The sequence below is a fragment of the Triturus cristatus genome, chromosome 6, assembly GCF_964204655.1.
Source record: "Triturus cristatus chromosome 6, aTriCri1.1, whole genome shotgun sequence".
Classification (NCBI taxonomy): Eukaryota; Metazoa; Chordata; class Amphibia; order Caudata; family Salamandridae; genus Triturus; species Triturus cristatus.
The window spans coordinates 1,138,849,605-1,138,921,693 of record NC_140589.1 but is presented as its reverse complement, the minus strand read 5'-3'; positions in this window follow the sequence as shown (position 1 = coordinate 1,138,921,693).

Here is a 72,089-nt window from a genome sequence, read left to right as displayed (position 1 = left end):
TGTTCAGGGGGAGGAAAGGCTTGATTTTATTAAGGGTGTTGAGTTGAAAGATGGCTCCCCTAATAGTTGCACTGATGTGCGCTTGCATATTTAGGTGTTTGTCCAACGTGATGCCTAAAGATTTAGCAGAGTCTACCACATGAGGGGTGCAGTTAAGAGCAGTGAGTTGTTTAAGCCAGTCATGGGTAGGTGCAGAGTGGTTGGGGGGGCAGTCAGAAGGAATTCAGTTTTGAGAGTGTTTAACAGAAGATGGTTCTGGGCTAAGCATTGTTGCATTTGTGCAAGTGCAGCATTTAGAGATTTTATGTCCTCTTGAGAGGATGTTAGCGTGGTTCAGAATGACGGTAAGTGGTTCCATAAGAAGGTTGAAAAGAGTGGACGAGAGTGAGGATCCTTGCGGAACTCCGATCGTAACCGGGGTACTGGTTGCAAGGGAGTGTTTAACTTTAATTCTTTGTGTACGGTTATGTAGGAAAGAGGCAAACAAATTTAGGACCGTGCCAGTGAGACCCATCCTATGTTGAAGATGAGCAATCAGGTTTTCATGTTTGATGGTATCAAATGCTGAGGACAGGTCAAGAAGGATCAAGAGACAAGGGACATTATGATCAAGTGATCTCAAAGCATCATCCACAATGTGAGTTAATGCGTTTCAGTACTGTGCCCTGTTCTGAAACCCAACTGGTAGGGGTCAAGGAGTTGATATTTCTCTATGTGGTTGCATAGCTACGAGTGGACACATTTTTTTTAATTCTTTAACCTAGACAGTGTGGGTTTCTTTATGTAACACATTATTTGGATTTTTTGCATTCTTTACATTTTGGTTGTTATTATTCTGTGTTTTAGAATACTTAAATTTAGAATACTTGAGCATAGGATGTTCGATATAAACTCATGTGCCACCTTAAATTAAACTGGCTCCATACACACATATATACATGTTGTAGTCATATGATTTAAAGTTGTTCTTTTCTGTTTGGATTGTTTCCACAGGCACTTAAGATCAAACACAGTGACAGACCATGCTTGCCTGAAATCATGCTGCACTTCTGAAGTGTCTTCTTGAAGATCTGTTATGCTATGTTAAAAAAATTTGTACAGCACACATACACCACATGGTTTCATGGCACTTATAGAGGTGAACTGCTGCTCATAAGATCAATCATTCATAGGCTTGAGAAAACAGCTAGTTTTTCAGTTGTCTCCTAAAGTGAGAGTAACATGGAGATGATCTAATGTTGAGAGGGAGTGCGTTCCAAAAAGAGGGGGCTAATACCGCAAAGTGGGATCCACCAGTTCTTTTCTGCTTATAGGAGGGAAGGGCTAACAGAGAGAGATAGGAGGACCGAAGGGCCTGGGCAGGGACATACCGCTGGATAAGTTTGGAAATAAATTCTGGGCATGTACCATGGAGTGATTTAAATATCAGGCATCCGACCTTGAATGCACAGTGTTGGGTTGCTGGGAGCCAGTGCAGTTTCTTCATGAGAGGAGTAACGTGGTGCCATCTTGGCTGGTGATGAATAAGTCTTGCTGCCTTATTTTGCACTAGTTGCAGTCTTCTCATCAGGTACCCAGGAAGACCAAAGTAAGTGGAGTTGGCGTAATCGAGAGGTGAGATTACCAGGGACATGATGACTTGGATGGCTGGTTTTGGTGTAACGAATCTACTGATTTTCTTAATTTTACGAAGTTGGAAAAAGCAGATGGAAACCACTGTTCCAATTTGGGTTTTCATTGAAAGGTCCCTATCGATTGTAACGCCAAGGCTCTTGGCTGAGGGAGAGGGAAGTGGGGGGGGGGGCTCCCAACTCTGCTAGCAAGAAATTTGAAGTCCAAGGGTTTCAAGAGCCACCGGTTAGAATCAGCTCAGTTTTGTCAGGGTTTAGTTTTAGGTGGTTGTTATTCATTCACTTGCGGATGTGTAACATAGTGGTCTGAATGTTCAGAATAGAGACGGGGTTTTATCAGTGGTGAAAAGCAGTTGCAGATCAGCTGCATAGTTGAAGATGCACACCTTACCTTCCCTAAATCCTGAATAAGTGGAAGGAGATACAAATTAAACAAGTGTGGAGACAAAGAGGAACCTTGCGGGACCCCGCAAGTGAGTTTAACTCTTGGGCCATTTACTGGAAAAGACTAACAGACTGTGAATGGCCGTCCAAAAAGGATGTCAGCCATTGAAGTGCGGCTCTCTGAACCCCTGCGTCCTTGAAACTGTAACATAAGGAGCAAACTCCTCTCTGCTAATTATTCAATTGTGGTCATTGAGGTGTTGAACTTTAGTCTCTCCATAAATCTTTTTTTTTCTCAGGACAGCCAGAAGTAATATTAATATAAAATAGCATCTCCAAACTTTCCCTAGTCTGCTGGCTCACCTGGCAGTGACAGCACTAAAAAAAAATAATGAAAGGGTCATAGAACCCCCACAGCCTTTAGAGAGATAGAGAGACTTATGTGACATGAAACATAGATTCGGAGAGACATGTTTTGTCTGTTTAATTTATAGTTTCCTTGTCAAAATCTGGGGGATATTGTCCCTTGCATCCTTCCTACTCCAAAATTTGAGGGTATGGAGAATAAATCCCCCCTGTCTCCCACAGTTCCTACGTCCATTACAGGAGGACATTGGTCAATGGCCGACGGTAAGAGGGCTAGGATGGAGGGAACATCATAAGGTGGCGATGCCATATTTCAAATAGACAAGACATTGCACCTGAAGCATCAGATTGATGGTGGTGATGGCGAAGACCACTGCATCAATCCAGAGTACATGGCCTCTTTAGGACCTGGAAACACATCACTCTGCACTCTAAAGGTGATGACAAAGACTTAATCACAACTTCTAATATAAAAACAGGTATTCGCCATTGGGCACATGCTCAGCTGTGCTCACCAGTACTAAAAACAGTTTCACTTCAGAGGGTGAGGACAGATTGAGATCTGCCTGTGCTTTCAGGGTAATGAAAATGGCAGGATATGTGGTAGATTTCCAGTGGTAGTGAAGAAGTGTCACAAAGCAAGCTTTGAGGTAATTAAGAATGATTTATTAGGGGGCGCTAGCGAGCCCGGAGCAAAATGGCCGCACCTTAGTGCAGCTCTGCTGGCCGAGATAATCATCCGTCAACTATCCGACTCATCAGGCGCCATACGTGATCGAACTAAGGCGATATCGGTTTCAAGAGCATCGTGGACTGTGTTGGCGGCTTACCTGGGGGCCCAGACCACTTCTATCGGGCGTCCGCTCACCTGGGCCTGCTGGCCTTGCCTGCGGTAAAATGGCGGCTCCCTGAGCTCGGACTGCTCCCCGCATCGCCGACGGTTGCTGTGGAGTGGTTGCTACGTCCTGGTGGTGGCCTGCAGAGCCCTTCGGTGCTGGAGGTGGGAGCTGCGGCTGCCCCCCGCCGCTGATGACCTCAGCCGCAGCCCGTCGGCTCATCGGACGGAGAGGGAAGGCATCGGAAGGCCGGCTTCTGCCTCGGACCCCGGAGGACGCGGCGCGGTCCTGCAGTGCTGATTCACGGGCGGCAGACCTGGGGCCTGAGGTGAGGCGGCACGGGGTGCAGCGGAGGGCGGTGCAGAGGCCCTGGCGGACATTTGCTGATCTTGACAGCCCCTGGGGAACTGCTTGAGGCCGCTGGCGCACACGAGCGCGGAAGCCTGGTGGGGCCGCGTCGGTTGCGCGGCGGCCATTGGCTGACTGGTGGCGGAGGATTCCTGTTCTCGGCGTGCTAGGCCGCGCGCGGCCGGGATGGCGGCTCGCTCCCAGTGCTAGCCTGCTTCTGCCTCTGCCTCACGACTGGGCTTGCACTGCGACGGCTGGTTGTGGTCCTCCATTGCGGCGTGTGTGGTGCGCTGCTGTTGCTGAGACCGCCCCCGGGGCGACCCTTTGATGCCTGGCTGCCCTGGCTGTCTGAACGTTGTTGCCCGGGGTTGTCAACTCTCCGGTGGTGCTCTCTCTTGTACAGCGGTGATCGTGCCCCGGGCTGGCACGCAGAACAGCTCTCCTCTCTAATCCCATTGCCTGGGGCTGCATCAGACTGGTGGCTGCTGCATGGTGGTGACCTTGGCTATAGGGAAACTGCTGTGTAGTGAGCCTTGCTTTTCTTGCTGTCAGGCTGGCTGGGGGTCTGTATCGCGCCATTGACTATATCTACGTGGCGTAGTGCAGTTTGGGAGCTGGTTGGTATCGGTTTGCGCTGGAGTCATCGTGCGGTGGTCTGCACCACTGCTTTTTGCTGCCCTGGGTGGTGCCCCCGGTCACGAGCTTGATCATTAACAGCCGATCAGAATGGGCAAGGCAGATAAACAGCAAACCAGGCTGCCTTTTGAGGCCAAAAAACATACTAAAGCCACCACACCTGCTGTTTCTGACTCTGTCCCCGACTTGGAAGCAGGCGCAACCACGAAATTGGAGCGCCTGATGCTCAGCATGCAACAGAGTCTGCATACTATTGACGCCAAAATCGACCACATTAATATGCGCATGGACACCATGGCCTCGAAAATTGCGAAGCACGACTCGCAGATTGCGGAGGCGGAGCAACGCATTTTAACAACGGAGGACCGAGTGGAGGCGGTTAGTGCATCCTGTGCTAGCATGGAAAAAATCTTAGAGGTGATTAGGGCCAAGAACGAGGACATTGAAGCCCGCTCCCGCAGGAATAATCTTCGCATTACTGGGGTCGCGGAGAGTACCAACACTGGTTCCATGGAAACGTATGTCGAAACGATGCTCATAACCCTACTGGGAGCAGAGCACTTCTCGAAGGTGCTCATAGTTGAGCGGGCCCACCGCTCCCTGGCTGCTCGGCCGGTCCCGGGTGCTCCACCGCGCCCTATAATCGCCAGACTGTTAAATTATAGGGACAGGGACACTGCTCTCAGGTTGGCCAGGGAAATGGGACGACTGGAATATCAGGGTATGAGGATAGAGCTTTTCCCGGATTTCACGGTCGCAGTGCAACAAGCTCGCGAGAATTCCAAACGGTGAAGAAAAAATTGCAAACCCTCAAGATCCCATATGCCATGCTCTACCCAGCGCGTCTACGCATCCAGCACAACGGGACGGCGCATATTTCCTGACGCCAAAAGACGCACTTCAATATCTTTGGCACCTTGACCGGCAGGAAGCATCGCGTGCACGAGCTGTGAACTCTGACACAGAAGACTGAGCCTGGGAGGCGCTGTTAGAGCTCAATATCACTGTTAAATGGTCCTATGCTACCCATCTCTTCTGGATGAGGAGAATGATTGATATATGTTTTTGGGTTAGAGTATGCATTTAGTTGGCCATCTATAGAATGCCATCCTTTGCTGGAGGGAACCTGTTCCTGGATAGATGTTAGAGCGGCGGGAGGCTTGGTTCCGAGCGGTGGGCGGCACGAGTTACTGTCGTATCGCTGGGGTGGGGTATCAGCCGCTATCACTTGTGGACCATTATGTACTGATTAGCCTGACTCTACATATCTCGGCCCACCCTGGTTCTGCGGGGGGCCGAAGGGCTGCCAGTGACCCACACTATGGGATTACCCCAAAAGGTTAAGTTGGTTGAAGGGGTTTCATTGAGCGCCCTTCTAGAGGCGTTGGTTTTCTTTGTATCATGCCCTCAGTGGGCCGTAAACAGAAGGGTGTTTTGTTTCTGTTCTGTTTCTGGAGGGGTTTATTGGCAGGGTGTGTTTACTGCTGCTGTGGGTGGATGGGGTGGTTGGGGATCTATATGGTATGGTATTGGTGTTGGCTGGTATAGTGTAACGCGCATGGGGTGTTGCGCCTCATGGCTTTCAGATTGCATAACTAGGCACTGTGAGTTTGACAGATATGCAACGTTCTAATATTTCCTGGATTAGCTGGAATGTGCGGGGTCTTAACAATGCCAAAAAAGTGAGACAGGTACTAGCCTATTTGGATCGACATTGTATCCAAATCGCGCTATTGCAAGAGACGCACCTCACAAGTCAAAATGTCTCCCGAACTGCCAGTAGGTGGGCGGGGGTGCGGCTGGCCGCCTGATACTCTTCATATGCACGGGGAGGGATGATCCTTGTTAAAAAGGGTGTTCCGTTTGTCCCAACGCATGTGGAGGAGGATACTGAGGGCCGCTTTATAATAGTGCAGGGTATACTCTATAACACTAAACTGACCAAAGATGATCCTGATGTGGTTGGCGTGGTTGGTGGAGATGGTAATTCTAAGGGCCGGGTTGTCTTTAAAAAGAGATTTGATGATTAGAATAAGAATTTTCCTGGAAGATTCATAAAGTTTGAAGAGAGCAGATTTGATAGGGAGGACAAGTTTGTATGTAATCGCTGTTGGAGTGCATATCACATTGCTTCCTTGCCTCGTCGTCCTGCCATTGGAAAGACGTGTGCGAAATGTGGTAGAAAGGGGCATTTTGCAAAGGTTTGTTGTGATCTGAGGAGAAATAGTAATTTGAATAATAAGAATGAAGTGCTGTATATGGTTACTGGAGCTAGTAGTTATGAGGGAAACAAGGTGCATATTTGTGATTCGGAAGATACTGAGAAAATTAAAGGTTTTGTTATTTCCGTCTCGGAGGCTATAGAGGATAAGACCGGAGAAGAGGGTGTCAAAATTTCTCCTAAATGTGTTGTGAACATTAATGGAGTTGATTTAGAACTCATGGCTCATTCTGGATGGCCATGGACGATTGTTACCACAGACTGCTATCTCCAAAACTTTGGACATCTATGGAACATGGAATGTTTGATTCCATCTGAAATTATTGCTGAGAGCTTTAATGGTAGTGTCATTGACATAGTGGGATATGTTAACACTGTCATTCATTTTAAAGGTAGAGAAGCACTTTTTAAATTTTATGTGGCACGTAAGGGTGTAAATGTTTTTGGTTGGAAATATCAATGGAAGCTTGGTATCATTCTTAACCCCAGGAGTCACAAGCCTGTTTTGGTTATTGAAGAGAAGGAGATGTATAGGGGTGTTGTGAGTGGTTTTCTTGAGGTTTTCACAGAAAGATTGGGAAAATTGGAAGGATATTCCCACAAAATCAAACTCAAATCTAATGCTAAGCATATCATACAAATGTTATGCAATGTGAGGGATGAACTAAGAAACATATTGTTGAGTATGGTGAATGAGGGAGTAATCGAAGAGATAGAGTCTTCAGAATGGGTGTCTCCAATAGTTTTGCCACGCAAACCAGAAAATTCTCTGAGACTCTGTGTGGACTTGAGAGCTGTCAATGCCAACATTATTGTAAACGGTCATCCTCTGCCCAACATTAATGAACTGATCTGCATGCTTGATGGAGCTAAAGTATTTTCTACTCTAGACTTGAGGTCAGCATACCAAGAGATTGAGCTGACTGAGAATTCTCGTCATTTGAATGCGTTCATTACGCCGCAGGGGCGATTTCAATTTCAACGTATGCCTTTTGGATTAGCCTCTGCGGTGTCTGTTTTCCAAATGTCTATGTTTCATCTTTTCAAGGATATGGAAAAATGTGAAAAATGTTTCCAAGATCATATCTTCATTTTCTCAAAAGATGAAGGGGAACATGAGAGGCATCTCAGGGAAGTGTGTGGCATTTTGAGGAAAAATGGTAAGACACTAAAAGGTAACAAATGTCATTTTTTTGTAAATTTGTTGAGTACCCGGGTCACACAGTATCCAAGGATGGTGTTGTCCCCAAGAAATGCCTAGTTGATGCCTTTTTTAAAGCTCCGGCTCCTGACAATAGGGGAAGTTATTGTCTTTTGCGGGACTTTGTGAGTATTATAGCAAGTTCATTGTTAATTATGCTTACAAAATGGAACCTCTCCGTGACCTCACAAGGAAAAATGTGGAATATTTATGAACTGACAGACAAAAATCTGCTTTTGGGGAGATTAAGAAAGAGATTGCCCATGCTCCTACACTTAAACCTTTCAGGATGGGTGTACAATGTATTGTAACTGTGGACGCAAGTATGTATGGAATTGGTGGCATATTGTCACAAAGATGTGGTGGGAAACAATGGAATATTACCTTTGCTTCACGCACCTTGTTGGATGCAGAGAGAAGATAAGCTGTTATAGAGAAGGAGTTGATGGCATGTGTTTGGGTAATTAAACATTTCCGTAATTTCTTCTGGGGGGTCACGATTTATTCTCAAAACTGATCACAAGCCCCTTGTTGAGATTCTTTCACCGGGTGGGGGTTGGAATGCCACTGCTCGGATTGCCAGACTTGTCTCGAAACTTCAAGAGTATTGTTTTGATGTGGAGTATGTACCAGGACGTAGCAATGTAATGGCTGACCGTTTGTCACGAGTACCCTTATCTGACATAGCAAATTATTTAACTGGTGTCGAGGAGGACCTTGTACTTGCTGTGTCCGATTATGTTTCTGATGAATTTAAGGGGTTACGGAAAGACAAGTGGATGAGAGCTGATATGGATTATCAGCTTTTTTGTCAGGTGAAAAAGTTTGTTGAAGAAGGATGGCCTGAAAGGAGGAAAGTGCATGAATCACTTGTTCCATTCCTTAGAATAGCGGAAGAATTTGTTGTAGAAAATGGACTTGTTTTTAAAAGTGGAAAATGTATTCCTCCAAAAGGTATGCTGAATGATATTTTGATATTGGCTCATGAAGGACATCCAGGTGTGTCCTCAAGAAGAGACTAATATGCACCATGTTTTGGTGGCCTGGTTTGGACAGAATGGCAGAAAAAGTGGTGCGGGAATGTCCTGTGTGTGTCAATAGTGAACAAAAATGTTGAAACCTGTTCCAGCTCCCCTTCAACCTATACCTTGGCCTTCCACTCCTTGGCAGAAGGTGGGATTGTATATTTCTGGACCTTTTCAGGCACTTCCGTATGATTGTCGTTTTGCTTTGGTACTAGTTGATTACCATTTGAAATGGCCAGAGGTGAAATTGGTGCCTCATGCCACTTCTTCTGCCATTATTGATTTTTTAAAATAGGTTTTTGCCCAAGAAGGTTATCCTGAAATAGTTATATCTGATAACGGTACTCAACTTGTCTCCAAAGAAATGCAAAGCTTTTTCTCTTTTAGTAATATTAAACATGCAACCACTGCTCTGTACAAACAGAAGGGTAATGGACAAGTTGAAGGGTTTAATAGAGTCCTTAAGGTGGTTGTTTGTGGAAGGACAAATTGAGTGAAAAACTGTGGTGGTATCGTATTACACCCCAAACCACTACTGAAGTCTGTCCATTTAGATTGTTGAGAGGTAGGCCACCCATATCCAAGTTGTGTCCATGGTGGTTTAGGAAGGAACAGACCAAATTTCAAGGTGGGGTGAATGTTCAAGAGATCAAGGAGAGAGTCCAGACGAAGCAAGATAAGATTAAGAAATTGTACGCCGAAAAATGGAAAAGCAGGTGGCATTTGTTTGAGTATTGTTACTCAGGATGGAAAGGTCTGGAATGTAAGACGTGCGGCAAGTGTAATTTAGATGTCAATGAAAACTTTAAAATGATGGATCTTTCCTGAGAATGAATCTGGGAGAACAAGTTCACTCTGGTTTGCGTATTACTGATCTGACACAAAACAACTCTTTTTTGGGTTCAAATGTACCTGATGTTGAGAACTCTAGAGAATGCCTTGCTGAAGAGTCTGTAGCATCTAGAGATAAGTTGGGGGTACGTGTTAAGCGTTGTCCTATCAGATATGCTGATTTTGTATAATTCTTTATGCTCTTTTATCTTTAGTTTTCATTTCTTTTTTGGGTATTGTATGCTCTTTGTACATAATTTTGCTTTATCGTTTGTTTATTTCATATAGGGAAAAGGTGTGTTACATCCACAGCTTAGTACTGTCATGCCTATGTCATATATTGTGTTATGTAATATAGTTCTCTCATGGAATCTGGGAATGCTAGGATTTATTCTCTTGGCAGTTGGTGTTGTACCAGGGTACTGTGCTGCAAGGAAAATAAACTATCTTTCAAGATATTCCTGTCGGTCTCTTTTCTGGACTTTACAATCAGTAAACTGCACCAGCAAAAGCTAATTTTCATAGTGAAGCAAGTCAGTGCAACAGTAATAGACCATGACTTATTGCACTTTCGAAATTAGTTTGTGTTGTTTCTGTTATACATTACACAGGCACAGAGGAAATCTACCCAGTAACCGAGCTTCGTTGGTTGGAGAGCAGGTCAATTGTTCTTTTTATCATATGTATTCTTTGAAACCTCATCAACATTAAATGTGAACTTTAGCACAGAGCTGGGCCCCGATTCCTTCCATTACCTTCTAGGTGGAGGGATCACATTATTCTTTCACTCATCTCCGAACAGTCTTCGCGGCCATTCTCGACAGGGATGAGCTATCGGGCAGTGTGAGAGGCGTTTGGGCCACGCAGACAAGGTGAGAAGATGAGGTAAATGGACAGAGAGGTTAAGAGATTCGGGGTACACAGACCAATAGGTTGATCTCTTTGGCTACAAAGAACTTGTGGACTATAATTGCAAATTATTATTGCAAAGCGTAAGGCGCTTGGGTCTCAGAGAGTAAAGACAATGCAAGGTAGGGCTTTAAGTGGTCTGGGTCCCCCCCTGGTCTCAGACCTATTTAGTCATTAAAAATGGATATTGAAATGGCTCCCCATCTTGCTGTTTGTTCATGTCCCTAACATTACTGGCAAGCTGCAAGTTTACAGATTAATACCGGCTCACTCTCTCTCAGGCATTTACTTCTCATTGCGAGCCGGCACCGCAGAAATAGATGCCCCCTGTGTGGCGGTCGGCCTGCAACGACTCGTCATGGACTCCCTGGCTGGCGCAACAACCAATGCCACCTCCGCATGATTCTGTGTTCATGAGATACAGGTTTGCGGTAATCACTCCTCAGCTATACTGCCATGGTGCAAATAGCAAGAAGGAGCTGCGCCTGCTGTTTAATGGCCCACACAGCCACAACTGCAGCCAAAATATTTTGAAATGCTGCCCGCTAACACCGCGGGCAGCGGCAGGACTGACCCTGCCTATTCGTGTCTCTCAGAATTAAGTATCTTAGGAGCCAAGCGATTGGGCAGTAACTCCTGGGACATCAGTAATGCTGCATGGTGTTGTCCCGGCCAGGGGTGTGTCCTGTGTTAGCTAGAATACATTGTATCTGAGAGAGCTGAAAGCAGATCATGAGTCAGCCCTGAAGGCTGCTGGAAGTAAGGCGCACCACCCTCTGCCACTGCAGCTCAGTCATGGTGCAGTATAGCAGCACTCTGGCTTGACAGCTGAGGAGGCGCTATAATGTATGACTTTGCATTTCAGTGCAGTGATGCGGACCACCACACTGAAATGCCTTACTGTAACACCTGATGTGTGGTACTTGGCTAGGCTGTACACACACTGTAATAAAAATTGTTTGATTGCTAAGGATTTATAATACTGTAATTTACTTGCATTTTGGTTCCCAAGTTAGCTTAGCCTAAGGTTGGGATTTAGCTAGACATTAAAAAATGACCTTAAAAATGCAGTCAAAACACCGCAATACATTTTCTTCGCTACTTTTACAACGCAAGTCGTTACAACGACTTGCGCTGGATGGCGCTATGGACTAAGGAATAGTGTAATTTACTATTCCAACACATTCCCTACTGTACGTAAGCTGGAGTTGGAATAGTATATCATACTATTCCTAAGTCCAGCGCCCTCCAGCGCAAGTCGTTGTAACGACTTGCGTTGTAAAAACAGCGATGTAATGTACCACGATCAAACTGATCGCGTTGTAACATCATTCATACCTGGACATTTCATACTTTAAAAGTTTCCAGTATGCTGTTTTTCTTTCTGCCAAAAGAATAATTGCTAGATTGAATGATGAACAATGTCAAACATTCACCCCCATTACAGAGATCTGGACCTAAATCCATCTTTTTTTTGCTCACCATGCAATTCCAGTTTGTACCCAGCAATCTGCAAATCAATCTTGACTCAGCTCCCCATTGGAACAGCCTTTTTTTGCTCTGCCACTGGATTGAAGCTAGCCTGGCTGATGAGACATGTTATCCCGAAACCAGACCTAGGATACTTGTCTCCGGTCCAGGGAGGACCTGTCCTGGCAGTTCGGGTTGGATTGAGGAGCAGGGTAAAGACTGATTTGCATGTGGCTGGGTCCAAACTGGGGTGGTGTAGTGAGCAAAAGAATGATGGATTCAACCAAGATCTTTTGACTGGAGGTGAGTGGTTAAAAAGCTTCAGCACTCCATCCATCATCTTGTTGTGTTTGCCTTATTCTTTCTGCTGCAGGTGTGTTATTGGGTTCCTCATTAGCTAGAGAAAGGTTTATTGTTTTGTATTAGACCGATAATGAGGCTTGGGAAGAGATAAGCTGGCATCATATATGAAGAGATGATGATGAAAGGAACCTCCTATACCCTGCGCACTAGGAATATAAAATTCTCAAGGACAGGCAGATGTGTACTTAATTGTGCGAGAAAGGGAATTTGGGGAGTCTTCAGGATCCCGGCAAATTTTGCAATGGGATTGGTCTTCGACTGTGGGAGTAAGATATGGATGTTTGAAACCTTCAACTGGCTTTAATTAGTGTTCCATAGTTAGTTACGGTTAGACCCTATGCTGTTTAAGAAGAGAGCAGACCTTTCTGTTGGGTTTTTCCCTGAGTGAAAAGCTTTATTCTAGACACTCTCGTTTCCTCTGAAATTCTACTGTGGTTCACATAATACTGACCCCTTCTTCACTTACTCTTTAGAAATCCCCTACTCTTTATTTGAAAAGTTTTATAAAGCGCGAACAAGACCCTTACGGTTATCAGAGCGCTGTACAGAAGTGGCGAAAGCATGAGTAACCATAACACAATGTTACAGAGGGTGTAGCTAAGTCATACATTGTCAAGCAAAGGGGGAAAACAAACCCGGTCTGGGGTTGGGAAGTTGGCTCAACCAGAACTGTACCAGAAGAGCCCTAGAGCGCGCTAACAATTTAACAGACAAGCAGACAATAAATCCCAACAACGGAGAACAATAAGAATCAAATGTGTAGACAAAGCACGAGACCAGGTTGATGCTATTAATGTTCATTTAAGAATAGCCGTTTCTTGAAGGATGCAGTGGAAGGATTGGATCTGATCTCGGGAGGCAGGGTGTTCCAGATCCTTAGAGCAAGACCGGTGAAAGTACGATTGTAAGATCTTTTCTTTTTGAATTTGGGAGGTTTCAAAAGTAGGGTGGACGTACTTCTTAGGTTCCGGCCTGAGCCCGAAAGTTCAAGCATATTTGCCAAGTAGACCGGGGTGTTGTAATGTATGGCTTTATGCTTCAAACAGGCTATCTTGAAACGTATCCTAGCTTCGATAAATAGCCAATTCAGTTGCAAAAGGTCAGGGAGATGTGGTCATGCTCAGTGCTTAATTTGTGCCGGTGCTATCCGGTGCTTAGCACCGGCACTTACTTTTCAGGGCCGGGTCTACAGTCTGCACGACGGCACGTCGTCACTTATGAGAAGATGATGTGATGACAAGATGTTTATAATTATGTGACTCGGAATCGGCACGCGCAGAGTGCCAGTGTGCTTCGGTTGACTTGAGTCAGTGAGTCATTGTTGTGAATGTGAGCCGGTCCGGACTCCGGAGCAAAGCAATTGCAGCTCAGCACTCATTAATCATAATAATGATACTGACAGTGACATGGCGTCATCATGGCGGCCGCGGCGTAACGAAGGCATGGCCATTAGTTCAGTGAACTGCGACTGTTGCCGGTGGTGGGCGGGACTCGGGAGCAGTACTGGGTGGGAGTGAAGACATTGATTGGGTATTTGGATGTGCGCGCTGCGCGCAGATACTTTTCCGCTTACCAATGCCACGTCCCGGCACACCCGCACCCACGAGTCAGAGCCTCAGCCAGTCCGACCACGTTGAGGGGCAGGCAGCACCATCAGACGGCCCGCCGATCAGTTAATAATCGCAGCCCCAGCCGACCACAATGAGGAGTGCGTAAGTACTAAGTAACTGTTATTCAGACATCATGCCATCGCCATGCGTGCCACCTGTGACCTGCGACATGCCCGGTCACTCAGTGGTGGCGTGTCGGGCAAAGGGGTAGCTCCGGCTCCATTCGGTGACGCACTGATCGTGGCCCTGGCCCGGCCACGGTAATCATTTATTTAATTCAATATTCATCATATATCTAGGTTAAGAAGAGTGATAGTTGTTGTTAAAGAAGGGAAGGCCTGCCCCTTATTGTATCCTATACTCACAAGATTCGAATAATGCATGGCATGCTGAGCTCCTGCCTCGGCTCAGCAAGCCGCCGCTGGCCGGGGTTACGTTGTTAAAGAAGGCCCGGCCGGCCCAGCTCTGCCCTGCCCCTTGAAGTATCCGCACTGCACTCTGCCTGGGCTGGCCTGGCTGGCTTGGCCAAGTAGCGGCCGCCGACGCCGGACACATTATCACGATAGGAGCAGGGCCGGGCCGGCCAGCCGGTGTTCAAGTTAAAGGCCCTGCCTTAGTGGCTATCCGAGTCGGACTGAACCGGCGCAGAGTGTTGTTCTGGCCTGGGTCTCCGTCCCGAGTCCCTGTGTGCTTCGGTTGAGGCCTGCTGCCTGCCTCCCGCCTGGGTTAAGTTAAACAATGCCAGTATGCCCGCTGGATGTTGTAGGAGCTGTGTGTGTGCGGCAGGCAGCGCACTGAGATTTTTTTCCGATTGCCACCATGCACCACCACCCCCCAGCACTCCCGGCCCGCACCCCACCTCACGAGCCATCAGTCCAACGATATTGAGGCCAGGCCAGGGTTGAGGCAGAGCAGGCAGACAGCAGTAGCAGCACCAGGCAGAGTGAGTCTAAAATACGGTAATAAATAAAGGCAGTGCCCCGGACGACTCGAGTATAATTATAATAACCAACCAGCCCGTAACTGTAAGTAACAGTGCCACCAAGTAAGGACTAGGGGTTACCTTAGATGATGATTCTCTAAGAGTCGTCCTATTGTATTTCAACACATTCAAGTAAAAAAAAACAGGTGTTCGTGTTCAAACACAGGCACACAGCGTCCCTTGAGGCCTCCGTTGAGCAGCATGCATTGCACTGCAAGTTGTAGTTTAAATAAGAAAACACAAGTTTTCCCACACGTGCTACAAGGTGGAATTGCTGGAGATTGTTTTTAATGACAACCCCACAAGTGTTGTCCCCACAAGTCTGTTCACAGCCGGTTCATCAACTCTGAACTGCTCCTGGAAACAATTCCATTTCTGCCCCTGATATCCGATCTCTCTGCTCGCGAGAATAGCTGCTGTCTTGGGACAGGAAGGTTTCACCTGGTACTGTTGAACTTGCACATTAGAACCAAGGTAAGGGTGCCCGGTGCACCCTGTGCAGCAAAGCTAGTTTGGCCGCAAGACAACAGTTGTGATTCTGGCACCATGAACTTAAAAAAGATTGCAACGTTATTTTCTGTGCAGTAGAATGAGTCCACGAGCAGACTTTCCAAACTTCAGCAGGTCACTCTTGAAGTGCAGAGACTGGAAAAAAACTGTTCCCTGAAGGCCTTCCCGCCCCATAGTTCCCAACTGGAACGAGCCCTGTGTAAGGGCTTTCCACCCATGGACCAGGCGCGAGCACAGTGTTGTGATGCAAACACTTCTTCTGTGTGGCATCGGCATTTGTATTGATGTATTATAAAGCGCTAAATTGTCATCTGATGATGGCTTCTAGGCGCAAATGACTTTTTTACATCAATAGCTCACATAAGAAGCCCACAACAGTGTAATAACCGTGAAATATTCCAGTTTTGAGCACTGCCTGTTGGCATAGGAAGGGCTTCCCTCAGAGATGCTCAGACAGATTATGTTTGTCTTGTTTGTGTCATGGGGGTGATAGAGTTAATGTGCTTTGAGAATTCAGGATGTGTGGGGGAGTAATGTCTACCAAATAATTTCAATGTTATGGGCAGCCACAAAACGATTTGAAGCAAGCACTGGTAAAAGCAACTTGTTTGCTGTGGACTGGCAGTCTTTTGAATTGTTCAACGCTTGTTTTGTGTTTTTATGATTTTTTTTTTGTAAAACTGGATGTTGAGGGAGCTCCTGTCCTTCAAGAATAAAAAAAAGTTGTTTAAAAGCAAAAATATATACGTGTTTGGTTTAAGAAAGCACAAATTGTCATAGTAGCACCTGGCACTGAGGGGAAATACTTTGTGTTTGCAGTGTCCTCGTTACAGGACAGAATGGCATTCTTTACAGTGAAGTTAGCCAATGTCTGAAATGGGGAGACTCATTTGCCCATGCTGCATTGGGCGGAAAGAAAATGTGAATGAAACAACAACAACCCAGTAGATGGTAATGTTGCGCTGCGGGCAATGGCTCAGCCGGTGGCGCTGTGGGTGGAGCTAACAGATGAAGTGGGTGGAGCTAGTGGAGGAAGTGGGTGGAGCCAGAGGAAAGAAGGTGTGGCCTACGAAAAAGATTTGAGCACCTGCACTTCATATTTTACAAATTAAGCACTGGTCATGCTTTCTGGAGCCCATGATGAGCCTGGCCGATGCTTTTAGAGTAGCTCTGAATGGGGCCAAGCTAGCTTTGGGAAGTCCAGCAATTGTCACCAATCCATATTCCAGTCTCGATATAACCAGGGATTGTATAGCTGGCCTGATGTGTTCGGGGGGAGGAAAGGCTTGATTTTCTTAAGGGTGTTGAGTTGAAAGATGGCTCCCCTAATAGTTGCACTGATGTGCGCTTGCATATTTAGGTGTTTGTCCAACGTGATGCCTAAAGATTTAGCAGAGTCTACCACATGAGGGGTGCAGTTAAGAGCAGTGAGTTGTTTAAGCCAGTCATGGGTAGGTGCAGAGTGGTTGGGGGGGCAATCAGAATGAATTCAGTTTTGAGAGTGTTTAACAGAAGATGGTTCTGGGCTAAGCATTGTTGCATTTGTGCAAGTGCAGCATTTAGAGATTTTATGTCCTCTTGAGAGGATGTTAGCGTGGTTCAGAATGACGGTAAGTGGTTCCATAAGAAGGTTGAAAAGAGTGGACGAGAGTGAGGATCCTTGCGGAACTCCGATCGTAACCGGGGTACTGGTTGCAAGGGAGTGTTTAACTTTAATTCTTTGTGTACGGTTATGTAGGAAAGAGGCAAACAAATTTAGGACCGTGCCAGTGAGACCCATCCTATGTTGAAGATGAGCAATCAGGTTTTCATGTTTGATGGTATCAAATGCTGAGGACAGGTCAAGAAGGATCAAGAGACAAGGGACATTATGATCAAGTGATCTCAAAGCATCATCCACAATGTGAGTTAATGCGTTTCAGTACTGTGCCCTGTTCTGAAACCCAACTGGTAGGGGTCAAGGAGTTGATATTTCTCTATGTGGTTGCATAGCTACGAGTGGACACATTTTTTTTAATTCTTTAACCTAGACAGTGTGGGTTTCTTTATGTAACACATTATTTGGATTTTTTGCATTCTTTACATCTTGGTTGTTATTATTCTGTGTTTTAGAATACTTAAATTTAGAATACTTGAGCATAGGATGTTCGATATAAACTCATGTGCCACCTTAAATTAAACTGACTCCATACACACATATATACATGTTGTAGCCATATGATTTAAAGGTGTTCTTTTCTGTTTGGAATGTTTCCACAGGCACTTAAGATCAAACACAGTGACAGACCATGCTTGCCTGAAATCATGCTGCACTTCTGAAGTGTCTTCTTGAAGATCTGTTATGCTATGTTAAAATAATTTGTACAGCGCACATACACCACATGGTTTCATGGCACTTATAGAGGTGAACTGCTGCTCATAAGATCAATCATTCATAGGCTTGAGAAAACAGCTAGTTTTTCAGTTGTCTCCTAAAGTAAGAGTAACATGGAGATGATCTAATGTTGAGAGGGAGTACGTTCCAAAAAGAGGGGGCTAATACCGCAAAGTGGGATCCACCAGTTCTTTTCTGCTTATAGGAGGGAAGGGCTAACAGAGAGAGATAGGAGGACCGAAGGGCCTGGGCAGGGACATACCGCTGGATAAGATTGGAAATAAATTCTGGGCATGTACCATGGAGTGATTTAAATATCAGGCATCCGACCTTGAATGCACAGTGTTGGGTTGCTGGGAGCCAGTGCAGTTTCTTCATGAGAGGAGTGACGTGGTGCCATCTTGGCTGGTGATAAATAAGTCTTGCTGCCTTATTTTGCACTAGTTGCAGTCTTCTCATCAGGTACCCAGGAAGACCAAAGTAAGTGGAGTTGGCGTAATCGAGAGGTGAGATTACCAGGGACATGATGACTTGGATGGCTGCTTTTGGTGTAACAAATCTACTGATTTTCTTAATTTTACGAAGTTGGAAAAAGCAGATGGAAACCACTGTTCCAATTTGGGTTTTCATTGAAAGGTCCCTATCGATTGTAACGCCAAGGCTCTTGGCTGAGGGAGAGGGAAGTGGGGGGGGGCTCCCAACTCTGCTAGCAAGAAATTTGAAGTCCAAGGGTTTCAAGAGCCACCGGTTAGAATCAGCTCAGTTTTGTCAGGGTTTAGTTTTAGGTGGTAGTTATTCATTCACTTGCGGATGTGTAACATAGTGGTCTGAATGTTCAGAATAGAGACGGGGTTTTATCAGTGGTGAAAATCAGTTGCAGATCAGCTGCATAGTTGAAGATGCACACCTTACCTTCCCTAAGTCCTGAATAAGTGGAAGGAGATACAAATTAAACAAGTGTGGAGACAAAGAGGAACCTTGCGGGACCCCGCAAGTGAGTTTAACTCTTGGGCCATTAACTGGAAATGACTGACAGACTGTGAATGGCCGTCCAAAAAGGATGTCAGCCATTGAAGTGCGGCTCTCTGAACCCCTGCGTCCTTGAAACTGTAACATAAGGAGCAAACTCCTCTCTGCTAATTATTCAACTGTGGTCATTGAGGTGTTGAACTTTAGTCTCTCAATAAATCTTTTTTTTTCTCAGCACAGCCAGAAGTAATATTAATATAAAATAGCATCTCCAAACTTTCCCTAGTCTGCTGGCTCACCTGGCAGTGACAGCACTAAAAAAAAATAATGAAAGGGTCATAGAACCCCCACAGCCTTTAGAGAGATAGAGAGACTTATGTGACGTGAAACATAGATTCGGAGAGACATGTTTTGTCTGTTTAATTTATAGTTTCCTTGTCAAAATCTGGGGGATATTGTCCCTTGCATCCTTCCTCTCCAAAATTTGAGGGTATGGAGAATAAATCCCTCCTGTCTCCCACAGTTCCTACGTCCATTACAGGAGGACATTGGTCAATGGCCGACGGTAAGAGGGCTAGGATGGAGGGAACATCATAAGGTGGCAATGCCATATTTCAAATAGACAAGACATTGCACCTGAAGCATCAGATTGATGGTGGTGATGGCGAAGACCACCGCATCAATCCAGTACATGGCCTCTTTAGGACCTGGAAACACATCACTCTGCACTCTAAAGGTGATGACAAAGACTTAATCACAACTTCTAATATAAAAACAGGTATGCGCCATTGAGTACATGCTCAGCTGTGCTCACCAGTACTAAAAACAGTTTCACTTCAGAGGGTGAGGACAGATTGAGATCTGCCTGTGCTTTCAGGGTAATGAAAATGGCAGGATATGTGGTAGATTTCCAGTGGTAGTGAAGAAGTGTCACAAAGCAAGCTTTGAGGTAATTAAGAATGATTTATTAGGGGGCGCTAGCGAGCCCGGAGCAAAATGGCCGCACCTTAGTGCAGCTCTGCTGGACGAGATAATCATCCGTCAAATATCCGACTCATCAGGCGCCATACGTGATCGAACTAAGGTGATATCGGTTTCAAGAGCATCGTGGACTGTGTTGGCGGCTTACCTGGGGGCCCAGACCACTTCTATCGGGCGTCCGCTCACCTGGGCCTGCTGGCCTTGCCTGCGGTAAAATGGCGGCTCCCTGAGCTCGGACTGCTCCCCGCATCGCCGACGGTTGCTGTGGAGTGGTTGCTACGTCCTGGTGGTGGCCTGCGGAGCCCTTCGGTGCTGGAGGTGGGAGCTGCGGCTGCCCCCCGCCGCTAATGACCTCAGCCGCAGCCCGTCGGCTCATCGGACGGAGAGGGAAGGCATCGGAAGGCCGGCTTCTGCCTCAGACCCCGGAGGACGCGGCGCGGTCCTGCAGTGCTGATTCACGGGCGGCAGACCTGGGGCCTGAGGTGAGGCTGCAAGGGGTGCAGCGGAGGGCGGTGCAGAGGCCCTGGCGGACATTTGCTGATCTTGACAGCCCCTGGGGAACTGCTTGAGGCCGCTGGCGCACACGAGCGCGGAAGCCTGGTGGGGCCGCGTCTGTTGCGCGGCGGCCGTTGGCTGACTGGTGGCGGAGGATTCCTGTTCTCGGCGTGCTAGGCCGCGCGTGGCCGGGATGGCGGCTCGCTCCCAGTGCTAGCCTGCTTCTGCCTCTGCCTCACGACTGGGCTTGCACTGCGACGGCTGGTTGTGGTCCTCCATTGCGGCGTGTGTGGTGCGCTGCTGTTGCTGAGACCGCCCCCGGGGCGACCCTTTGATGCCTGGCTGCCCTGGCTGTCTGAACGTTGTTGCCCGGGGTTGTCAACTCTCCGGTGGTGCTCTCTCTTGTACAGCGGTGATCGTGCCCCGGGCTGGCACGCAGAACAGCTCTCCTCTCTAATCCCATTGCCTGGGGCTGCATCGGACTGGTGGCTGCTGCATGGTGGTGACCTTGGCTATAGGGAAACTGCTGTCTAGTGAGCCTTGCTTTTCTTGCTGTCAGGCTGGCTGGGGGTCTGTATCGCGCCATTGACTATATCTACTTGGCGTAGTGCAGTTTGGGAGCTGGTTGGTATCGGTTTGCGCTGGAGTCATCGTGCGGTGGGCTGCACCACTGCTTTTTGCTGCCCTGGGTGGTGCCTCCGGTCACGAGCTTGATCATTAACAGCCGATCAGAATGGGCAAGGCAGATAAACAGCAAACCAGGCTGCCATTTGAGGCCAAAAAACATACTAAAGCCACCACACCTGCTGTTTCTGACTCTGACCCCGACTTGGAAGCAGGCGCAACCACGAAATTGGAGCGCCTGATGCTCAGCATGCAACAGAGTCTGCACACTATTGACGCCAAGATCGACCACATTAATATGCGCATGGACACCATGGCCTCGAAAATTGCGAAGCACGACTCGCAGATTGCGGAGGCGGAGCAACGCATTTTAACAACGGAGGACCGAGTGGAGGCGGTTAGTGCATCCTGTGCTAGCATGGAAAAAATCTTAGAGGTGATTAGGGCCAAGAACGAGGACATTGAAGCCCGCTCCCGCAGGAATAATCTTCGCATTACTGGGGTCGCGGAGAGTACCAACACTGGTTCCATGGAAACGTATGTCGAAACGATGCTCATAACCCTACTGGGAGCAGAGCACTTCTCGAAGGTGCTCATAGTTGAGCGGGCTCACCGCTCCCTGGCTGCTCGGCCGGTCCCGGGTGCTCCACCGCGCCCTATAATCACCAGACTGTTAAATTATAGGGACAGGGACACTGCTCTCAGGTTGGCCAGGGAAAAGGGACGACTGGAATATCAGGGTATGAGGATAGAGCTTTAACCGGATTTCATGGTCGCAGTGCAACAAGCTCGCCGAGAATTCCAAACGGTTAAGAAAAAAAAGCAAACCCTCAAGATCCCATATGCCATGCTCTACCCAGCGCGTCTACGCATCCAGCACAACGGGACGGCGCATATTTTCCTGACGCCAAAAGACGCACTTCAATATCTTCGGCACCTTGACCGGCAGGAAGCATCGCGTGCACGAGCTGTGAACTCTGACACAGAAGACTGAGCCTGGGAGGCGCTGTTAGAGCTCAATATCACTGTTAAATGGTCCTATGCTACCCATCTCTTCTGGATGAGGAGAATAATTGATATATGTTTTTGGGTTAGAGTATGCATTTAGTTGGCCATCTATAGAATGCCATCCTTTGCTGGAGGGAACCTGTTCCTGGATAGATGTTAGAGCGGCAGGAGGCTTGGTTCCGGGCGGTGGGCGGCACGAGTTACTGTCGTATCGCTGGGGTGGGGTATCAGCCGCTATCACTTGTGGACCATTATGTACTGATTAGCCTGACTCTACATATCTCGGCCCACCCTGGTTCTGCGGGGGGCCGAATGGCTGCCGGTGACCCACACTATGGGATTACCCCAAAAGGTTATGTTGGTTGAAGGGGTTTCATTGAGCGCCCTTCTAGAGGCGTTGGTTTTCTTTGTATCATGCCCTCAGTGGGCCGTAAACAGAAGGGTGTTTTGTTTCTGTTCTGTTTCTGGAGGGGTTTATTGGCAGGGTGTGTTTACTGCTGCTGTGGGTGGATGGGGTGGTTGGGGATCTATATGGTATGGTATTGGTGTTGGCTGGTATAGTATAACGCGCATGGGGTGTTGCGCCTCATGGCTTTTAGATTGCATGACTATGGACTGTGAGTTTGACAGATATGCAACGTTCTAATATTTCCTGGATTAGCTGGAATGTGCGGGGTCTTAACAATGCCAAAAAAGTGAGACAGGTACTAGCCTATTTGGATCGACATTGTATCCAAATCGCGCTATTGCAAAAGACGCACCTCACGAGTCAAAATGTCTCCCGAACTGCCAGTAGGTGGGCGGGGGTGTGGCTGGCCGCCTCATACTCTTTATATGCGCGGGGAGTGATGATCCTTGTTAAAAAGGGTGTTCCGTTTGTCCCAACGCATGTGGAGGAGGATACTGAGGGCCGCTTTATAATAGTGCAGGGTATACTCCATAACACTAAACTGACCAAAGATGATCCTGATGTGGTTGGCGCGGTTGGTGGAGATGGTAATTCTAAGGGCCGGGGTGTCTTTAAAAAGAGATTTGATGATTAGAATAAGAATTTTTCTGGAAGATTCAAAAAGTTTGAAGAGAACAGATTTGATAGGGAGGACAAGTTTGTATGTAATCGCTGTTGGAGTGCATATCACATTGCTTCCTTGCCTCGTTGTCCTGCCATTGGGAAGACGTGTGCGAAATGTGGTAGAAAGGGGCATTTTGCAAAGGTTTGTTGTGATCTGAGGAGAAATAGTAATTTGAATAATAAGAATAAAGTGTTGTATATGGTTACTGGAGCTAGTAGTTATGAGGGAAACACGGTGCATATTTGTGATTCGGAAGATACTGAGAAAATTAAAGGTTTTGTTATTTCCGTCTCGGAGGCTATAGAGGATAAGACCGGAGAAGAGGGTGTCTGTCAAGAATTCCTGTCATGCGAGGGGAGGAAAACGGTAACCAGCGAAAACGGACTACATCTCCCAGGATGCTTAGCGGTTGAGAGGTTGTGTAAACAGGAGAGCTGTTACAGAACTCAAGGGAAACACGCCCTTATGTAAACAGGAGAGCTGTTACATAACTCAAGGAAAACACGCCCTTATGTAAACAGGAGAGCTGTTACATAACTCAAGGGAAACACGCCCTTATGTAAACAGGAGAGCTGTTACATAACTCAAGGAAAACACGCCCTAATGTAAACAGGAGAGCTGTTACATAACTCAAGGACAACACGCCCTATAAAGGGAGGAACCGGGAGGTACAACGCTGTCGGATATTGTGTTTACACCGACGTACCTGCTTCGTGAAGAGCAGTGTTCCGGAGTGGTGCTCCAGTAAGGCAAGAACGGAGGTAGGTCGAGTCGTTACTCCCTGGGCCGTGTCTTGCCCCATCGTCACCTGTGAAGGACCCGGAAGCTCTACCGGTCAACCATTGAGCCTCGCTTTTTGACTCGGCTGAGTCCAAGCGCAGTGGCGCTTTTGCTGGTTGGAGTCGTAACTCCCAGCCCGACCAGAGACACAGGGACTGCCAGCTGTAACGCACACCAGGAGGTGTTTGCCGCGTTACAGACTCGGAAGTCCACAGGATCGATCGATCAAGCGGCTGCTCTCGGTTCAGTCTTCTTGCTTGTGATTGGGGTATCGGTGACGCATCACCAGGAGGTGACTCCGCGTCCCGGTGCAGTCTGAGGAAGAGGTTGAGCGGCTGCTCCCTTCAGGTAGAGACCCCGGCTGGGTGTTTCCCTGACTCCTCGATTCTCCCCAACACTCTTCGTGCCCCTCACAGCCTACCGATTGGCATTGTCGGCCATTTCATTTCTGCCCTCTGTTGGCATACGCCGGGATCGGCGTATATGCAGAGGACGGTTAGGACCATCCGTGCTGTGGGCTGGTAACGTACTTAGCCTGGAGGATTCCAGTGACTATAACTTTTGTTTATTCTTTGTACTAAATTTGCCTTCATTAAAATAACTAACCCTTCACAAGTGGTTGCGTCCTCATTGTCGGGTCTGTTAAACGATCCTGAGACGTTCAGGGCGTTACAGTGTCAAAATTTCTCCTAAATGTGTTGTGAACATTAATGGAGTTGATTTAGAACTCATGGCTGATTCTGGATGGCCATGGACGATTGTTACCACAGACTGCTATCTCCAAAACTTTGGACATCTATGGAACATGGAATGTTTGATTCCATCTGAAATTATTGCTGAGAGCTTTAACCCCTTCGGTGCTCATGACGGAACGGTTCCGTCATGAGCCACGGTTGAGCTGTGCTCATGACGGAACCGTTCCGTCATGACCACGCCCGCGCAAGAAACCGTCAGCACAGCGGCGGAATTTGCGCAGCATGGAAGGGGTTAATGGTAGTGTCATTGACATAGTGGGATATGTTAACACTGTCATTCATTTTAAAGGTAGAGAAGCACTTTTTAAATTTATTTGGCACGTAAGGGTGTAAATGTTTTTGGTTGGAAAGATCAATGGAAGCTTGGTATCATTCTTAACCCCAGGAGTAACAAGCCTGTTTTGGTTATTGAAGAGAAGGAGATGTATAGGGGTGTTGTGAGTGGTTTTCCTGAGGTTTTCACAGAAAGATTGGGAAAATTGGAAGGATATTCCCACAAAATCAAACTCAAATCTAATGCTAAGCATATCATACAAAAGTTATGCAATGTTCCTATTAATGTGAGGGATGAACTAAGAAACATATTGTTGAGTATGGTGAATGAGGGAGTAATCGAAGAGATAGAGTCTTCAGAATGGGTGTCTCCAATAGTTTTGCCACGCAAACCAGAAAATTCTCTGAGACTCTGTGTGGACTTGAGAGCTGTCAATGCCAACATTATTGTAAACGGTCATCCTCTGCCCAACATTAATGAACTGATCTGCATGCTTGATGGAGCTAAAGTATTTTCTACTCTAGACTTGAGGTCAGCATACCAAGAGATTGAGCTGACTGAGAATTCTCGTCATTTGAATGCGTTCATTACGCCGCAGGGGTGATTTCAATTTCAAGGTATGCCTTTTGGATTAGCCTCTGCGGTGTCTGTTTTCCAAATGTCTATGTTTCATCTTTTCAAGGATATGGAAAAATGTGAAAAATGTTTCCAAGATCATATCTTCATTTTCTCAAAAGATGAAGGGGAACATGAGAGGCATCTTAGGGAAGTGTGTGGCATTTTGAGGAAAAATGGTAAGACACTAAAAGGTAACAAATGTCATTTTTTTGTAAATTTGTTGAGTACCCGGGTCACACAGTATCCAAGGATGGTGTTGTCCCCAAGAAATGCCTAGTTGATGCCTTTCTTAAAGCTCCGGCTCCTGACAATAGGGGAAGTTATTGTCTTTTGCGGGACTTTGTGAGTATTATAGCAAGTTCATTGTTAATTTTGCTTACAAAATGGAACCTCTCCGTGACCTCACAAGGAAAAATGTGGAATATTTATGAACTGACAGACAAAAATCTGCTTTTGGGGAGATTAAGAAAGAGATTGCCCATGCTCCTACACTTAAACCTTTCAGGATGGGTGTACAATGTATTGTAACTGTGGACGCAAGTATGTATGGAATTGGTGGCATATTGTCACAAAGATGTGGTGGGAAACAATGGAATATTACCTTTGCTTCACGCACCTTGTTGGATGCAGAGAGAAGATAAGCTGTTATAGAGAAGGAGTTGATGGCATGTGTTTGGGCAATTAAACATTTCCGTAATTTCTTCTGGGGGTCACGATTTATTCTCAAAACTGATCACAAGCCCCTTGTTGAGATTCTTTCACCGGGTGGGGGTTGGAATGCCACTGCTCGGATTGCCAGACTTGTCTCGAAACTTCAAGAGTATTGTTTTGATGTGGAGTATGTACCAGGACGTAGCAATGTAATGGCTGACCGTTTGTCACGAGTACCCTTATCTGACATAGCAAATTATTTAACTGGTGTCGAGGAGGACCTTGTACTTGCTGTGTCCGATTATGTTTCTGATGAATTTAAGGGGTTACGGAAAGACAAGTGGATGAGACCTGATATGGATTATCAGCTTTTTTGTCAGGTGAAAAAGTTTGTTGAAGAAGGATGGCCTGAAAGGAGGAAAGTGCATGAATCACTTGTTCCATTCCTTAGAATAGCAGAAGAATTTGTTGTAGAAAATGGACTTGTTTTTAAAAGTGGAAAATGTATTCCTCCAAAAGGTATGCTGAATGATATTTTGATATTGGCTCATGAAGGACATCCAGGTGTGTCCTCAAGAAGAGACTAATACGCACCATGTTTTGGTGGACTGGTTTGGACAGAATGGCAGAAAAAGTGGTGCGGGAATGTCCTGTGTGTGTCAATAGTGAACAAAAATGTTGAAACCTGTTCCAGCTCCCCTTCAACCTATACCTTGGCCTTCCACTCCTTGGCAGAAGGTGGGATTGTATATTTCTGGACCTTTTCAGGCACTTCCGTATGATTGTCGTTTTGCTTTGGTACTAGTTGATTACCATTTGAAATGACCAGAGGTGAAATTGGTGCCTCATGCCACTTCTTCTGCCATTATTGATTTTTTAAAATAGGTTTTTGCCCAAGAAGGTTATCCTGAAATGGTTATATCTGATAACGGTACTCAACTTGTCTCCAAAGAAATGCAAAGCTTTTTCTCTTTTAGTAATATTAAACATGCAACCACTGCTCTGTACGAACCACAGGGTAATGGACAAGTTGAAGGGTTTAATAGAGTCCTTAAGGTGGTTGTCTGTGGAAGGACAAATTGAGTGAAAAACTGTGGTGGTATCGTATTACACCCCAAACCACTACTGAAGTCTGTCCATTTAGATTGTTGAGAGGTAGGCCACCCATATCCAAGTTGTGTCCATGGTGGTTTAGGAAGGAACAGACCAAATTTCAAGGTGGGGTGAATGTTGAAGAGATCAAGGAGAGTGTCCAGAAATTGTACGACGAAAAATAGAAAAGCAGGTGGCATTTATTTGAGTATTGTTACTCAGGATGGAAAGGTCTGGAATGTAAGACGTGCGGCAAGTGTAATTTAGATGTCAATGAAAACTTTAAAATGATGGATCTTTCCTGAGAATGAATCTGGGAGAACAAGTTCACTCTGGTTTGCGTATTACTGATCTGACACAAAACAACTCTTTTTTGGGTTCAAATGTACCTGATGTTGAGAACTCTAGAGAATGCCTTGCTGAAGAGTCTGTAGCATCTAGAGATAAGTTGGGGGTACGTGTTAAGCGTTGTCCTATCAGATATGCTGATTTTGTATAATTCTTAATGCTCTTTTATCTTTAGTTTTCATTTCTTTTTTGGGTATTGTATGCTCTTTGTACATAATTTTGCTTTATCGTTTGTTTATTTTATATAGGGAAAAGGTGTGTTACATCCACAGCTTAGTACTGTCATGCCTATGTCATATATTGTGTTATGTAATATAGTTCTCTCATGGAATCTGGGAATGCTAGGATTTATTCTCTTGGCAGTTGGTGTTGTACCAGGGTACTGTGCTGCAAGGAAAATAAACTATCTTTCAAGATATTCCTGTCGGTCTCTTTTCTGGACTTTACAATCAGTAAACTGCACCAGCAAAAGCTAATTTTCATAGTGAAGCAAGTCAGTGCAACAGTAATAGACCATGACTTATTGCACTTTCGAAATTAGTTTGTGTTGTTTCTGTTATACATTACACAGGCACAGAGGAAATCTACCCAGTAACCGAGCTTCGTTGGTTGGAGAGCAGGTCAATTGTTCTTTTTATCGTATGTATTCTTTGAAACCTCATCAACATTAAATGTGAACTTTAGCACAGAGCTGGGCCCCGATTCCTTCCATTACCTTCTAGGTGGAGGGATCACATTATTCTTTCACTCATCTCCGAACAGTCTTCGCGGCCATTCTCGACAGGGATGAGCTATCGGGCAGTGTGAGAGGCGCTTGGGCCACGCAGACAAGGTGAGAAGATGAGGTACATGGACAGAGAGGTTAAGAGATTCGGGGTACACAGACCAATAGGTTGAGCTCTTTGGCTACAAAGAACTTGTGGACTATAATTGCAAATTATTATTGCAAAGCGTAAGGCGCTTGGGTCTCAGAGAGTAAAGACAATGCAAGGCAGGGCTTTAAGTGGTCTGGGTCCCCCCCCGGGTCTCAGACCTATTTAGTAATTAAAAATGGATATTGATATGGCTCCCCATCTTGCTGTTTGTTCATGTCCCTAACATTACTGGCAAGCTGCAAGTTTACAGATTAATACTGGCTCACTATCTCTCAGGCATTTACTTCTCATTGCGAGCCGGCACCGCAGAAATAGATGCCCCCTGTGTGGCGGTCGGCCTGCAACGACTCGTCATGGACTCCCTGGCTGGCGCAACAACCAATGCCACCTCCGCATGATTCTGTGTTCATGAGATACAGGTTTGCGGTAATCACTCCTCAGCTATACTGCCATGGTGCAAATAGCAAGAAGGAGCTGCGCCTGCTGTTTAATTGCCCACACAGCCACAACTGCAGCCAAAATATTTTGAAATGCTGCCCGCTAACACCGCGGGCAGCGGCAGGACTGACCCTGCCTATTCGTGTCTCTCAGAATTAAGTATCTTAGGAGCCAAGCGATTGGGCAGTAACTCCTGGGACATCAGTAATGCTGCATGGTGTTGTCCCGGCCAGGGGTGTGTCCTGTGTTAGCTAGAATACATTGTATCTGAGAGAGCTGAAAGCAGATCATGAGTCAGCCCTGAAGGCTGCTGGAAGTAAGGCGCACCACCCTCTGCCACTGCAGCTCAGTCATGGTGCAGTATAGCAGCACTCTGGCTTGACAGCTGAGGAGGCGCTATAATGTATGACTTTGCATTTCAGTGCAGTGATGCGGACCACCACACTGAAATGCCTTACTGTAACACCTGATGTGTGGTACTTGGCTAGGCTGTACACACACTGTAATAAAAATTGTTTGATTGCTAAGGATTTATAATACTGTAATTTACTTCCATTTTGGTTCCCAAGTTAGCTTAGCCTAAGGTTGGGATTTAGCTAGACATTAAAAAATGACCTTAACAACGCAGTCAAAACACCGCAATACATTTTCTTCGCTACTTTTACAACGCAAGTCGTTACAACGACTTGCGCTGGATGGCGCTATGGACTAAGGAATAGTGTAATTTACTATTCCAACACATTCCCTACTGTACGTAAGCTGGAGTTGGAATAGTATATCATACTATTCCTAAGTCCAGCGCCCTCCAGCGCAAGTCGTTGTAACGACTTGCGTTGTAAAAACAGCGATGTAATGTACCGCGATCAAACTGATCGCATTGTAACATCATACATACCTGGACATTTCATACTTTAAAAGTTTCCAGTATGCTGTTTTTCTTTCTGTCAAAAGAATAATTGCTAGATGGAATGATGAACAATGTCAAACATTCACCCCCACTACAGAGATCTGGACCTAAATCCATCTATTCCAGTTTGTACCCAGCAATCTGCAAATCAATCTTGACTCAGCTCCCCATTGGAACAGCCTTTTTTTGCTCTGCCACTGGATTGAAGCTAGCCTGGCTGATGAGACATGTTATCCCGAAACCAGACCTAGGATACTTGTCTCCGGTCCAGGGAGGACCTGTCCTGGCAGTTCGGGTTGGATTGAGGAGCAGGGTCAAGACTGATTTGCATGTGGCTGGGTCCAAACTGGGGTGGTGTAGTGAGCAAAAGAATGATGGATTCAACCAAGATCATTTGACTGGAGGTGAGTGGTTAAAAAGCTTCAGCACTCCATCCATCATCTTGTTGTGTTTGCCTTATTCTTTCTGCTGCAGGTGTGTTATTGGGTTCCTCATTAGCTAGAGAAAGGTTTATTGTTTTGTATTAGACTGATAATGAGGCTTGGGAAGAGATAAGCTGGCAACATATATGAAGAGATGATGATGAAAGGAACCTACTATACCCTGCGCACTAGGAATATGAAATTCTAAAGGACAGGCAGATGTGTACTTAATTGTGTGAGAAAGGGAATTTGGGGAGTCTTCAGGATCCCGGCAAATTTTGCAATGGGATTGGTCTTCGACTGTGGGAGTAAGATATGGATGTTTGAAACCTTCAACTGGCTTTAATTAGTGTTCCATAGTTAGTTACGGTTAGACCCTATGCTGTTTAAGAAGAGAGCAGACCTTTCTGTTGGGTTTTTCCCTGAGTGAAAAGCTTTATTCTAGACACTCTCGTTTCCTCTGAAATTCTACTGTGGTTCACATAATACTGACCCCTTCTTCCCTTACTCTTTAGAAATCCCCTACTCTTTATTTGAAAAGTTTTATAAAGCGCGAACAAGACCCTTACGGTTATCAGTGCGCTGTACAGAAGTGGCGAAAGAATGAGTAACCATAACACAATGTTACAGAGGGTGTAGCTAAGTCATACATTGTCAAGCAAAGGGGGAAAACAAACCCGGTCTGGGGTTGGGAAGTTGGCTCAACCAGAACTGTACCAGAAGAGCCCTAGAGCGCGCTAACAATTTAACAGACAAGCAGACAATAAATCCCAACAATGGAGAACAATAAGAATCAAATGTGTAGACAAAGCACGAGACCAGGTTGATGCTATTAATGTTCATTTAAGAATAGCCGTTTCTTGAAGGATGCAGTGGAAGGATTGGATCTGATCTCGGGAGGCAGGGTGTTCCAGATCCTTAGAGCAAGACCGGTGAAAGTACGATTGTAAGATCTTTTCTTTTTGAATTTGGGAGGTTTCAAAGGAAGGGTGGACGTACTTCTTAGGTTCCCGCCTGAGCCCGAAAGTTCAAGCATATTTGCCAAGTAGACCGGGGTGTTGTAATGTATGGCTTTATGCGTCAAACAGGCTATCTTGAAACGTATCCTAGCTTCGATAAATAGCCAATTCAGTTGCAAAAGGTCAGGGAGATGTGGTCATGCTTTCTGGAGCCCATGATGAGCCTGGCCGATGCTTTTAGAGTAGCTCTGAATGGGGCCAAGCTAGCTTTGGGAAGTCCAGCAATTGTCACCAATCCATATTCCAGTCTCGATATAACCAGGGATTGTATAGCTGACCTGATGTGTTCGGGGGGAGGAAAGGCTTGATTTTCTTAAGGGTGTTGAGTTGAAAGATGGCTCCCCTAATAGTTGCACTGATGTGCGCTTGCATATTTAGTTGTTTGTCCAACGTGATGCCTAAAGATTTAGCAGAGTCTACCACATGAGGGGTGCAGTTAAGAGCAGTGAGTTGTTTAAGCCAGTCCAGGGTAGGTGCAGAGTGGTTGGGGGGGCAATCAGAAGGAATTCAGTTTTGAGAGTGTTTAACAGAAGATGGTTCTGGGCTAAGCATTGTTGCATTTGTGCAAGTGCAGCATTTAGAGATTTTATGTCCTCTTGAGAGGATGTTAGCGTGGTTCAGAATGACGGTAAGTGGTTCCATAAGAAGGTTGAAAAGAGTGGACGTAACCGGGGTACTGGTTGCAAGGGAGTGTTTAACTTTAATTCTTTGTGTACGGTTATGTAGGAAAGAGGCAAACAAATTTAGGACCGTGCCAGTGAGACCCATCCTATGTTGAAGATGAGCAATCAGGTTTTCATGTTTGATGGTATCAAATGCTGAGGACAGGTCAAGAAGGATCAAGAGACAAGGGACATTATGATCAAGTGATCTCAAAGCATCATCCACAATGTGCGTTTCAGTACTGTGCCCTGTTCTGAAACCCAACTGGTAGGGGTCAAGGAGTTGATATTATTCTATGTGGTTGCATAGCTACGAGTGGACACATTTTTTTTTAATTCTTTAACCTAGACAGTGTGGGTTTCTTTATGTAACACATTATTTGGATTTTTTGCATTCTTTACATTTTGGTTGTTATTATTCTGTGTTTTAGAATACTTAAATTTAGAATACTTGAGCATAGGATGTTCGATATAAACTCATGTGCCACCTTAAATTAAACTGACTCCATACACACATATATACATGTTGTAGTCATATGATTTAAAGGTGTTCTTTTCTGTTTGGAATGTTTCCACAGGCACTTAAGATCAAACACAGTGACAGACCATGCTTGCCTGAAATCATGCTGCACTTCTCAAGTGTCTTCTTGAAGATCTGTTATGCTATGTTAAAATAATTTGTACAGCGCACATACACCACATGGTTTCATGGCACTTATAGAGGTGAACTGCTGTTCATAAGATCAATCATTCATAGGCTTGAGAAAACAGCTAGTTTTTCAGTTGTCTCCTAAAGTAAGAGTAACATGGAGATGATCTAATGTTGAGAGGGAGTGCGTTCCAAAAAGAGGGGGCTAATACCGCAAAGTGGGATCCACCAGTTCTTTTCTGCTTATAGGAGGGAAGGGCTAACAGAGAGAGATAGGAGGACCGAAGGGCCTGGGCAGGGACATACCGCTGGATAACATTGGAAATAAATTCTGGGCATGTACCATGGAGTGATTTAAATATCAGGCATCCGACCTTGAATGCACAGTGTTAGGTTGCTGGGAGCCAGTGCAGTTTCTTCATGAGAGGAGTGACGTGGTGCCATCTTGGCTGGTGATAAATAAGTCTTGCTGCCTTATTTTGCACTAGTTGCAGTCTTCTCATCAGGTACCCTGGAAGACCAAAGTAATTGGAGTTGGCGTAATCGAGAGGTGAGATTACCAGGGACATGATGACTTGGATGGCTGCTTTTGGTGTAACGAATCTACTGATTTTCTTAATTTTACGAAGTTGGAAAAAGCAGATGGAAACCACTGTTCCAATTTGGGTTTTCATTGAAAGGTCCCTATCGATTGTAACGCCAAGGCTCTTGGCTGAGGGAGAGGGAAGTGGGGGGGGCTCCCAACCCTGCTAGCAAGAAATTTGAAGTCCAAGGGTTTCAAGAGCCACCGGTTAGAATCAGCTCAGTTTTGTCAGGGTTTAGTTTTAGGTGGTAGTTATTCATTCACTTGCGGATGTGTAACATAGTGGTCTGAATGTTCAGAATAGAGACGGGGTTTTATCAGTGGCGAAAATCAGTTGCAGATCAGCTGCATAGTTGAAGATGCACACCTTACCTTCCCTAAGTCCTGAATAAGTGGAAGGAGATACAAATTAAACAAGTGTGGAGACAAAGAGGAACCTTGCGGGACCCCGCAAGTGAGTTTAACTCTTGGGCCATTTACTGGAAAAGACTGACAGACTGTGAATGGCCGTCCAAAAAGGATGTCAGCCATTGAAGTGCGGCTCTCTGAACCCCTGCGTCCTTGAAACTGTAACATAAGGAGCAAACTCCTCTCTGCTAATTATTCAATTGTGGTCATTGAGGTGTTGAACTTTAGTCTCTCAATAAATCTTTTTTTTTCTCAGCACAGCCAGAAGTAATATTAATATAAAATAGCATCTCCAAACTTTTCCTAGTCTGCTGGCTCACCTGGCAGTGACAGCACTAAAAAAAAATAATGAAAGGGTCATAGATCCCCCACAGCCTTTAGAGAGATAGAGAGACTTATGTGACGTGAAACATAGATTCGGAGAGACATGTTTTGTCTGTTTAATTTAGTTTCCTTGTCAAAATCTGGGGGATATTGTCCCTTGCATCCTTCCTACTCCAAAATTTGAGGGTATGAAGAATAAATCCCTCCTGTCTCCCACAGTTCCTACGTCCATTACAGGAGGACATTGGTCAATGGCCGACGGTAAGAGGGCTAGGATGGAGGGAACATCATAAGGTGGCGATGCCATATTTCAAATAGACAAGACATTGCACCTGAAGCATCAGATTGATGGTGGTGATGGCGAAGACCACCGCATCAATCCAGAGTACATGGCCTCTCTAGGACCTGGAAACACATCACTCTGCACTCTAAAGGTGATGACAAAGACTTAATCACAACTTCTAATATAAAAACAGGTATGCGCCATTGGGCACATGCTCAGCTGTGCTCACCAGTACTAAAAACAGTTTCACTTCAGAGGGTGAGGACAGATTGAGATCTGCCTGTGCTTTCAGGGTAATGAAAATGGCAGGATATGTGGTAGATTTCCAGTGGTAGTGAAGAAGTGTCACAAAGCAAGCTTTGAGGTAATTAAGAATGATTTATTAGGGGGCGGTAGCGAGCCCGGAGCAAAATGGCCGCACCTTAGTGCAGCTCTGCTGGCCGAGATAATCATCCGTCAACTATCCGACTCATCAGGCGCCATACGTGATCGAACTAAGGTGATATCGGTTTCAAGAGCATCGTGTACTGTGTTGGCGGCTTACCTGGGGGCCCAGACCACTTCTATCGGGCGTCCGCTCACCTGGGCCTGCTGGCCTTGCCTGCGGTAAAATGGTGGCTCCCTGAGCTCGGACTGCTCCCCGCATCGCCGACGGTTGCTGTGGAGTGGTTGCTACGTCCTGGTGGTGGCCTGCGGAGCCCTTCGGTGCTGGAGGTGGGAGCTGCGGCTGCCCCCCGCCGCTGATGACCTCAGCCGCAGCCCGTCGGCTCATCGGACGGAGAGGGAAGGCATCGGAAGGCCGGCTTCTGCCTTGGACCCCGGAGGACGCGGCGCGGTCCTGCAGTACTGATTCACGGGCGGCAGACCTGGGGCCTGAGGTGAGGCGGCACGGGGTGCAGCGGAGGGCGGTGCAGAGGCCCTGGCGGACATTTGCTGATCTTGACAGCCCCTGGGGAACTGCTTGAGGCCGCTGGCGCACACGAGCGTGGAAGCCTGGTGGGGCCACGTCTGTTGCGCGGCGGCCGTTGGCTGACTGGTGGCGGAGGATTCCTGTTCTCGGCGTGCTAGGCCGCGCGCGGCCGGGATAGCGGCTCGCTCCCAGTGCTAGCCTGCTTCTGCCTCTGCCTCACGACTGGGCTTGCACTGCGACGGCTGGTTGTGGTCCTCCATTGCGGCGTGTGTGGTGCTCTGCTGTTGCTGAGACCGCCCCCGGGGCGACCCTTTGATGCCTGGCTGCCCTGGCTGTCTGAACGTTGTTGCCCGGGGTTGTCAACTCTCCGGTGGTGCTCTCTCTTGTACAGCGGTGATCGTGCCCCGGGCTGGCACGCAGAACAGCTCTCCTCTCTAATCCCATTGCCTGGGGCTGCATCGGACTGGTGGCTGCTGCATGGTGGTGACCTTGGCTATAGGGAAACTGCTGTGTAGTGAGCCTTGCTTTTCTTGCTGTCAGGCTGGCTGGGGGTCTGTATCGCGCCATTGACTATATCTACGTGGCGTAGTGCAGTTTGGGAGCTGGTTGGTATCGGTTTGCGCTGGAGTCATCGTGCGGTGGGCTGCACCACTGCTTTTTGCTGCCCTGGGTGGTGCCTCCGGTCACGAGCTTGATCATTAACAGCCGATCAGAATGGGCAAGGCAGATAAACAGCAAACCAGGCTGCCATTTGAGGCCAAAAAACATACTAAAGCCACCACACCTGCTGTTTCTGACTCTGACCCCGACTTGGAAGCAGGCGCAACCACGAAATTGTTGCGCCTGATGCTCAGCATGCAACAGAGTCTGCACACTATTGACGCCAAGATCGACCACATTAATATGCGCATGGACACCATGGCCTCGAAAATTGCGAAGCACGACTCGTAGATTGCGGAGGCGGAGCAACGCATTTTAACAACGGAGGACCGAGTGGAGGCGGTTAGTGCATCCTGTGCTAGCATGGAAAAAATCTTAGAGGTGATTAGGGCCAAGAACGAGGACATTGAAGCCCGCTCCCGCAGGAATAATCTTTGCATTACTGGGGTCGCGGAGAGTACCAACACTGGTTCCATGGAAACGTATGTCGAAACAATGCTCATAACCCTACTGGGAGCAGAGCACTTCTCGAAGGTGCTCATAGTTGAGCGGGCCCACCGCTCCCTGGCTGCTCGACCGGTCCCGGGTGCTCCACCGTGCCCTATAATCGCCAGACTGTTAAATTATAGGGACAGGGACACTGCTCTCAGGTTGGCCAGGGAAAAGGGACGACTGGAATATCAGGGTATGAGGATAGAGCTTTTCCCGGATTTCACGGTCGCAGTGCAACAAGCTCGCCGAGAATTCCAAACGGTGAAGAAAAAATTGCAAACCCTCAAGATCCCATATGCCATGCTCTACCCAGCGCGTCTATGCATCCAGCACAACGGGACGGCGCATATTTTCCTGACGCCAAAAGACGCACTTCAATATCTTCGGCACCTTGACCGGCAGGAAGCATCGCGTGCACGAGCTGTGAACTCTGACACAGAAGACTGAGCCTGGGAGGCGCTGTTAGAGCTCAATATCACTGTTAAATGGTCCTATGCTACCCATCTCTTCTGGATGAGGAGAATGATTGATATATGTTTTTGGGTTAGAGTATGCATTTAGTTGGCCATCTATAGAATGCCATCCTTTGCTGGAGGGAACCTGTTCCTGGATAGATGTTAGAGCGGCGGGAGGCTTGGTTCCGGGCGGTGGGCGGCACGAGTTACTGTCGTATCGCTGGGGTGGGGTATCAGCCGCTATCACTTGTGGACCATTATGTACTGATTAGCCGGACTCTACATATCTCGGCCCACCCTGGTTCTGCGGGGGGCCGAAGGGCTGCCAGTGACCCACACTATGGGATTACCCCAAAAGGTTATGTTGGTTGAAGGGGTTTCATTGAGCGCCCTTCTAGAGGCGTTGGTTTTCTTTGTATCATGCCCTCAGTGGGCCGTAAACAGAAGGGTGTTTTGTTTCTGTTCTGTTTCTGGAGGGGTTTATTGGCAGGGTGTGTTTACTGCTGCTGTGGGTGGATGGGGTGGTTGGGGATCTATGTGGTATGGTATTGGTGTTGGCTGGTATAGTATAAGGCGCATGGGGTGTTGCGCCTCATGGCTTTCAGATTGCATGACTAGGGACTGTGAGTTTGACAGATATGCAACGTTCTAATATTTCCTGGATTAGCTGGAATGTGCGGGGTCTTAACAATGCCAAAAAAGTGAGACAGGTACTAGCCTATTTGGATCGACATTGTATCCAAATCGCGCTATTGCAAGAGACGCACCTCACGAGTCAAAATGTCTCCCGAACTGCCAGTAGGTGGGCGGGGGTGTGGCTGGCCGCCTCATACTCTTTATATGCGCGGGGAGTGATGATCCTTGTTAAAAAGGGTGTTCCGTTTGTCCCAACGCATGTGGAGGAGGATACTGAGGGCCGCTTTATAATAGTGCAGGGTATACTCCATAACACTAAACTGACCAAAGATGATCCTGATGTGGTTGGCGCGGTTGGTGGAGATGGTAATTCTAAGGGCCGGGGTGTCTTTAAAAAGAGATTTGATGATTAGAATAAGAATTTTTCTGGAAGATTCAAAAAGTTTGAAGAGAACAGATTTGATAGGGAGGACAAGTTTGAATGTAATCGCTGTTGGAGTGCATATCACATTGCTTCCTTGCCTCGTTGTCCTGCCATTGGGTGACGTGTGCGAAATGTGGTAGAAAGGGGCATTTTGCAAAGGTTTGTTGTGATCTGAGGAGAAATAGTAATTTGAATAATAAGAATAAAGTGTTGTATATGGTTACTGGAGCTAGTAGTTATGAGGGAAACACGGTGCATATTTGTGATTCGGAAGATACTGAGAAAATTAAAGGCTTTGTTATTTCCGTCTCGGAGGCTATAGAGGATAAGACCGGAGAAGAGGGTGTCAAAATTTCTCCTAAATGTGTTGTGAACATTAATGGAGTTGATTTAGAACTCATGGCTGATTCTGGATGGCCATGGACGATTGTTACCACAGACTGCAATCTCCAAAACTTTGGACATCTATGGAACATGGAATGTTTGATTCCATCTGAAATTATTGCTGAGAGCTTTAATGGTAGTGTCATTGACATAGTGGGATATGTTAACACTGTCATTCATTTTAAAGGTAGAGAAGCACTTTTTAAATTTTATGTGGCATGTAAGGGTGTAAATGTTTTTGGTTGGAAAGATCAATGGAAGCTTGGTATCATTCTTAACCCCAGGAGTAACAAGCCTGTTTTGGTTATTGAAGAGAAGGAGATGTATAGGGGTGTTGTGAGTGGTTTTCCTGAGGTTTTCACAGAAAGATTGGGAAAATTGGAAGGATATTACCACAAAATCAAACTCAAATCTAATGCTAAGCATATCATACAAAAGTTATGCAATGTTCCTATTAATGTGAGGGATGAACTAAGAAACATATTGTTGAGTATGGTGAATGAGGGAGTAATCGAAGAGATAGAGTCTTCAGAATGGGTGTCTCCAATAGTTTTGGCACGCAAACCAGAAAATTCTCTGAGACTCTGTGTGGACTTGAGAGCTGTCAATGCCAACATTATTGTAAACGGTCATCCTCTGCCCAACATTAATGAACTGATCTGCATGCTTGATGGAGCTAAAGTATTTTCTACTCTAGACTTGAGGTCAGCATACCAAGAGATTGAGCTGACTGAGAATTCTCGTCATTTGAATGCGTTCATTACGCCGCAGGGGCGATTTCAATTTCAACGTATGCCTTTTGGATTAGCCTCTGCGGTGTCTGTTTTCCAAATGTCTATGTTTCATCTTTTCAAGGATATGGAAAAATGTGAAAAATGTTTCCAAGATCATATCTTCATTTTCTCAAAAGATGAAGGGGAACATGAGAGGCATCTTAGGGAAGTGTGTGGCATTTTGAGGAAAAATGGTAAGACACTAAAAGGTAACAAATGTCATTTTTTTGTAAATTTGTTGAGTACCCGGGTCACACAGTATCCAAGGATGGTGTTGTCCCCAAGAAATGCCTAGTTGATGCCTTTCTTAAAGCTCCGGCTCCTGACAATAGGGGAAGTTATTGTCTTTTGCGGGACTTTGTGAGTATTATAGCAAGTTCATTGTTAATTTTGCTTACCATCATCATCAGTCTTTATTCGATTTAAAAACAATCATAAAAGACACAAACATAGTACATAAAACATAGGTTTCAATAAATACGTTAAAATACATTTAAAAAAACATTAAACACTTCAATGGACTGACATGTAGTAATAAAAACACTTTAAATAATCCCTAGTTCAGGGGTTAAAAGGGAAAACCCAGACACAGAATTCATTAAAGCCCATCAAGGGTACGCTTAATTGTTTTTCTCCGCAATGCCCATGCCCAGCCCAAATATTTTGCCAATGCGACAGAAACTATTGTTAAAGAGCTAGTGCGCAAAATGCGTAATGCCACAGCGCAGCTCCTAGTGCCGAGAGACTTGCACATGGGGGAAAGCCAAACGCGCCTTGGGATGGTAAATGCCGGGCAGGCAAACAGAAAGTGGGGAGTTGTTTCTATTGCAGCCCCGCATGCAGGGCACTGCAATTCCGAGTTCCTGGCCCACCTTCCAGTCAAAAATCTTAGAGGCAAGGAGCCAGCTCTAAACTGAAAGTAGAGTTTCCTATCACCCACATTAGTCACCAAATCCCAGTATAATTCAAGGCTGGGGGAGTCTTTAAACTCGAGAAAATTCCCGGACATTCCTGTAGCTCTACTCAATACCTGGGAATCAATTCTTTCCCAGTATGCTATTTTAAGAGAACTTTTTGATGGAAACTGGGCAGTCGCTGGGTCATTCCATATCCCTTCCATACCCATGTCTTTTAAAGACGCATGTAAGTTCTTCAGCCACTCAATTTTATGGAAGACATCGGTTTTTATAATGTCCATAAGGCCATTAGCATAGTGGGAAAGTTCAGGAGTGGTCCAGAGCCTCCGCCAGTATAAGACCGGACGGAGCCTTGCTATATCCTTAATGGACCTCCTGCCCAGGTCATACCTAAGTGGGATCAAAGGGGTGCTCTGAGGAAGACCAGTTATACTTCGAAAAAATTTATGCTCCACAGTTGTCAAAGTCGCTAGCTGATCAAAACCCCAGAGCTCCGCCCCATAAAGGACAGAGTTTAGGGCCTTCGCTTCATAAACTTGCAATACCGGGCTTATTGGTTTTGTAAATGACCTGCTAAATTCCCTGCTCAGGGCACCAGTTAACTGTTTAAATCGCAGGGAGGCCATTTCAAGATGCTTACGCCAGTTATTACTACTTGAGATTTGCAATCCAAGATACGTAAAAGTGGTTACCAATTCTAGAGGTTGCCCATTCATAAACACTCTTTTCCCTCGGAAGCTGCTATGAGGGTTGAAGGCCATAAATTTCGTTTTTGCCACATTGACCTCCAGACCATGGTCGAGGCAAAACTCATCAAACAGGCGGAGGGCTTTTTGCAGACCATTAGATGTTCTGGATACGATAAGCGTATCATCTGCAAACATTAATATGGGGATGGAAACACCAGCCAACCTTGGTGCGTCGGTATTGACAGAAAGCATGAGATCAACTATCCCATTGATATAAAGAGAGAAGAGCGTGGGTGCCATAGTACAACCTTGTCGCACACCACGCTCAACCGGAAACTCAGAGGTGTCCTCACCTGCCCCACCCCACTGAATCCTAGCATAGTTGGACTCATGCAAACGCATCACCATTGTCAAAGTTTCTTTGGGGAGACCTAGCCTCTCAAGGACTGCCCACAACCGGTGGCGGGGAACAAGATCGAAGGCAGCTCTTAAGTCAACAAAAGCTGCGTAAAGACTGCCCTTCCCCAATGTCACCACCTTCCAATGGAGCTGGACAAAGCAAAAAACTTGGTCCACCGTGCTGGTTAATTTCCGAAAACCTGCTTGGAATGGTGACAGAATGTTGTTATCATCGATCCATTCTTGGATTTGGTTCAAGACCATCCTCCCTACCACCTTCTGGATAGAATCAATAAGGCTAATTGGCCTATAGTTTCCTGGAAGCGTCCTATCACCCTTCTTAAATACAGGTATGATAACTGCCCCCCTCCATGATTTTGGGACTGGGGCTCCTGCAGCCACAGCATTAGCCAATAGGGTTATATACTTGCTCCAATTATCTTTATCATGGAGAAAAACATCCAAAGGAACCCTATCCTGGCCAGGGGCACGTCCACTGGTGACTGAGCATAGGGCCCTTTTAGCATCTTGGATGCAAAAGGGACCCTGGGAGAAAAAAGCATAATTTGGCACCCATGCAAAATTAAACGAGATATTGTAGGCATATTGGGGTTTGAAATATTGGACCCACTCTACCTGTGAGACATAATTAGAAGGACTATCAGGCCGCCCACCTCTGTCCCACTTAAGAATGTTCCAAAATAACCGGGAATCTCTAGTACGACAAGCACTTTTTAAATCAAGCCAACGTTGCTCGTCCCAGTTCTTTTTGGCCATTCTTACAGCTTTTTTGTATGCTAGTCTGGCGAAGCGGACACAATCCTTTCCTCCATTAGACAGAGCTATCACCAGGTTGGCCCTAGATTCTCTGCAAGCACCGTCATATCATCTATTTCTCTTAGTTGGAGCCTTATTCTTGTTCCTCAAAGGCTTCATAAAATAAGAACCTATTTCAGCAAACAACTTATCATGGCATTCAGTGACTTCAACACTGCCTGGGACATGGATTAGCATACCCTCCAGCTCAGCAATGGAATCAGCTAGTTTCTTATCTATATCGGCAATTGCCAGGATGTTATGCTCGAGCTCCCCCCACTTAAGTCTGCGCATATTGTTCGTTAAAATTACCTCAGGGAGGCACGGGTTCATCTCACCGGCTAGTAGGCGATTGCTAGACCACCATCGGTGAGTTACACAGATAGGGTTATGGTCACTCTCAACTCTAGCCTCAACAACCATGTCTAGAACAGATTGCCATAATTTCAAACTACATAAAACATAATCAATCCTGCTGGAATGCCGACCATTATCAAATGTCTTCGCCCCTTGTTTATCACCTGGCGTCCTCCCATTCAAGGCCCTCAGGCCATACTCATAGCAGAGAGCATTAGCCTGGACAATAATCTCAGTCCACCTTTTTATTGGACTGAGATCAAGCACAGGTACCCCCCATAATTGATCTTCCACAGCGTCAACGCCCCACCCAGAGTCAGGGTCTAAAAGTGGTTCGAAGGTAATATTCAGATCCCCAGCGACGAGTATTCTCCTCCCACCTGAGTACTGGTCTATAAGGGAAACTAAGTGAGCCAAAACCTGGGAGCCCGTCCTATTGGGGTCTCTCAAATACAAGTTGTAGATATCCAGGTCACCCAGAATCCCAAGTGACACCCTGACTAGTTGGATATCCTCAGACCCAGTAAATATTGCACAAGCCTCAGGAAATACATCCTGTCGAACCCAGATTACCAAGCCTCCCTTTGGGCGCCCCCTTAGACCCTGGGTTGCGGGGACATAAAAATTCAAAAAACCCTGTAAGAACTGGGGCTCACAGGACCAGGTTTCCTGGAAGAGGCAAACATCAAAGTTGCCTATATAAGCTAACCATTCCGGGGAGTCCATTTTTGACTTTAAGCCTGCAATATTCCAAGAAACCATTGATCCCCCCTCCCTTCCTTGGCCATGAACGTGTGCAGGGTCAGCACACGACTGCTCGCGTCCATGTTGCATTTCCCCAGACAGTTCAGGGGTTATTACATCTACTATCTCAGCCGTCCCGTTAACAGGGGAGTAATATACATTTTCATTAAGCTTAGGCTCTCCGGCTGGAATACTTGGATTGGGAGATGTAATAAGAAACTGCGTCCCAGATACCGGTCAGGCAAGAGCTACTGGATCGCACAGGTCATTTGCTTCCCAATTTTTCAGAGCTGGGCTAAATCCTGCAGGAATATTGGGATTAGAATTGTAAAAATACCCTAAGTCATGTACCCCAATTTTTGTCTGGTCACAAGCCAGTCGAGAGTCACAGATATAATGCACTATACGACTATCTCCAAAGTTGACAATAATGGAGTCCCCAGGAACATCTTTGGGTCTTGGGCCTACCCAGCTAACCCTTCTAGCAAAGAGGATCTTTCCATCCAAATAATTTGGGAGCGGTCTGTTCCTATTTAGCCAGAAGGTGACTTTGTGTTTTTAATTGCTGATACGATTCCAGTACACCTTGTCAAGTCAAGTCAAGTCATAAAATTTGTATAGCGCACTACATACCCAGAGGGTTTCAAGGCGCTTAGGAAGGGGAGGAGGATTATTTGTCAAATATCCACGTTTTAAGCTGCTTTCTGAACGCTGGGTGGTTCTGGGTGAGGCGAAGGTAAGCGGGGAGTGAGTTCCATGTTTTAGCAGCCAGGTATGAGAAGGATCTGCCTCCCATGGTGGTCCTGTTGATGCGGGGTACAGTGGCGAGGGCTTGGCTGGAAGAACGAAGTTGGCGGGAGGGGGTGTAGAAGGACATTCGAGAGTTGAGGCAATCTGGTCCGATGTCGTAGAGTGCTTTGTGTGCGTGGGTAAGCAGTCGGAAAGTGATTCTCTTATTGACGGGTAGCCAGTGGAGGTCTTTAAGGTGATCAGAGATGTGTTCGTTGCGTGGGATGTCTAATATGAGCCTGGCTGAGGCGTTTTGGATTCGTTGGAGTTTCTTCTGGAGTTTAGCGGTGGTACCTGCGTAGAGGGTGTTTCCGTAGTCCAGTCGGCTCGTGACCAGAGCGTGGGTGACTGTTTTCCTTGTTTCGGAGGGGATCCAGCGAAATGTTTTTCTGAGCATGCGAAGAATGTTGAAGCAGGAAGAGGATACGGCGCTGACTTGTCTGTTCATTGAGAGTGAAGAATCCAGGATGACTCCAAGGTTCCGTGCGTGGTCTGTCGGGATGGGTGCTTTTCCGAGGGCTTCCGGCCACCAGGAGTCGTCCCAAGCGGAGGGGGATGTGCCTAAGATGAGGATTTCTGTTTTGTCTGAGTTCAGTTTCAGACGGCTTTGTTTCATCCATTCGGCAACTTCTTTCATTCCTTCGTGTAGGTTTGTTTTGGCGGTGCTGGGATCATTGGTGAGGGAAAGGATCAGTTGAGTGTCATCCGCGTAAGAGATGATGTTGAGGTTGTGTTGGCGTGCGATGGCCGCGAGGGGGCTCATGTATACGTTGAAGAGGGTGGGACTGAGTGAGGATCCTTGAGGTACGCCGCAGATGACTTCAGAGGCCTCGGACTTGAATGGAGGAAGGCGGACTCTCTGGGTTCTTCCGGTGAGGAACGAGGTGATCCATTCAAGTGCTTTTCCTTGAATTCCGATGTTATTGAGGCGTTGTAGAAGGGTGCTGTGGCAGACTGTGTCGAATGCTGCAGAGAGGTCGAGGAGGATGAGGGCGACTGTGTCTCCATTGTCCAGTAGAGTTCGAATGTCGTCTGTTGCTGCGATGAGGGCGGTCTCAGTGCTGTGTTTTGCTCGGAAGCCAGATTGTGAGGGGTCGAGGGATTTGTTGGCTTCGAGGAAGGTGGCGAGCTGGTTGTTGACGGCTTTCTCGATGACTTTGGCTGGGAATGGAAGAAGTGAGATGGGGCGGTAATTTTTGAGTTCGGTGGGGTCCGCTGTTGGTTTTTTCAGAAGGGCGGTGAGTTCAGCGTGTTTCCAGTCTTCTGGGAAGGTAGCGGAGTTGAAGGAGAAGTTGATGACGTCTCGGAGGTGCGGTGCTATGACGGAGTCTGCTTTGTTGAAGATGTGGTGAGGGCATGGGTCTGTGGGGGATCCTGAGTGGATGGAATTCATCAGGCGGGTGGTGTCCTCAGTGGAGATTGGGTTCCAGGCGTTAAGGGTGTTCACGGGGGGAAGATGTTCAGCAGATGGTAGGGTGGGTTGGTTTCCGGGATGGTTGTCAAAGCTGTTGTGGATGTCTGCAATCTTGTTGTGGAAAAAAGAGGCTAGGGAGTCGCAGAGGGTTTGAGAGGGGGTGATGTCGTTGGCGTTGGCCGAGGGATTGGAAAATTCCTTGACGATGTTGAAAAGTTCCTTGCTGTTGTGGGCGTTGTTGTCAAGTCGATCCTTGAATGCTGTTTTCTTGGCTTTTCGGATCAGTTGGTGGTGAGTGCGGGTGGCGCTTTTGAAGGCGTCCTTGGTGCTGGTGGTTGGGTCTTTTTTCCAGGCCTTTTCAAGGGAGCGGCAGAGTTTTTTGGACTTCTTGAGATCATCGTTGAACCATGAGGTTTTCTTGCTGCCAGGTTTGCTTTGACGTTTTTTCAGTGGAGCTAAGGTGTCGGCGGTGTTGGATAACCATAGGGTGAGGTTGGCGGCGGCTTCGTTGGCGTTAGATGAGAGGGCTGGGGAGTTTCGAAGAAGCGATGCGGAGATTTGGTCTGTGGTGATTTTGTTCCAGTTTCTTTGCAGGGTAGGTTGGGAGTGGTTGATGGGTTTCGGCTTGTTGTAGGAGAAGTGAACGCAGCTGTGGTCGGTCCATAGGAGCTCCGTAGTGTGGCTGAAGGAGACATGATTGCTGGAGGTGAAGATGGGGTCGAGTGTGTGACCTGCGATGTGGGTGGGGGAAGTGACTAGTTGTTTAAGTCCGAGGTTGGCGAGGTTGTTCACGAGGGTGGCGGTGTTGTGGTTGTTTATCTTTTCAAGGTGAAAGTTGAGGTCTCCCAGAAGGATGTAGTCTTTGGAGGGGAGCGCGTGAGGGGTGATGAAGTCCGTGATGTCTTCACTGAATTTTGCGCGGGGTCCTGGTGGTCTGTAGAGGAGAGTGCCTCTGAGTGTTGTTTTGGGGTCGATGTGGATCTGGAAGTGAAGGTGTTCTGAGTTGGCGAGGTTGGCATCAGAGCTGGTTGAGATGCGGATTGTTTTCTTATGGACGATAGCGATTCCTCCTCCTGTGTGGCTGGTACGGTCTTTGCGAGTGATCTTATAATTTTCAGGGATGGCAATGGTGATGTCTGGTGCGGAGGAAGCGTTCATCCATGTTTCCGTTAGGAAGGCGATGTCTGGAGAAATGGTGTCTAGTAGATTCCATAGGTCAATGGCGTGTCTGTGGACCGAGCGGGTGTTGAGAAGGATGCATTGTAGGTGGTTGGGGTCGGGAGTCTGTGGTGTGGTCGTAGCGGAGATGTTGTCGGTGCCGCTGAATTTGCAGGAGTAGCAGGAGAAAGGTCCATGGGTGTGTCCGGGAGCGGCTTGGACGCAGTTGGGGATGCGACCGGGGTTAAGGGCTAGGAGGGTGGCGGCATCGTAGGTAATGCGGGAGGGCTGGGCAGCGCGAGGGACAGGGGGTATGGCGCTGGGCGCGGTCCAGGCGCGGACGGGCGTAGACGGGCTTACCTTTGGCGCACCTTCGGCGCGGGTTGGGCGCGGTCGCTGCGCGTGAACGCTGCGCGCAAGTGCGACTGTCATATATGGATACTGGGAAGGGGAGGGGCGAGGGGGTGGTCAGCTGGGAGGCGGGAGCGGGGAGGGGCTGAGGTCAGGGAGGTTAAACAACAACAACACCAGTGCGATTAAAATGGCCGCAATCGGAATAGCTTCGAGTGCAAGCGCACCTTGGCAGCTAAGCGCTATGGAGAGTTACTTGGCACTAGAAAGCTACAGTGTAGCAATGCGACGCCGTCGAGCGCGAGCAGATAGAAATAAAAGCAAATCCAAATTAGGTAGGGCAGTCTAGCGCTACGATCTGTGGGCAGGTTAAGTGGCAAAGCAGTCAAGCGCTACAATCAGGTTTAAATGCAATTAATCTGCGCAGGTAAAATGCAATAAGTTGTGCAAGCAAGGCAGGAAGCACTTATCGGTCTGGCGGTAAGGGCAGCAGGGAGCAGCGTTGGGAGCGACCTCTTCTGCGAGGAGCAGGGCGGTTCATTTCGTTCAATTCCGGGACACCTGTCAGTACGGCTACATAAGGAGTACAAGCAGGGGGCAAATGTATGTGAGCCCTAGACAATGTACTGTTTTTGACCCCAGATTCCAAAATCCTTCCCTTGTTCACGCACTTTTTCCCAGCATTGGTACTGGACACACTCGTAGGGTTATCTCCCACTTGACCGACACATTGTTTAATAGAATTGTCAATAACCTGAGCCTTGGGGAGAGCAGCCTCAGGTGTAACCCCGGACATTACTTCATAATCAGGAGATACCAGCGGGAGAATAGGGAGAGTAGAAGACACCCCTAAAAGATTATCCCTTTCCTTGGTAGCTAGTTTGATAACATTTTTAAGTGAACAAAAATTGTCTAAGACAGTTTGTTCTAGTCGATCTACCTTCTCACTAACCAGCTTAACCCTTTCCAACAGAGGTAGTAACAGAGAACGGACCATTTTCCCTATCTGGGGAATCATATTGCTCGATTGGGGCTGGTCTATATGCCTAGTAGCATTCCCACTTGGAGATAAATGATCTTCGTCCAGGATTACCCCCATTGGAGATTTTTCCGTAACATTAGGGTGTTTGGCCTTTCTCCCTCCCTGGGACATCCCTACTCGTTTCCTCTTAGGGTTGAGAGGAATTACAGTTTTTTTGCTAGCCCTTGTCTGCGGGTAGGTTAAAGCAGATTTAGTAGTAACGGGGGGCTGCATGTTGTTATGGCTATGTCACCTGAATCACCAGGGACATCACACACTTCACTACAGGTCTGCGATATAGAAGTACTAACCCCAAGATTCTCCCGTAGTGCTAAATCACCCCCATCCTGTCCCGCTGGCTTCGAAGGAGATTTAGCCAGTGCCAAAATTCCCAGGGATGAGCGTCTGGCTTGCGCTAGCTCTGCGGACAGGCGTCGCTCAGTTATAGCTAGTTCGTGCTCTAGAACTGATACAGCTCTAGTAATGAAATGGTCAAGAGTACCCGTCACAGACCCACTTCCACCGGTACGTTTCCCTTTGGTTGCCATCATACACTATATACACAATACTAGAGCCAATATAGTCGATAACCTAGATGAAGTCAATTGGAAGTTAATATTTTACACCACCAGAGCAGAATACTAGCAGTATGGAATATTCGCCTATAGAGCAAAACAAGGAAATGCAACAAACACTTGCGAATCCAATCAATGTAGGTGCACCCTTCTACCTTAAGTGTACTGCCACAACAGCAGCGTTAGAGATGTGGCCCAGTCCAGTCAGAATCGGTCAGAGACGGGCAAGGACGGGCCCGCCCTTGGCCCGGGCTTCGCCCGGGCGCGGCCCGCGCGCGTCCCGCGCTGCGTAACACCGGAGCCGCCTTTAAGCTCCCCCGGCGCTGCCTGCTGATGTCAATGACAGGCGCCTGGGGTGAGCACTGGCCGCTGGGAGTCGTAGTCCGTGCTGGCCGTTCCCCTCACGGCGGAATGGAATAATGCCGGGAGATGCTGCGAAAATCCTCGTGGCGGTTCCCCTCACGGCAAGAGCAAACAAAGCAAGAAGCTGGCAGGGGTCAAGGTTGCTAGCGCGTCCCGCGCTGCGTAACACCGGAGCCGCCTTTAAGCTCCCCCGGCGCTGCCTGCTGATGTCAATGACAGGCGCCTGGGGTCAGCACTGGCCGCTGGGAGTCGTAGTCCGTGCTGGCTGTTCCCCTCACGGCAGGATGGAATAATGCCGGGAGATGCTGCGAAAATCCTCGTGGCCGTTCCCCTCACGGCAAGAGCAAACAAAGCAAGAAGCTGGCAGGGGTCAAGGTTGCTAGCGCGTCCCACAAAATCAAACTCAAATCTAATGCTAAGCATATCATACAAAAGTTATGCAATGTTCCTATTAATGTGAGGGATGAACTAAGAAACATATTGTTGAGTATGGTGAATGAGGGAGTAATCGAAGAGATAGAGTCTTCAGAATGGGTGTCTCCAATAGTTTTGGCACGCAAACCAGAAAATTCTCTGAGACTCTGTGTGGACTTGAGAGCTGTCAATGCCAACATTATTGTAAACGGTCATCCTCTGCCCAACATTAATGAACTGATCTGCATGCTTGATGGAGCTAAAGTATTTTCTACTCTAGACTTGAGGTCAGCATACCAAGAGATTGAGCTGACTGAGAATTCTCGTCATTTGAATGCGTTCATTACGCCGCAGGGGCGATTTCAATTTCAACGTATGCCTTTTGGATTAGCCTCTGCGGTGTCTGTTTTCCAAATGTCTATGTTTCATCTTTTCAAGGATATGGAAAAATGTGAAAAATGTTTCCAAGATCATATCTTCATTTTCTCAAAAGATGAAGGGGAACATGAGAGGCATCTTAGGGAAGTGTGTGGCATTTTGAGGAAAAATGGTAAGACACTAAAAGGTAACAAATGTCATTTTTTTGTAAATTTGTTGAGTACCCGGGTCACACAGTATCCAAGGATGGTGTTGTCCCCAAGAAATGCCTAGTTGATGCCTTTCTTAAATCTCCGGCTCCTGACAATAGGGGAAGTTATTGTCTTTTGCGGGACTTTGTGAGTATTATAGCAAGTTCATTGTTAATTTTGCTTACAAAATGGAACCTCTCCGTGAACTCACAAGGAAAAATGTGGAATATTTATGAACTGACAGACAAAAATCTGCTTTTGGGGAGATTAAGAAAGAGATTGCCCATGCTCCTACACTTAAACCTTTCAGGATGGGTGTACAATGTATTGTAACTGTGGACGCAAGTATGTATGGAATTGGTGGCATATTGTCACAAAGATGTGGTGGGAAACAATGGAATATTACCTTTGCTTCACGCACCTTGTTGGATGCAGAGAGAAGATAAGCTGTTATAGAGAAGGAGTTGATGGCATGTGTTTGGGCAATTAAACATTTCCGTAATTTCTTCTGGGGGTCACGATTTATTCTCAAAACTGATCACAAGCCCCTTGTTGAGATTCTTTCACCGGGTGGGGGTTGGAATGCCACTGCTCGGATTGCCAGACTTGTCTCGAAACTTCAAGAGTATTGTTTTGATGTGGAGTATGTACCAGGACGTAGCAATGTAATGGCTGACCGTTTGTCACGAGTACCCTTATCTGACATAGCAAATTATTTAACTGGTGTCGAGGAGGACCTTGTACTTGCTGTGTCCGATTATGTTTCTGATGAATTTAAGGGGTTACGGAAAGACAAGTGGATGAGAGCTGATATGGATTATCAGCTTTTTTGTCAGGTGAAAAAGTTTGTTGAAGAAGGATGGCCTGAAAGGAGGAAAGTGCATGAATCACTTGTTCCATTCCTTAGAATAGCAGAAGAATTTGTTGTAGAAAATGGACTTGTTTTTAAAAGTGGAAAATGTATTCCTCCAAAAGGTATGCTGAATGATATTTTGATATTGGCTCATGAAGGACATCCAGGTGTGTCCTCAAGAAGAGACTAATACGCACCATGTTTTGGTGGCCTGGTTTGGACAGAATGGCAGAAAAAGTGGTGCGGGAATGTCTTGTGTGTGTCAATAGTGAACAAAAATGTTGAAACCTGTTCCAGCTCCCCTTCAACCTATACCTTGGCCTTCCACTCCTTGGCAGAAGGTGGGATTGTATATTTCTGGACCTTTTCAGGCACTTCCGTATGATTGTCGTTTTGCTTTGGTACTAGTTGATTACCATTTGAAATGGCCAGAGGTGAAATTGGTGCCTCATGCCACTTCTTCTGCCATTATTGATTTTTTAAAATAGGTTTTTGCCCAAGAAGGTTATCCTGAAATGGTTATATCTGATAACGGTACTCAACTTGTCTCCAAAGAAATGCAAAGCTTTTTCTCTTTTAGTAATATTAAACATGCAACCACTGCTCTGTACGAACCACAGGGTAATGGACAAGTTGAAGGGTTTAATAGAGTCCTTAAGGTGGTTGTTTGTGGAAGGACAAATTGAGTGATAAACTGTGGGGGTATCGTATTACACCCCAAACCACTACTGAAGTCTGTCCATTTAGATTGTTGAGAGGTAGGCCACCCATATCCAAGTTGTGTCCATGGTGGTTTAGGAAGGAACAGACCAAATTTCAAGGTGGGGTGAATGTTCAAGAGATCAAGGAGAGAGTCCAGACGAAGCAAGATAAGGTTAAGAAATTGTACGACGAAAAATGGAAAAGCAGGTGGCATTTGTTTGAGTATTGTTACTCAGGATGGAAAGGTCTGGAATGTAAGACGTGCGGCAAGTGTAATTTAGATGTCAATGAAAACTTTAAAATGATGGATCTTTCCTGAGAATGAATTTGGGAGAACAAGTTCACTCTGGTTTGCGTATTACTGATCTGACACAAAACAACTCTTTTTTGGGTTCAAATGTACCTGATGTTGAGAACTCTAGAGAATGCCTTGCTGAAGAGTCTGTAGCATCTAGAGATAAGTTGGGGGTATGTGTTAAGCGTTGTCCTATCAGATATGCTGATTTTGTATAATTCTTTATGCTCTTTTATCTTTAGTTTTCATTTCTTTTTTGGGTATTGTATGCTCTTTGTACATAATTTTGCTTTATCGTTTGTTTATTTTATATAGGGAAAAGGTGTGTTACATCCACAGCTTAGTACTGTCATGCCTATGTCATATATTGTGTTATATAATATAGTTCTCTCATGGAATCTGGGAATGCTAGGATTTATTCTATTGGCAGTTGGTGTTGTACCAGGGTACTGTGCTGCAAGGAAAATAAACTATCTTTCAAGATATTCCTGTCGGTCTCTTTTCTGGACTTTACAATCAGTAAACTGCACCAGCAAAAGCTAATTTTCATAGTGAAGCAAGTCAGTGCAACAGTAATAGACCATGACTTATTGCACTTTCGAAATTAGTTTGTGTTGTTTCTGTTATACATTACACAGGCACAGAGGAAATCTACCCAGTAACCGAGCTTCGTTGGTTGGAGAGCAGGTCAATTGTTCTTTTTATCATATGTATTCTTTGAAACCTCATCAACATTAAATGTGAACTTTAGCACAGAGCTGGGCCCCGATTCCTTCCATTACCTTCTAGGTGGAGGGATCACATTATTCTTTCACTCATCTCCGAACAGTCTTCGCGGCCATTCTCGACAGGGATGAGCTATCGGGCAGTGTGAGAGGCGTTTGGGCCACGCAGACAAGGTGAGAAGATGAGGTACATGGACAGAGAGGTTAAGAGATTCGGGGTACACAGACCAATAGGTTGATCTCTTTGGCTACAAAGAACTTGTGGACTATAATTGCAAATTATTATTGCAAAGCGTAAGGCGCTTGGGTCTCAGAGAGTAAAGACAATGCAAGGCAGGGCTTTAAGTGGTCTGGGTCCCCCCCTGGTCTCAGACCTATTTAGTAATTAAAAATGGATATTGAAATGGCTCCCCATCTTGCTGTTTGTTCATGTCCCTAACATTACTGGCAAGCTGCAAGTTTACAGATTAATACCGGCTCACTCTCTCTCAGGCATTTACTTCTCATTGCGAGCCGGCACCGCAGAAATAGATGCCCCCTGTGTGGCGGTCGGCCTGCAACGACTCGTCATGGACTCCCTGGCTGGCGCAACAACCAATGCCACCTCCGCATGATTCTGTGTTCATGAGATACAGGTTTGCGGTAATCACTCCTCAGCTATACTGCCATGGTGCAAATAGCAAGAAGGAGCTGCGCCTGCTGTTTAATTGCCCACACAGCCACAACTGCAGCCAAAATATTTTGAAATGCTGCCCGCTAACACCGCGGGCAGCGGCAGGACTGACCCTGCCTATTCGTGTCTCTCAGAATTAAGTATCTTAGGAGCCAAGCGATTGGGCAGTAACTCCTGGGACATCAGTAATGCTGCATGGTGTTGTCCCGGCCAGGGGTGTGTCCTGTGTTAGCTAGAAGAGAGAGCTGAAAGCAGATCGTGAGTCAGCCCTGAAGGCTGCTGGAAGTAAGGCGCACCACCCTCTGCCACTGCAGCTCAGTCATGGTGCAGTATAGCAGCACTCTGGCTTGACAGCTGAGGAGGCGCTATAATGTATGACTTTGCATTTCAGTGCAGTGATGCGGACCACCACACTGAAATGCCTTACTGTAACACCTGATGTGTGGTACTTGGCTAGGCTGTACACACACTGTAATAAAAATTGTTTGATTGCTAAGGATTTATAATACTGTAATTTACTTCCATTTTGGTTCCCAAGTTAGCTTAGCCTAAGGTTGGGATTTAGCTAGACATTAAAAAATGACCTTAACAACGCAGTCAAAACACCGCAATACATGTTCTTCGCTACTTTTACAACGCAAGTCGTTACAACGACTTGCGCTGGATGGCGCTATGGACTAAGGAATAGTGTAATTTACTATTCCAACACATTCCCTACTGTACGTAAGCTGGAGTTGGAATAGTATATCATACTATTCCTAAGTCCAGCGCCCTCCAGCGCAAGTCGTTGTAACGACTTGCGTTGTAAAAACAGCGATGTAATGTACCGCGATCAAACTGATCGCGTTGTAACATCATACATACCTGGACATTTCATACTTTAAAAGTTTCCAGTATGCTGTTTTTCTTTCTGCCAAAAGAATAATTGCTAGATGGAATGATGAACATTGTCAAACATTCACCCCCATTACAGAGATCTGGACCTAAATCCATCTATTTTTTGCTCACCATGCAATTCCAGTTTGTACCCAGCAATCTGCAAATCAATCTTGACTCAGCTCCCCATTGGAACAGCCCTTTTTTGCTCTGCCACTGGATTGAAGCTAGCCTGGCTGATGAGACATGTTATCCCGAAACCAGACCTAGGATACTTGTCTCCGGTCCAGGGAGGACCTGTCCTGGCAGTTCGGGTTGGATTGAGGAGCAGGGTCAAGACTGATTTGCATGTGGCTGGGTCCAAACTGGGGTGGTGTAGTGAGCAAAAGAATGATGGATTCAACCAAGATCTTTTGACTGGAGGTGAGTGGTTAAAAAGCTTCAGCACTCCATCCATCATCTTGTTGTGTTTGCCTTATTCTTTCTGCTGCAGGTGTGTTATTGGGTTCCTCATTAGCTAGAGAAAGGTTTATTGTTTTGTATTAGACCGATAATGAGGCTTGGGAAGAGATAAGCTGGCAACATATATGAAGAGATGATGATGAAAGGAACCTCCTATACCCTGCGCACTAGGAATATGAAATTCTCAAGGACAGGCAGATGTGTACTTAATTGTGCGAGAAAGGGAATTTGGGGAGTCTTCAGGATCCCGGCAAATTTTGCAATGGGATTGGTCTTCGACTGTGGGAGTAAGATATGGATGTTTGAAACCTTCAACTGGCTTTAATTAGTGTTCCATAGTTAGTTACGGTTAGACCCTATGCTGTTTAAGAAGAGAGCAGACCTTTCTGTTGGGTTTTTCCCTGAGTGAAAAGCTTTATTCTAGACACTCTCGTTTCCTCTGAAATTCTACTGTGGTTCACATAATACTGACCCCTTCTTCCCTTACTCTTTAGAAATCCCCTACTCTTTATTTGAAAAGTTTTATAAAGCGCGAACAAGACCCTTACGGTTATCAGAGCGCTGTACAGAAGTGGCGAAAGCATGAGTAACCATAACACAATGTTACAGAGGGTGTAGCTAAGTCATACATTGTCAAGCAAAGGGGGAAAACAAACCCGGTCTGGGGTTGGGAAGTTGGCTCAACCAGAACTGTACCAGAAGAGCCCTAGAGCGCGCTAACAATTTAACAGACAAGCAGACAATAAATCCCAACAACGGAGAACAATAAGAATCAAATGTGTAGACAAAGCACGAGACCAGGTTGATGCTATTAATGTTCATTTAAGAATAGCCGTTTCTTGAAGGATGCAGTGGAAGGATTGGATCTGATCTCGGGAGGCAGGGTGTTCCAGATCCTTAGAGCAAGACCGGTGAAAGTGCGATTGTAAGATCTTTTCTTTTTGAATTTGGGAGGTTTCAAAAGTAGGGTGGACGTACTTCTTAGGTTCCGGCCTGAGCCCGAAAGTTCAAGCATATTTGCCAAGTAGACCGGGGTGTTGTAAAGTATGGCTTTATGCGTCAAACAGGCTATCTTGAAACGTATCCTAGCTTCGATAAATAGCCAATTCAGTTGCAAAAGGTCAGGGAGATGTGGTCATGCTTTCTGGAGCCCGTGATGAGCCTAGCCGATGCTTTTAGAGTAGCTCTGAATGGGGCCAAGCTAACTTTGGGAAGTCCAGCAATTGTCACCAATCCATATTCCAGTCTCGATATAACCAGGGATTGTATAGCTGGCCTGATGTGTTCGGGGGGAGGAAAGGCTTGATTTTCTTAAGGGTGTTGAGTTGAAAGATGGCTCCCCTAATAGTTGCACTGATGTGCGCTTGCATATTTAGGTGTTTGTCCAACGTGATGCCTAAAGATTTAGCAGAGTCTACCACATGAGGGGTGCAGTTAAGAGCGGTGAGTTGTTTAAGCCAGTCCAGGGTAGGTGCAGAGTGGTTGGGGGGGCAATCAGAAGTAATTCAGTTTTGAGAGTGTTTAACAGAAGATGGTTCTGGGCTAAGCATTGTTGCATTTGTGCAAGTGCAGCATTTAGAGATTTTATGTCCTCTTGAGAGGATGTTAGCGTGGTTCAGAATGACGGTAAGTGGTTCCATAAGAAGGTTGAAAAGAGTGGACGAGAGTGAGGATCCTTGCGGAACTCCGATCGTAACCGGGGTACTGGTTGCAAGGGAGTGTTTAACTTTAATTCTTTGTGTACGGTTATGTAGGAAAGAGGCAAACAAATTTAGGACCGTGCCAGTGAGACCCATCCTATGTTGAAGATGAGCAATCAGGTTTTCATGTTTGATGGTATCAAATGCTGAGGACAGGTCAAGAAGGATCAAGAGACAAGGGACATTATGATCAAGTGATCTCAAAGCATCATCCACAATGTGAGTTAATGCGTTTCAGTACTGTGCCCTGTTCTGAAACCCAACTGGTAGGGGTCAAGGAGTTGATATTTCTCTATGTGGTTGCATAGCTACGAGTGGACACATTTTTTTTAATTCTTTAACCTAGACAGTGTGGGTTTCTTTATGTAACACATTATTTGGATTTTTTGCATTCTTTACATTTTGGTTGTTATTATTCTGTGTTTTAGAATACTTAAATTTAGAATACTTGAGCATAGGATGTTCGATATAAACTCATGTGCCACCTTAAATTAAACTGGCTCCATACACACATATATACATGTTGTAGTCATATGATTTAAAGGTGTTCTTTTCTGTTTGGAATGTTTCCACAGGCACTTAAGATCAAAGACAGTGATGGCATGCTTGCCTGAAATCATGCTGCACTTCTGAAGTGTCTTCTTGAAGATCTGTTATGCTATGTTAAAATAATTTGTACAGCGCACATACACCACATGGTTTCATGGCACTTATAGAGGTGAACTGCTGCTCATAAGATCAATCATTCATAGGCTTGAGAAAACAGCTAGTTTTTCAGTTGTCTCCTAAAGTAAGAGTAACATGGAGATGATCTAATGTTGAGAGGGAGTGCGTTCCAAAAAGAGGGGGCTAATACCGCAAAGTGGGATCCACCAGTTATTTTCTGCTTATAGGAGGGAAGGGCTAACAGAGAGAGATAGGAGGACCGAAGGGCCTGGGCAGGGACATACCGCTGGATAAGATTGGAAATAAATTCTGGGCATGTACCATGGAGTGATTTAAATATCAGGCATCCAACCTTGAATGCACAGTGTTGGGTTGCTGGGAGCCAGTGCAGTTTCTTCATGAGAGGAGTGACGTGGTGCCATCTTGGCTGGTGATAAATAAGTCTTGCTGCCTTATTTTGCACTAGTTGCAGTCTTCTCATCAGGTACCCAGGAAGACCAAAGTAAGTGGAGTTGGCGTAATCGAGAGGTGAGATTACCAGGGACATGATGACTTGGATGGCTGCTTTTGGTGTAACGAATCTACTGATTTTCTTAATTTTACGAAGTTGGAAAAAGCAGATGGAAACCACTGTTCCAATTTGGGTTTTCATTGAAAGTTCCCTATCGATTGTAACACCAAGGCTCTTGGCTGAGGGAGAGGGAAGTGGGGGGGGGGGGCTCCCAACTCTGCTAGCAAGAAATTTGAAGTCCAAGGGTTTCAAGAGCCACCGGTTAGAATCAGCTCAGTTTTGTCAGGGTTTAGTTTTAGGTGGTAGTTATTCATTCACTTGCGGATGTGTAACATAGTGGTCTGAATGTTCAGAATAGAGACGGGGTTTTATCAGTGGTGAAAATCAGTTGCAGTTCAGCTGCATAGTTGAAGATGCACACCTTACCTTCCCTAAGTCCTGAATAAGTGGAAGGAGATACAAATTAAACAAGTGTGGAGACAAAGAGGAACCTTGCGGGACCCCGCAAGTGAGTTTAACTCTTGGGCCATTTACTAGAAAAGACTGACAGACTGTGAATGGCCGTCCAAAAAGGATGTCAGCCATTGAAGTGCGGCTCTCTGAACCCCTGCGTCCTTGAAACTGTAACATAAGGAGCAAACTCCTCTCTGCTAATTATTCAATTGTGGTCATTGAGGTGTTGAACTTTAGTCTCTCCATAAATCTTTTTTTTTCTCAGCACAGCCAGAAGTAATATTAATATAAAATAGCATCTCCAAACTTTCCCTAGTCTGCTGGCTCACCTGGCAGTGACAGCACTAAAAAAAAAAATGAAAGGGTCATGGAACCCCGACAGCCTTTAGAGAGATAGAGAGACTTATGTGACGTGAAACATAGATTCGGAGAGACATGTTTTGTCTGTTTAATTTATAGTTTCCTTGTCAAAATCTGGGGGATATTGTCCCTTGCATCCTTCCTACTCCAAAATTTGAGGGTATGGAGAATAAATCCCCCCTGTCTCCCACAGTTCCTACGTCCATTACAGGAGGACATTGGTCAATGGCCGACGGTAAGAGGGCTAGGATGGAGGGAACATCATAAGGTGGCGATGCCATATTTCAAATAGACAAGACATTGCACCTGAAGCATCAGATTGATGGTGGTGATGGCGAAGACCACTGCATCAATCCAGAGTACATGGCCTCTTTAGGACCTGGAAACACATCACTCTGCACTCTAAAGGTGATGACAAAGACTTAATCACAACTTCTAATATAAAAACAGGTATGCACCATTGGGCACATGCTCAGCTGTGCTCACCAGTACTAAAAACAGTTTCACTTCAGAGGGTGAGGACAGATTGAGATCTGCCTGTGCTTTCAGGGTAATGAAAATGGCAGGATATGTGGTAGATTTCCAGTGGTAGTGAAGAAGTGTCACAAAGCAAGCTTTGAGGTAATTAAGAATGATTTATTAGGGGGCGCTAGCGAGCCCGGAGCAAAATGGCCGCACCTTAGTGCAGCTCTGCTGGCCGAGATAATCATCCGTCAACTATCCGACTCATCAGGCGCCATACGTGATCGAACTAAGGCGATATCGGTTTCAAGAGCATCGTGGACTGTGTTGGCGGCTTACCTGGGGGCCCAGACCACTTCTATTGGGCGTCCGCTCACCTGGGCCTGCTGGCCTTGCCTGCGGTAAAATGGCGGCTCCATGAGCTCGGACTGCTCCCCGCATCGCCGACGGTTGCTGTGGAGTGGTTGCTACGTCCTGGTGGTGGCCTGCGGAGCCCTTCGGTGCTGGAGGTGGGAGCTGCGGCTGCCCCCCGCCGCTGATGACCTCAGCCGCAGCCCGTCGGCTCATCGGACGGAGAGGGAAGACATCGGAAGGCCGGCTTCTGCCTCGGATCCCGGAGGACGCGGCGCGGTCCTGCAGTGCTGATTCACGGGCGGCGGACCTGGGGCCTGAGGTGAGGCGGCACGGGGTGCAGCGGAGGGCGGTGCAGAGGCCCTGGCGGACATTTGCTGATCTTGACAGCCCCTGGGGAACTGCTTGAGGCCGCTGGCGCACACGAGTTCGGAAGCCTGGTGGGGCCGCGTCTGTTGCGCGGCGGCCGTTGGCTGACTGGTGGCGGAGGATTCCTGTTCTCGGCGTGCTAGGCCGCGCGCGGCCGGGATGGCGGCTCGCTCCCAGTGCTAGCCTGCTTCTGCCTCTGCCTCACGACTGGGCTTGCACTGCGACGGCTGGTTGTGGTCCTCCATTGCGGCGTGTGTGGTGCGCTGCTGTTGCTGAGACCGCCCCCGGGGCGACCCTTTGATGCCTGGCTGCCCTGGCTGTCTGAACGTTGTTGCCCGGGATTGTCAACTCTCCGGTGGTGCTCTCTCTTGTACAGCGGTGATCGTGCCCCGGGCTGGCACGCAGAACAGCTCTCCTCTCTAATCCCATTGCCTGGGGCTGCATCGGACTGGTGGCTGCTGCATGGTGGTGACCTTGGCTATAGGGAAACTGCTGTGTAGTGAGCCTTGCTTTTCTTGCTGTCAGGCTGGCTGGGGGTCTGTATCGCGCCATTGACTATATCTACGTGGCGTAGTGCAGTTTGTGAGCTGGTTGGTATCGGTTTGCGCTGGAGTCATTGTGCGGTGGGCTGCACCACTGCTTTTTGCTGCCCTGGGTTGTGCCTCCGGTCACGAGCTTGATCATTAACAGCCGATCAGAATGGGCAAGGCAGATAAACAGCAAACCAGGCTGCCATTTGAGGCCAAAAAACATAATAAAGCCACCAAACCTGCTGTTTCTGACTCTGTCCCCGACTTGGAAGCAGGCGCAACCACGAAATTGGAGCGCCTGATGCTCAGCATGCAACAGAGTCTGCACACTATTGACGCCAAGATGTCAGGAATCAGCCAATCAGTGCAGCGACCATCTCCCTGAGCAGCAATAGAGGAAAGAAATACCATAGAATCAGTTGCTACCCTCGGTGGAGAAGGCTATATCCACGGCGGAGGTTACTGGACCGAGTAATTTTCAAGGTGCTCCAGATTCACCATCGCGGGATTTTCAAGATGGCCGCCGACGCTTGGAATCCGAAAGGTGAGCAGTCTAGTGTTCTAAGGAAGCAGAAAGACAAGTGCGCGCGAGTGATTAACGCTCCTCGCACTTCAACTGAATCTCCTGAGGCGAAAGCAGCGTCTTCCCGCCGCGCCTGTCAGTTCTGAGGTATTTCGTTTAGAGACACTTTCGGAAGCTGAAGTAAGTGTCTCAGAGAAAATTCGAAGAATTCCGTGAGTAGCGTTTTGAGTATTCTGAAGGTGAAGCACCAGAACTTTTTGGTGAGAAAACCTTTGCCGAACTAGTCCAGGTTTTGAATCAGTTTACAAGAGTTATCCATCGTTCAGTCAATTGCAAGTCTTTAAAAGAAAAAACGAAATTAACTAAAAGTGAGACGACAACAAATTGAAGGTTCAGAGACTAATTTAATTAACAAGGAAAAGAGAAAAGTGCAGAACTTGAATTAGCACTAATTATCTGAGGAGATACCAAGTCCTAAATATATATATATATATATGTATCTAGCAACCAACATTACCAGGAGTTTATACCAGCACACAAATAAGAAACAGCAGCAAGCAAGACGCAAGCGTAGCAGAGTCTACCCACGACTTCTGAAAAAAGCATCAAAATAGAGAGCAGTTATCCTCCAAATAATAACAGGTAAAGAAGATTAAAGAAGTAGTGAGGGAGAGTAAAAGAAAGAACTAGTAGGAGATTGTGTTTCTTAAAGATTGTTATGCTAATCTGTTACAGGTGTTCCTTCAAACACGATTGAGAGCAGAGCAGAATTGAAGGGTGAACTTAGAAGCGCCTGACTGGAGGAGTCTCTCTTTTGTCCCATTCCCCTTTACCCCCAATTAGTGTTTTTGGTTGAATATGTTAGAATACATAGACTGGAAGCACTGGTAGAGGGAATTTGGGAAATATCTTCTGCTCCTGAGGAAGTCGACTAGAAGAATCTGACACAAGATCGACCACATTAATATGCGCATGGCCGTCTGCGCTCGTCCGCGTCGAGGTAGCGGGTGCGGGCTATGGACTCTGGCCTCCTGCCATTGCACCATCATGTGTAATATAGCGACATTCAAGTACGATCGTGCTGATCTCTTTTCCATAAGAGACAGCCTTTTGGCGTGTAACCCTGTCCCTGTACCTCCTCTCTCTGGACCTTATGATTGTTCTTGCGGTAGTTTTTCCCTGGCCACTCCCATTGGGGTACGATCTGCTGAAGGGACTGCCCGTAGCATTCACACGGATTGCACCGAGCAGAAACTCAACATATGGAGCTTGAATGTTAGATCTTTGGTCAAGCACTATCAGTCATTACAGGACATGATAGATATGGACCTTCCTGACATCATCTTACTTACCGAAACTTGGTTACAGGACGCTGACACTGCCATTATAAATCTGGCTTTCCCATCTACCTACACGGTGTTTACTTTGAACCGCTCGACTAGGGGAGGTGGTATAGCTATGGCGACTAAATCCTGCTTCCCAGCTGAGTGGAAGGCTTTGGATCTTCCAATGTGTGAGAGCGCCTTGTTTAAGGTAAGGATCAGTCATCAATTTACCTTCAGTGGTGTGCTTATCTATCGTCCACCTGGGAACGACACTGTTTTTAAGGCCGCCCTTGCGGATGTGGTTGGCTCGCTGGCTCCTAGGTGTGCTAACTTTAGCATAGTAGGTGACTTAAATATACATCTTGATCAGACGTCATCTCCATCCATCAGCTCCTTGTTAGCGGACCTTTAAGCGATGCAATTTAACCAACTAGTCACCTCCCCCACCCATATAGGAGGTCATATACTTGACCCCTTTTTTACCACCTTAGTTCGGGCTAGATCATCTGACCCGATGGTGGTGGGTTGGACTGACCATCTGCTGGTTAAGGTGTCATGTCCCCTAGAAAATCCGCAATTTAAACCTGTGGATAAACAGATCTTAAAGCGCAACTGGCGTAAACTCAAGTTGGAGGAGTTTGTCAGGATATTGGAGGCACAACCTCTGGGCAAACTGCAGAATGTGGAACAGGGATATGAACAGTATTGTAACTGGGTCCTTACTGCCCTCGACTCTCTTATACCTCTGCGCTGGGCTAAATGTCACGTTAAAAATCGCAGCCCTTGGTATAATGAGACTCTTGCCGAACTCAAGAGAACTTGCAGGCAAGCTGAGAGGGCCTGGCGAAAATCCTTTGATCCCACGTTAAAATCACTGTACTTTGCCCAGCTTAAGACCTATCACAGAGCTATCTGTCAAACCCGGGCTGCCTATTATGCAGCTGAGTTTTCCAACAGCCCTAACCCTTCTAAGCTAATCTTCAAGGTACTCAAAGACCTGATGGGGAAACGGGCCACCTCGCAAGAAATCTGCACGGACTCTCACTGTGAAAGTCTGGCATCCTTTTTCGTGGGGAAGGTGCAGACAATCTATCGAGGATTTATACCTTCTGTTTCCGGGGATGCTCTTAGTGATATGAAGGTCTCGGTGTCCGAAACTCTGTCCATCCTGCCGGCCATGTCTAACGAGGCATTTGACACTCTGAGCCTTAAAATTAAATCTGGCTCCCCCTTAGACCCACTGAAGCCGGAGTTCCTTATCCGTCTCCCGCCTCTCTGTCGTGAACCCATTCTGGACGTGATTAATCTTTCCCTCAGTGAGGGCGTGGTCCCGCCTTCCTGGAAGCAAGCTGTGGTCAGCCCCATTCTGAAGAAACCCAACTCTGACCCCTTGCTCCCGGAGAATTACCGGCCCATCTCCCTCCTGCCTTGGACCGCCAAGGTCACTGAGGCACACGTGAATTCCATCCTGTCTGCCCATCTCTCTCGTAATAACATTCTTGACGAGAGCCAAAATGGTTTCCGCGCCCAACACAGCACCGAAACTGCTTTGCTCTTCATGACCGAGCATTTGCGGTCAGTGCTGGATGCGGGGCAGACTGCGGCGCTCCTACTATTAGACCTGAGCGCCGCGTTTGACACGGTGTCACATGACATTTTGATGCGGCGCTTGGAGGAAGTGGGTATTGAGGGGAAGGCTCTTCAGTGGTTCCGCTCCTTCCTCTCGGACCGGTTTTTCAAAGTAGCCATTCCACCTGGCCAGTCCTCTTTCCATTCTTTGGAACTGGGAGTCCCTCAGGGCTCTGCTTTAAGCCCCACATTGTTCAACTTGTATGTGAAACCGTTGGCCGCTGTCGTCAGGCAATGTGGCCTTACTCTGACATCGTATGCCGACGACACGCAGCTGGCGGTGACACTCAGTGGGGACCCTGAGGTGACTGCGCCCAGGTTCCGTACAGGACTTATAGCTGTGGCTAGTTGGATGCGTAGCAACTGCCTACAGCTTAATGCTAAGAAAACCGAGGTCCTGGTTGTGGGGAAGCAGGCGGAACTTTGGGGAGACCAGTGGTGGCCTTCTGATCTGGGGGTGTCCCCCATTCCAGCGGCCGAAGTTAAAAATCTGGGGATTTGGCTGGATTCCAATCTTTCTTATACCAGCCATACAAAGAAGATAGCAGCTACCTGTTTTGGTATTCTGCGAGGGCTGAGGCCAGTCCTCAAATTCTTTGACCCCCCCCACTCGGCAACTGGTGGTTCAGGCCTCTATTCTTTCCCGGCTGGATTACGTGAGTGCCTTGCTACTTGGAGTCAACCAGGCTGAGGCGACTAGGCTTCAGAGGGTGCAGAACGCTGCTGCACGGGCCATTGTTGGCCTTCCAAGATGAGGCTCTGTCTCTGCTGTTCTGACCTCCCTGCACTGGCTTCCGGTCAGACAGAGAATCAAATTTAAGGCTCTCTGTCTGACATTCAAGATCCTGAAGCTTTCCTCTCCCCCTGCTTTGGCGGGCCTTATTTCTCCATACGTCCCCACGCGGTCTCTCAGGTCTGAATCTTACCATCTGGCGACTAAGCCTAGGTTCAGGCTGAGTAGGATGGGAGGTCGCTCTTTTCGTGTCCTGGCGGCTGATCTATGGAATTCCCTTCCTTTACACATTCGCGCCCAAAATAGCTTGACTCTTTTTAGACGTGCCATTAAAACACATCTGTTTGCCTCTGCTATTTGATCTTTCTCTTTCTTAGCCTTGACCTGTTGTGTTGTGTACCTGATCAGGTGCCAGGACGCCCCTTTGCTGGGGCAGCTGTGCGCCTAATAAAAGTTATTAACATAACATAACATAACATGGACACCATGGCCTCGAAAATTGCGAAGCACGACTCGCAGATTGCGGAGGCGGAGCAACGCATTTTAACAACGGAGGACCGAGTGGAGGCGGTTAGTGCATCCTGTGCTAGCATGGAAAAAATATTAGAGGGGATTAGGGCCAAGAACGAGGACATTGAAGCCCGCTCCCGCAGGAATAATCTTCACATTACTGGGGTCGCGGAGAGTACCAACACTGGTTCCATGGAAACGTATGTCGAAACGATGCTCATAACCCTACTGGGAGCAGAGCACTTCTCGAAGGTGCTCATAGTTGAGCGGGCCCACCGCTCCCTGGCTGCTCGGCCGGTCCCGGGTGCTCCACCGCGCCCTTTAATCGCCAGACTGTTAAATTATAGGGACAGGGACACTGCTCTCAGGTTGGCCAGGGAAAAGGGACGACTGGAATATCAGGGAATGAGGATAGAGCTTTTCCCGGATTTCACGGTCGCAGTGCAACAAGCTCGCCGAGAATTCCAAACGGTGAAGAAAAAATTGCAAACACTCTAGATCCCATATGCCATGCTCTACCCAGCGCGTCTACGCATCCAGCACAACGGGACGGCGCATATTTTCCTGACGCCAAAAGATGCACTTTAATATCTTCGGCACCTTGACCGGCAGGAAGCATCGCGTGCACGAGCTGTGAACTCTGACACAGAAGACTGAGCCTGGGAAGCGCTGTTAGAGCTCAATATCACTGTTAAATGGTCCTATGCTACCCATCTCTTCTGGATGAGGAGAATGATTGATATATGTTTTTCGGTTAGAGTATGCATTTAGTTGGCCATCTATAGAATGCCATCCTTTCCTGGATAGATGTTAGAGCGGCGGGAGGCTTGGTTCCGGGCGGTGGGCGGCACGAGTTACTGTCGTATCGCTGGGGTGGGGTATCAGCCGCTATCACTTGTGGACCATTATGTACTGATTAGCCTGACTCTACATATCTCGGCCCACCCTGGTTCTGCGGGGGGCCGAAGGGCTGCCAGTGACCCACACTATGGGATTACCCCAAAAGGTTATGTTGGTTGAAGGGGTTTCATTGAGCGCCCTTCTAGAGGCGTTGGTTTTCTTTGTATCATGCCCTCAGTGGGCCGTAAACAGAAGGGTGTTTTGTTTCTGTTCTGTTTCTGGAGGGGTTTGTTGGCAGGGTGTGTTTACTGCTGCTGTGGGTGGATGGGGTGGTTGGGGATCTATATGGTATGGTATTGGTGTTGGCTGGTATAGTATAACGCGCATGGGGTGTTGCGCCTCATGGCTTTCAGATTGCATGACTAGGGACTGTGAGTTTGACAGATATGCAATGTTCTAATATTTCCTGGATTAGCTGGAATGTGCGGGGTCTTAACAATGCCAAAAAAGTGAGACAGGTACTAGCCTATTTGGATCGACATTGTATCCAAATCGCGCTATTGCAAGAGACGCACCTCACGAGTCAAAATGTCTCCCGAACTGCCAGTAGGTGTGCGGGGGTGCGGCTGGCCGCTTCATACTCTTCATATGCGCGGGGAGTGATGATCCTTGTTAAAAAAGGTGTTCCGTTTGTCCCAACCATATGGAGGAGGATACTGAGGGCCGCTTTATAATAGTGCAGGGTATACTCTATAACACTAAACTGACCAAAGATGATCCTGATGTGGTTGGCGTGGTTGGTGGAGATGGTAATTCTAAGGGCCGGGGTGTCTTTAAAAAGAGATTTGATGATTAGAATAAGAATTTTTCTGGAAGATTAAAAAAGTTTGAAGAGAACAGATTTGATAGGGAGGACAACTTTGTATGTAATCGCTGTTGGAGTGCATATCACATTGCTTCCTTGCCTCGTTGTCCTGCCATTGGGAAGACGTGTGCGAAATGTGGTAGAAAGGGGCATTTTGCAAAGGTTTGTTGTGATCTGAGGAGAAATAGTAATTTGAATAATAAGAATAAAGTGTTGTATATGGTTACTGGAGCTAGTAGTTATGAGGGAAACACGGTGCATATTTGTGATTCGGAAGATACTGAGAAAATTAAAGGTTTTGTTATTTCCGTCTCGGAGGCTATAGAGGATAAGACCGGAGAAGAGGGTTTCTGGATGGCCATGGACGATTGTTACCACAGACTGCTATCTCCAAAATTTTGGACATCTATGGAACATGGAATGTTTGATTCCATCTGAAATTATTGCTGAGAGCTTTAATGGTAGTGTCATTGACATAGTGGGATATGTTAACACTGTCATTCATTTTAAAGGTAGAGAAGCACTTTTTAAATTATATGTGGCACGTAAGGGTGTAAATGTTTTTTGGTTGGAAAGATCAATGGAAGCTTGGTATCATTCTTAACCCCAGGAGTCACAAGCCTGTTTTGGTTATTGAAGAGAAGGAGATGTATAGAGGTGTTGTGAGTGGTTTTCCTGAGGTTTTCACAGAAAGATTGGGAAAATTGGAAGGATATTCCCACAAAATCAAACTCAAATCTAATGCTAAGCATATCATACAAAAGTTATGCAATGTTCCTATTAATGTGAGGGATGAACTAAGAAACATATTGTTGAGTATGGTGAATGAGGGAGTAATCGAAGAGATAGAGTCTTCAGAATGGGTGTCTCCAATAGTTTTGGCACGCAAACCAGAAAATTCTCTGAGACTCTGTGTGGACTTGAGAGCTGTCAATGCCAACATTATTGTAAACAGTCATCCTCTGCCCAACATTAATGAACTGATCTGCATGCTTGATGGAGCTAAAGTATTTTCTACTCTAGACTTGAGGTCAGCATACCAAGAGATTGAGCTGACTGAGAATTCTCGTCATTTGAATGCGTTCATTACGCCGCAGGGGCGATTTCAATTTCAGCGTATGCCTTTTGGATTAGCCTCTGCGGTGTCTGTTTTCCAAACGTCTATTATTCATCTTTTCAAGGATATGGAAAAATGTGAAAAATGTTTCCAAGATCATATCTTCATTTTCTCAAAAGATGAAGGGGAACATGAGAGGCATCTTAGGGAAGTGTGTGGCATTTTGAGGAAAAATGGTAAGACACTAAAAGGTAACAAATGTCATTTTTTTGTAAATTTGTTGAGTACCCGGGTCACACAGTATCCAAGGATGGTGTTGTCCCCAAGAAATGCCTAGTTGATGCCTTTCTTAAAGCTCCGGCTCCTGACAATAGGGGAAGTTATTGTCTTTTGCGGGACTTTGTGAGTATTATAGCAAGTTCATTGTTAATTTTGCTTACAAAATGGAACCTCTCCGTGACCTCACAAGGAAAAATGTGGAATATTTATGAACTGACAGACAAAAATCTGCTTTTGGGGAGATTAAGAAAGAGATTGCCCATGCTCCTACACTTAAACCTTTCAGGATGGGTGTACAATGTATTGTAACTGTGGACGCAAGTATGTATGGAATTGGTGGCATATTGTCACAAAGATGTGGTGGGAAACAATGGAATATTACCTTTGCTTCACGCACCTTGTTGGATGCAGAGAGAAGATAAGCTGTTATAGAGAAGGAGTTGATGGCATGTGTTTGGGCAATTAAACATTTCCGTAATTTCTTCTGGGGGTCACGATTTATTCTCAAAACTGATCACAAGCCCCTTGTTGAGATTCTTTCACCGGGTGGGGGTTGGAATGCCACTGCTCGGATTGCCAGACTTGTCTCGAAACTTCAAGAGTATTGTTTTGATGTGGAGTATGTACCAGGACGTAGCAATGTAATGGCTGACCGTTTGTCACGAGTACCCTTATCTGACATAGCAAATTATTTAACTGGTGTCGAGGAGGACCTTGTACTTGCTGTGTCCGATTATGTTTCTGATGAATTTAAGGGGTTACGGAAAGACAAGTGGATGAGAGCTGATATGGATTATCAGCTTTTTTGTCAGGTGAAAAAGTTTGTTGAAGAAGGATGGCCTGAAAGGAGTAAAGTGCATGAATCACTTGTTCCATTCCTTAGAATAGCAGAAGAATTTGTTGTAGAAAATGGACTTGTTTTTAAAAGTGGAAAATGTATTCCTCCAAAAGGTATGCTGAATGATATTTTGAAATTGGCTCATGAAGGACATCCAGGTGTGTCCTCAAGAAGAGACTAATACGCACCATGTTTTGGTGGCCTGGTTTGGACAGAATGGCAGAAAAAGTGGTGCGGGAATGTCCTGTTTGTGTCAATAGTGAACAAAAATGTTGAAACCTGTTCCAGCTCCCCTTCAACCTATACCTTGGCCTTCCTCTCCTTGGCAGAAGGTGGGATTGTATATTTCTGGACCTTTTCAGGCACTTCCGTATGATTGTCGTTTTGCTTTGGTACTAGTTGATTACCATTTGAAATGGCCAGAGGTGAAATTGGTGCCTCATGCCACTTCTTCTGCCATTATTGATTTTTTTAAAATAGGTTTTTGCCCAAGAAGGTTATCCTGAAATGGTTATATCTGATAACGGTACTCAACTTGTCTCCAAAGAAATGCAAAGCTTTTTCGCTTTTAGTAATATTAAACATGCAACCACTGCTCTGTACGAACCACAGGGTAATGGACAAGTTGAAGGGTTTAATAGAGTCCTTAAGGTGGTTGTTTGTGGAAGGACAAATTGAGTGATAAACTGTGGTGGTATCATATTACACCCCAAACCACTACTGAAGTCTGTCCATTTAGATTGTTGAGAGGTAGGCCACCCATATCCAAGTTGTGTCCATGGTGGTTTAGGAAGGAACAGACCAAATTTCAAGGTGGGGTGAATGTTCAAGAGATCAAGGAGAGAGTCCAGACGAAGCAAGATAAGGTTAAGAAATTGTACGACGAAAAATGGAAAAGCAGGTGGCATTTGTTTGAGTATTGTTACTCAGGATGGAAAGGTCTGGAATGTAAGACGTGTGGCAAGTGTAATTTAGATGTCAATGAAAACTTTAAAATGATGGATCTTTCCTGAGAATGAATCTGGGAGAACAAGTTCACTCTGGTTTGCGTATTACTGATCTGACACAAAACAACTCTTTTTTGGGTTCAAATGTACCTGATGTTGAGAACTCTAGAGAATGCCTTGCTGAAGAGTCTGTAGCATCTAGAGATAAGTTGGGGGTACGTGTTAAGCGTTGTCCTATCAGATATGCTGATTTTGTATAATTCTTTATGCTCTTTTATCTTTAGTTTTCATTTCTTTTTTGGGTATTGTATGCTCTTTGTACATAATTTTGCTTTATCGTTTGTTTATTTTATATAGGGAAAAGGTGTGTTACATCCACAGCTTAGTACTGTCATGCCTATGTCATATATTGTGTTATGTAATATAGTTCTCTCATGGAATCTGGGAATGCTAGGATTTATTCTCTTGGCAGTTGGTGTTGTACCAGGGTACTGTGCTGCAATGAAAATAAACTATCTTTCAAGATATTCCTGTCGGTCTCTTTTCTGGACTTTACAATCAGTAAACTGCACCAGCAAAAGCTAATTTTCATAGTGAAGCAAGTCAGTGCAACAGTAATAGACCATGACTTATTGCACTTTCGAAATTAGTTTGTGTTGTTTCTGTTATACATTACACAGGCACAGAGGAAATCTACCCAGTAACCGAGCTTCGTTGGTTGGAGAGCAGGTCAATTGTTCTTTTTATCGTATGTATTCTTTGAAACCTCATCAACATTAAATGTGAACTTTAGCACAGAGCTGGGCCCCGATTCCTTCCATTACCTTCTAGGTGGAGGGATCACATTATTCTTTCACTCATCTCCGAACAGTCTTCGCAACCATTCTCGACAGAGATGAGCTATCGGGCAGTGTGAGAGGCGCTTGGGCCACGCAGACAAGGTGAGAAGATGAGGTACATGGACAGAGAGGTTAAGAGATTCGGGGTACACAGACCAATAGGTTGAGCTCTTTGACTACAAAGAACTTGTGGACTATAATTGCAAATTATTATTGCAAAGCGTAAGGCGCTTGGGTCTCAGAGAGTAAAGACAATGCAAGGCAGGGCTTTAAGTGGTCTGGGTCCCCCCGGGTCTCGGACCTATTTAGTAATTAAAAATGGATATTGAAATGGCTCCCCATCTTGCTGTTTGTTCATGTCCCTAACATTACTGGCAAGCTGCAAGTTTACAGATTAATACCGGCTCACTCTCTCTCAGGCATTTACTTCTCATTGCGAGCCGGCACCGCAGAAATAGATGCCCCCTGTGTGGCGGTCGGCCTGCAACGACTCGTCATGGACTCCCTGGCTGGCGCAACAACCAATGCCACCTCCGCATGATTCTGTGTTCATGAGATACAGGTTTGCGGTAATAACTCCTCAGCTATACTGCCATGGTGCAAATAGCAAGAAGGAGCTGCGCCTGCTGTTTAATTGCCCACACAGCCACAACTGCAGACAAAATATTTTGAAATGCTGCCCGCTAACACCGCGGGCAGCGGCAGGACTGACCCTGCCTATTCGTGTCTCTCAGAATTAAGTATCTTAGGAGCCAAGCGATTGGGCAGTAACTCCTGGGACATCAGTAATGCTGCATGGTGTTGTCCCGGCCAGAGGTGTGTCCTGTGTTAGCTAGAATACATTGTATCTGAGAGAGCTGAAAGCAGATCATGAGTCAGCCCTGAAGGCTGCTGGAAGTAAGGCGCACCACCCTCTGCCACTGCAGCTCAGTCATGGTGCAGTATAGCAGCACTCTGGCTTGACAGCTGAGGAGGCGCTATAATGTATGACTTTGCATTTCAGTGCAGTGATGCGGACCACCACACTGAAATGCCTTACTGTAACACCTGATGTGTGGTACTTGGCTAGGCTGTACACACACTGTAATAAAAATTGTTTGATTGCTAAGGATTTATAATACTGTAATTTACTTCCATTTTGGTTCCCAAGTTAGCTTAGCCTAAGGTTGGGATTTAGCTAGATATTAAAAAATGACCTTAACAACGCAGTCAAAACACCGCAATACATTTTCTTCGCTACTTTTACAACGCAAGTCGTTACAACGACTTGCGCTGGATGGCGCTATGGACTAAGGAATAGTGTAATTTACTATTCCAACACATTCCCTACTGTACGTAAGCTGGAGTTGGAATAGTATATCATACTATTCCTAAGTCCAGCGCCCTCCAGCGCAAGTCGTTGTAACGACTTGCGTTGTAAAAACAGCGATGTAATGTACCGCGATCAAACTGATCGCGTTGTAACATCATACATACCTGGACATTTCATACTTTAAAAGATTCCAGTATGCTGTTTTTCTTTCTGCCAAAAGAATAATTGCTAGATGGAATGATGAACAATGTCAAACATTCACCCCCATTACAGAGATCTGGACCTAAATCCATCTATTTTTTGCTCACCATGCAATTCCAGTTTGTACCCAGCAATCTGCAAATCAATCTTGACTCAGCTCCCCATTGGAACAGCCTTTTTTTGCTCTGCCACTGGATTGAAGCTAGCCTGGCTGATGAGACATGTTATCCCGAAACCAGACCTAGGATACTTGTCTCCGGTCCAGGGAGGACCTGTCCTGGCAGTTCGGGTTGGATTGAGGAGCAGGGTCAAGACTGATTTGCATGTGGCTGGGTCCAAACTGGGGTGGTCTAGTGAGCAAAAGAATGATGGATTCAACCAAGATCTTTTGACTGGAGGTGAGTGGTTAAAAAGCTTCAGCACTCCATCCATCATCTTGTTGTGTTTGCCTTATTCTTTCTGCTGCAGGTGTGTTATTGGGTTCCTCATTAGCTAGAGAAAGGTTTATTGTTTTGTATTAGATTGATAATGAGGCTTGGGAAGAGATAAGCTGGCATCATATATGAAGAGATGATGATGAAAGGAACCTCCTATACCCTGCGCACTAGGAATATGAAATTCTCAAGGACAGGCAGATGTGTACTTAATTGTGCGAGAAAGGGAATTTGGGGAGTCTTCAGGATCCCGGCAAATTTTGCAATGGGATTGGTCTTCGACTGTGGGAGTAAGATATGGATGTTTGAAACCTTCAACTGGCTTTAATTAGTGTTCCATAGTTAGTTACGGTTAGACCCTATGCTGTTTAAGAAGAGAGCAGACCTTTCTGTTGGGTTTTTCCCTGAGTGAAAAGCTTTAGTCTAGACACTCTCGTTTCCTCTGAAATTCTACTGTGGTTCACATAATACTGACCCCTTCTTCCCTTACTCTTTAGAAATCCCCTACTCTTTATTTGAAAAGT